General features: G+C 37.5%; 5 protein-coding genes and 3 long non-coding RNA genes across 9 annotated transcripts; 4 read left to right on the plus strand and 4 right to left on the minus strand.

Annotated features, from left to right (window-relative positions):
- Window positions 1-2,743: 2,743 nt before the first annotated feature.
- On the minus strand, window positions 2,744-11,488 carry LOC149679147 (E3 ubiquitin-protein ligase UHRF1-like). The gene is made up of 11 exons (XM_089834791.1): window positions 11,253-11,488; window positions 10,980-11,171; window positions 9,620-9,843; window positions 9,047-9,250; window positions 7,846-7,979; window positions 7,260-7,768; window positions 6,143-6,249; window positions 4,994-5,156; window positions 4,787-4,924; window positions 4,468-4,698; window positions 2,744-3,075 (listed from the first exon to the last, which is right to left on the minus strand). The coding sequence occupies exons 1-11, from the start codon at window positions 11,418-11,420 to the stop codon at window positions 2,848-2,850; spliced, it is 2,298 nt and encodes a 765-aa protein (XP_089690917.1). The 5' UTR covers window positions 11,421-11,488; the 3' UTR covers window positions 2,744-2,847.
- Window positions 11,489-14,034: 2,546 nt separating this feature from the next.
- Window positions 14,035-19,084, minus strand: LOC149679148 (uncharacterized). The gene is made up of 4 exons (XM_089834792.1): window positions 18,105-19,084; window positions 17,741-18,007; window positions 16,366-16,440; window positions 14,035-15,113 (listed from the first exon to the last, which is right to left on the minus strand). The coding sequence occupies exons 2-4, from the start codon at window positions 17,984-17,986 to the stop codon at window positions 15,006-15,008; spliced, it is 429 nt and encodes a 142-aa protein (XP_089690918.1). The 5' UTR covers window positions 17,987-18,007; window positions 18,105-19,084; the 3' UTR covers window positions 14,035-15,005.
- Window positions 19,085-19,515: 431 nt separating this feature from the next.
- On the minus strand, window positions 19,516-40,242 carry LOC149679149 (plexin-B-like). Its single transcript, XM_089835792.1, has 14 exons — window positions 39,987-40,242; window positions 38,398-38,570; window positions 32,554-32,699; window positions 32,368-32,470; window positions 31,864-32,000; window positions 31,519-31,792; window positions 25,835-26,290; window positions 24,612-24,855; window positions 23,073-23,215; window positions 22,808-23,001; window positions 22,662-22,736; window positions 20,844-20,910; window positions 20,624-20,770; window positions 19,516-19,743 (listed from the first exon to the last, which is right to left on the minus strand). The coding sequence occupies exons 1-14, from the start codon at window positions 40,240-40,242 to the stop codon at window positions 19,648-19,650; spliced, it is 2,511 nt and encodes an 836-aa protein (XP_089691918.1). The 3' UTR covers window positions 19,516-19,647.
- Window positions 27,040-28,247, minus strand: LOC149679150 (uncharacterized). Of its 2 annotated transcripts, XR_016365689.1 has the most exons (4): window positions 27,936-28,247; window positions 27,584-27,847; window positions 27,299-27,519; window positions 27,040-27,241 (listed from the first exon to the last, which is right to left on the minus strand). It is a non-coding gene; the product is annotated as an uncharacterized LOC149679150 (long non-coding RNA). The 2 variants fall into 2 exon arrangements; XR_016365688.1 differs by having other exon boundaries at window positions 27,040-27,519; window positions 27,936-28,244.
- Window positions 40,243-44,296: 4,054 nt separating the features above from the next.
- On the plus strand, window positions 44,297-46,662 carry LOC149679151 (uncharacterized). Its single transcript, XR_016365904.1, has 2 exons — window positions 44,297-44,530; window positions 46,468-46,662. It is a non-coding gene; the product is annotated as an uncharacterized LOC149679151 (long non-coding RNA).
- A 1,098-nt stretch (window positions 46,663-47,760) lies between these two features.
- Window positions 47,761-57,170, plus strand: LOC149679152 (uncharacterized). Its single transcript, XM_089834793.1, has 2 exons — window positions 47,761-48,980; window positions 56,312-57,170. Exons 1-2 carry the CDS (start codon window positions 48,492-48,494, stop codon window positions 56,369-56,371), a joined length of 549 nt encoding a protein of 182 aa, XP_089690919.1. The 5' UTR covers window positions 47,761-48,491; the 3' UTR covers window positions 56,372-57,170.
- A 3,370-nt stretch (window positions 57,171-60,540) lies between these two features.
- Window positions 60,541-63,005, plus strand: LOC149679153 (uncharacterized). Its single transcript, XM_089835794.1, has 8 exons — window positions 60,541-60,883; window positions 60,958-61,154; window positions 61,228-61,509; window positions 61,591-61,755; window positions 61,823-61,991; window positions 62,560-62,774; window positions 62,834-62,948; window positions 62,992-63,005. Exons 3-8 carry the CDS (start codon window positions 61,435-61,437, stop codon window positions 63,003-63,005), a joined length of 753 nt encoding a protein of 250 aa, XP_089691920.1. The 5' UTR covers window positions 60,541-60,883; window positions 60,958-61,154; window positions 61,228-61,434.
- Window positions 62,932-64,897, plus strand: LOC149679154 (uncharacterized). The gene is made up of 2 exons (XR_016365905.1): window positions 62,932-63,183; window positions 63,245-64,897. It is a non-coding gene; the product is annotated as an uncharacterized LOC149679154 (long non-coding RNA).
- The last annotated feature ends 6,375 nt before the right edge of the window (window positions 64,898-71,272 follow it).

Genomic DNA, 71,272 nt, shown 5'->3' on the forward strand with positions numbered 1-71,272 from the left:
GACAAGACACTTGAAGCACTATATCCAATTTTCATAATTAATTTTGTATTAAATATAATAAAATTCACACAGAGAATGCTAAAATGAAAAAAATGGCAATTTTCAAGAATAGCCCCTGCTCGGAATTTTTTTTTTCTTTTCTGATGTAGTTTGATATGATAAAAAATATGGTGCTAAAATTTTTCGGCGCAAATAAAGAGAAGTTTAAAAAAATTGATTTTAAGGGTGGCAGTTTCAACCAAACCTAACCTAACCTAACCTAATCGAACGTAGACAACGAAATAAATGAGATTTAGGGCAATTTTAACAAAATTTATTTAGAAAAACGAAAGAATTGTTAGGCTAAAGAAAAAGAGAAACTAAAAACACCTTAAATTTCTGGAAAAGGAGGTAGCATATGATTTTCTTGGTTTAAAACCATTTTCACGTGTATTTGTTATTTCCTTTTCCAAGAAAACCATTGAAAATAAACAAAACGCGAACTAAAAATTACACTTAAATTTTTTTGAAATGCATATAAATTCACCAATTAGTATAATTTCGTTTATCTCCACCGCTTATCAACCAAAGTTCCCGGCTACCCTCCAAGAGGCCTCCATTGTATATTGCGGTACCGTATCTAATATTATATCGATTAATTATCGTTTGCGCTCATTTTAACGGTGTGCAATGAATAGAGGGAGACGAAGCTTTCTTTTGGTATATGATTTATTACATTTGGGTGAGCAGGGGCCAAAAAAATCGTAATTAATTTTGGATAAGTTTGTTCCAAACGCACTTCCAAATATTTGAGCTTTTCTTCTTTCAAACGAGTTCCATTTCTGCCACCAGCTAGCCCCCTCAGAACTTTCATTGCCGCTTAAATTGTAGTTTAAGTGTAGCTTTGCATGTTCGCGGAAGGGAGGTCATTGACCTTACGTTAGCCACGGAAAACCTTGCGTCTTCTGCGTCTTAACTGGCATGTATCCAATGAGCCGTCTCTGTCGGATCATAGGCATATTTGCTTTACTGTCGCGACTACTTCTAAGGGCAAAAATCATTTTGCATCACTCTGTGTGGTTTCCAATGTGCTAAGGTTGTACAGCACCATAGCCCACTCGATCACGCACTCGACAACGCAAGCCGCTCGCGTCGTGATGCGCGTGATCGAGTGGGCTACGACAGCACCCAACAACAATCAGACGACACTTTTTTTCTCGCTACGCTCGCCGTGCTGAGCTCATCAGATTTTCTGGCTTCACCAGCCTCTAGAAAATGCACTGTTCAAACGGTCAAAATTTTCTCATTCTTGATCTCGGGAAAGCGAGGAAAAAAGCTGAAAAAATTCAAGCTGCTCGCGTCCTCATGCGCGTAATCGAGTGGGCTATGACAGCACCCAACAACAATCTAAGGCTATACAGTGTCTCTCATAGTACACTATGAAGTTACGAAGAGTGGCACGTAAATCCGAGAAATGCTTTCTAAATTCAATACTCGTGGGGTACACTGACAACGACACTATGAGGTGCAATTTCTAGTTTAGCATACATTTTTTGTCTTTCTGTAAATCGCAGAAAATTATACCAATCATAAATAAACCCTTGCAGTAAGAAATTTCACAATTTCGTTTGCCAGAACACTAAATCCATCAACATACGGGTCAATTGAAGGTGTTCCCGATATCTAAGAAAGTTCGAAGCCAACCTCACCTTGTCTAATCGCTTCCAGTGAGGAAGGCTTTCTATACATATACATGCATGCATGCAAAATCTGGCTCAGAAGACAATATAAATTCATACGGGACTAGCAAACAATGCAAAATTCTTCATTTCTAGGAAGAGTTCTAAAATGATTCTACACTTCTACAAACTCTTATCAGAAACGTTTCAGAACTTTTTTTTTCTGAACTTCAAAACAAATTTTTGAACTATCAAAGCCGTAACTTTTACCAGTCCCCTTTACGATTGAAATATCCATGGCATCGGGTACACTGCCTTTGTACGTTCACACTAACTAAATTACTAGTTATCAGCGCATTACTCCGTTGGATATTAGTACTAGGGGTGTGCGAATACCGCTTTTTGGCTATCGAACCGGTTACCGAATACCAAAACATTTTCCTAATCAAATACCGTATCGAATAGCTTATTCCAAATCGAATACCGAATAGTTAGGCCTTGGTAAATTTTTTACTAACCGATTAATCGTGAATAGTTAAGCATATTCGCGATTAATCGGGTAGTAACCCTAATATTCACGAATAGGTAATACAAAGCAAAACATTTAGAAGCTCCTAAATTTCAAAATACCTCTCCTCATTGGTGGCCAAGCAGTTCTTAAAATTTTCCTAGGCACATGGTAGTTTTTGATGGGAGACAAATAAAATCGGGATGAATTTTTTTAAATAAGGTGGGTCTCTCAATTGCCCAGGACCTAAATTTATGGTAGTCGAACTTTAACCGAATAGTCAGTTCGGTATTCGATATTCGTATCGAATAGTGGAAATGGGCTTATCGAATACCGGATCGAATTATTCGGTTCGGTATTCGATTGGAACGGTTAACCGCACACCTCTAGTTATTACATAACCACACGGAGTATGATAGAAATTGGTTGTAGATGAAATAGTTTTTCTTAAAATTCAAATAAATTTTAATACCCGTTAAAACTTTAAATAAAGAACAATCTACAACTTATTAATTTATAAAATTATAAACCCTTTCTCCAGCTATTTTTCTTTCACGGTAATTTTATACCACGTTTTAGATAAAAAAGTTATTTTAAAATTATTCCACTACTTGGGAAACGTTCAAGATATTTTGTTATTTTTTTCCTCCAAAGTGAATACGTGATTGAGTACATCGTTACTCAACGAATTAAATTTCTCAAAATTTCTCTTAACATTTCGTTAATGGTAGATTGGAAGTCGTCGCTTAGAACGTCTCTACAATGTACGCATTCATATTGCTTTACACTCAACTGTCGTTTCACGCAGGTTAAACAAAAGGAGTGGCTGCAATTTAGAGTCACGGGGTCTGTAACAAAATCTTGGCAAATTAGGCAATTGAAGCTCTCCATTACTTTTTTCTTAAATTCCTGAAACGAGAACAATATATAAAATAAATTTGTCGAAATAAATTTTTATTGTTTTAAGGGGGAGGGGGTAATACGGAATTGATTATTATTTAATTAGAATAGAATAATAGAAAATAAAATAAAACTGAAAGGCTTTGCATTTAAACAAATATTTTCCAAAATAAAGGTTGTCTATGAAACAAACAGGCAGACGAGAATAACAGACTCCCCCCCCCCCCAAAGGCGACACTGTTATGACATCATGGCGGTCTAATTTTTCATGGTAGTTGAAATTGAACGCTACTATGTTTTTAAAATAACAAGTTGGGAAACCAAAATTAACCTCTCCGAGTCGAGACGAAATTGAGAGGTTTTTCTTAAAAATTAAATAAATATAATTTATATGAACAGGGATAGATTTATTTTTTAAGACTTAAAAAAATAAATCTATCCCTGATATGAATTATTTTAATCGTCCGTAATTTACCTTAATTCTAGTTAAATCGTTTTAAGAAACTTTATTCCTAAAATCATTTTAAACATTGCTATTGCTGAAGTTTCAATTAAAGCGTATGCCTCTTTAACAATTTTTGGAAATTTAAGGGATATAAGACGATTGATTCGCATTAAATGATGGGAAAAAGCGCTATTGCTTGAACCTTTGGTGGAAGCCCTGCCATTGGGGGCTAGACGTTTCTCGTAACCCTAACCCTTCGCCGCGTATTTCTTAATCCTAACGATGGGAGTAGAAGCCAAAAATTGCTTTGTCCAAACAAGTTTGCTCCGATTTGCGAACGCGGTGACAGACACGTCCATTGTAATACCTCGCCGTGACGTCATCGTCACTCGGGCAGGTAAAAATCTAATCTTACTTTGTTATTATCTGTTTATGTTCATTTTAATATACTAATATACGGAACTATAATGATAATTTAAGCTTTCTTATAATCTGGCTTGTTTATAGGTGGGTGGGTCGCTTTAGAAAGCATGAGGGATGTTGGTTAGGCCATAAGCCACAACTAACCAACAGCGCCCTCAGCAAGTTTTGACGGAAAGAGGAAACCGGGTAACAACGTGAAGTATGATTAATTTAACAGTGGGAACAGAAGTTGCAAACTCTACGCAGTAGGGTTTGTTCCCAGGGTACCGTTGTCCAGGATCGAACCTGGGACCTTCTTGCTGAGAAGCGAGAGAGCAAACTCCACACCACCGTAAATGGAAAGGTCAGGGGTATGACCCCTTATACTGAGGGAATGTGCCCAATTGGCTTAATTTGGAATTTAACCATTTTGACACTGCCTACAGAGATAGTTCTTACGATTCTAAGAATTGTTGTGGGATAGCCTTATTTTCTTAGTTCATTAAAGAGCGGGAGGGGATGTGTGATCAAATTGTAATAAAACATAAACTTACCAATTCGCCTTTCTCGTAAAACGAACTGCACGCTTCCCATATCTTTTCATTAATACTATCCACTGACATCATGGCCGCTACTTTTTTGGGTGGAACGTAAGGAGCCGGTTTGTTTTTCTTTGGTTCGGGAGCAACAGAGTCTTGAGGAGATCTCTTCCTTTTCCGATTCTTACTAGAAGGCTTTTCCTCACTTTCTTCGTTAGTTTGTGAAGATTCAGATTCATTTAACATCTACATAGAAAATATTAATTAAACTCTTTGCTAAAAAATTAGTAAGGATGGTCGACCACAGTATTTCTTCGTTTCCAAATTAGTTTACCTGCATTTTAATTCCGAGATTTTCCATTATTTTCTTCCCTTCTTCAGTCCATGGGGCTGGTGTTGGATCGTCCCTTTGGAGAAGGTAGCGCCAAACTATGAATCCGGAACGGCCTTTCTGGGGCCAGTATTTGACGACCTACAATTTTAACTTTAGTTAGCTACACCTGAACACTAAATAGGTTCAGTCTTTATGTTATTTCTTCACCTTATAGATTCCATCGTATCGATAACCTTTTTCAGGACAATACTTGGAGTGTTTAAAACCTTTGAAACCTCTTAAAACCCTAATGGGTTTCCCGCTCCGCCAGTCTTTGGCTTCGGCTCCCTCCTTATCATTTAACGGCGCTGCGCAATTTTTGGCTAACGCTCTAGAAAAGTAAATTAAATATTTTATGGTTATTTAAATGATCGCGACTATCAACTAATGTTAACCATAAAGTGCTAATAGCGTGTAAATCTGTCATTAAATTTGAAATTAGTTTCTCAAGATAGAATATAAAAATAATACATTTCATCAGGAATAGATGTAATTTCAAATGTAGCAATGGAGAATGGTTAGTATTTACTTCATTGCCCAGTACAGATCCCCTCCCTTCCACACGTAACGAATATTTTAAATTATCTTATTGGCTCACTTAGACTAGGTTATGATGACGTTGCTACTAGAAAAATGTGCTTAATTTTAGACTTTGAGGGGACATCTTGATTATAACCAAACTGTTATAACATCAATAAATAAAGTAGCAATAATTGCAATGCACCAGAGTTACTTCGAAGCAAACGACAGCGCGAAATACTGATCTTTAAACCGGATGGTGACACCATTACGACATCATTAGCCTTTGTGCCTAATGTATTTTCCTGTTTCTAACTAGTCTCGATTTTCAAATAACAAAACTAATTTAAATGAGGCTCAGTTTCCTCATTTTCTTTTTGGTTGCTCAAAACCTTATAATTGTCGAAAAATGCTATCCCTAATGGTTCCCCCTAAAGATGGCTTTTCTACTACACAGTGTTTAAGCTTTCTAAAGGCTAGTTAAGCCAAAGGCAGGAACCAATGGGACCTAGTGCATTAGTTCTGATTGGTTCCTGCCTTTGGCTAGATAAAATTCGTGTCCAGAAGGCTAGCCAGAATGCAAGGGGCGATAATGGAGCCGCCTGTTGCTTTAAAGGCTTTTTCAAACGAAACAACATCCGACTCAACTAGATGGGTCAATGATCAATTTTTAATTTGGTGATTCAACTTGTCCAACTTCTGTTCATAAGCCCCAACTAGTTAACTCGGGTTGACTCGTCTTAACAAGTCAAAAAAGTTGTATCGTCTGAAAAGGCCATAAGAAGAAATAATTATTACTGGTTTTTATCAGTTAGAACTTGATCGCAAGATTGTTCCGCCGTTCTCTTATTCCCACCGAGGTCCCTGCCTCCACTTCCGGTGTAGTAGAATGTGTCTCCTTCATCCTAAAAATAAACGAATCCGTTCATTGCTATCGTTCCGTGATAATATGGGCCAAAAATGTTGCGCTTCTATCAAATAGGCGTTTCCCACACGCAACAACAACCACATAAGTGAAGTTCAAGCTGAGCATTTTATACACAAGAGGAATTGATCCCGCAGAAAGGACTGTATGAGCGAGAAAATAGCGACTTAAATCACCAGTTGCCTTTTGTGAATAATTTTTAGTACCACTCACTACACTAAAGACGGGTTTTCATAGGCGCGTATTCCTTGCTTTGTATATACATCAACAGGGTACGAGAAACATTTTAATTTTTACGATAATTTTTAAGATTACCAAGCACTCCCTAGAATTTTGCTCTCAACACAAGCTTTTGAAAATTCATCTTTAGAGAACAATGCATTAGAAGCGCAATCTTTATGAGAAATAAACTTTGCTTGAAATTTCTTCACCGATTTTCGATATACGCTGCACTTGAAAAATGGGCCGTTATTTTGAAGCCAATCGTAATGTCCATCTAACAGACCGGAGTTTCGAAAATACGTCATGATTCATCAACATAATTTTAAGATTGAACCAAAAAACATCTTGAAACCTCCTTTTTTAAGTAAGCAGGCTTCGGACGAAATTGTTATATTGAAAATACCTGACTTTTCCAGCTTATCCCTGACGAATTTTTGAAAATATCCCAGATAATTTTAAGGTGTTTACCAGAGCCCACTTCATCACACCTGACCCATATTTACCATTGCTAGAAACATGGTTTGATATACCAAAAGAAATACTTGACATATCCTTGGCATTTTAGGACAAAACTTAGGACAAATCCCTGACTTATCCCTTACTCTCCCCACTTCTTTCGAAATCCCCGCCTTATTCAGGTTCTATACGAACCCTGGTGGTAACCCATTTCCCTCTCATTCGTATTATGCGCGTCCAAGAGGCGGATCTTAGCATCACTTTTTTCAAGAGAGAGCGTACATCGAAAATCTGGACTCAACGACTACTAACAAGATCATCTTCGTAGCCTCCGGAGAGCGCTATTGAAAACGCTCCGTCCTCTTCCCGTCCGTGTATTCCACCAACTGGTGGACGATGAACGCCAGCTTCAGAGGCTAGAATCCTGTACTGCCAGGACATTCCTACTACTATTCCAGGTATGGGGCCAAAATGATCCATGGGCACAATCGTGCATTCTTTGGTTCTTCCGGCGCAAGCCATGCCTTTACCCCAATCACGAGTGGATGATTTCATGGACCCTCTCGAATTTTTTTTGCTTTTCCCTTTTTGTCCTGGTTTGCGGATATCATCCTTATTTTTGCAACTGGCGCAGAACCAATCACCCTCTGGTACCGAATCCAACTTTGGATTCAGGCACCAGAGGTGAAAGCACTCTTGACACTGATCGCACACTATTTGTTGGTGAGGTTCATCTTTACCACCACACACTGAACACGAACATTCTCGGCATGTAACGTCAGGTCTATCCTGACAGCGGGAACACTCGGGTTTTCTAAGTCCTATTGGAGCGCAAGAAGAATAACGTGAAAAATTTAAGTGATATACTAAAATTGGCTGATCAACAAACAAATTGTACTTTTTAGACTAGAGCCCTTGAGCATCAGTTCATTTAAGGTGGCATCTCTATCTGCCAAGAGGACATTGTCTTCTATAATATACATTTCATCCACTAGATGAATTTTGCAGTCCTGTAGCGCAGTGTCTTCAACTCTGTTGGGAAATAAAAATACGATTGAAGGAACTGAAATTCTTAAAGAAAAGTCGAAATTTGTGTTAATATCCATATAAATCAAAGTTCTGACTGATAATCAACGCCCAGCCCAAACCGCTTGCCCTATAAGGCAGAAAATTGGCAGGAACGTTACTCGTAAGCAGTAGGCGCGTACTCAGAAATATTTTTCCAATCTGCCGCCATCTTAATAAATGGCGCCCAGAAATGAAAAAATCTTCTCTATGCAACAAAGTTTCCTTTAACCTATAGACGGGTTGAATAGTCTTTTGGGCTCGATTTGTTAAAATCTTTTTAAATGGCGGCTAGAAATTTAAAAGCCCCTTCTTTATGAAACAATGTCCACATGAACTGGGTCGCTGTTATTTATTTATAGTTTTCTCTTGACCCTTCAACGTGTAGCTGTTATAGGTTTTTATCTAAGTTGCGACAGACATACTGGCTTTTAAGATTATGATCTGAGAGTGTGTATGTTTATGGTTTGTGTCAGAGGCTGGATAGACGAATATACCGTTTTAGCTAGTTGTGGTAAGGGCTATACCCCAACCGTTCGGCCATCTCGAACATTCCCATAGCAAGTTAGAAAACATGAATACTGTACTACATTAGCATATACGAAACAAATACGCCCTCCCCACCCCAACCACACCTAGGTAATACGGAATTTTATTTACGTGACTTGTTTCGATGGAAGTTCTTATTACACTCATAAATGCATTATTTAGGGCTTGAATGTACTTTTACTATTTGATACCAGTGGGTTGAAGTGTCACCAGTCGACTCTCAAATTGTTTTTATAGAAAATGATAATGGTTTTATGGAAATAAAGGATTTTACGGGACTTCTTCCAGAATAATAGGATCAAACATTAATTTTAGGACTTTAGGAAGCAATTGAGATGAAAACTAAGTGAAATTAAACTTTAACCGGATCTTTAACTCCAGCACACGCGTTAATAGTGGGACAAGGTAAGTTAATTTGATCAATCATCAGTTGCTAATTAATTCTTAGCTATAAATACAAAAAAGCTAGAAAAAAAATAAAATACCCAAAGAAGACGGTTCCAATGACATATTTCAGTCTCCTTGCACTTTTGCGATTGACGATCATGTCGTAATAGTGTCCAATTTTCGTTGAATCATCAGTGTTATAATTCACCATGATTTTCGATCCAGGTGTCACTTTTTCATATGTCACCTTTTGTCGAGCTCTAGGGCGAATACTTTTTAACGAAAGCTCAGCCTTGGTTTCGCTAGAAACAAAAAACCGACAATATATTAAGGATGTTTCTGAAAAGTCTATCAGAGATTAAGGGAGATGTTCTTTGAGCTATTTTGGGTCGAAAATGTTCTACGACATTTTGCCGTCCGAGCCACTGTTTTCAGGATATGATTGGAATGTTTTAGGATGACCCCTTAATTAAATTAGAAATCATTGTCTTTGAATTTCTTAATTAAATTCAAGGGGTCATCCGTAAATTACTCCAATCTTAACTTTTGCTCGGAGGGGGGGGGCAAAATGTCATAGATCATTTTCGACTCAAAATGGCACAATAAACACGCTAGTTCATTATTGATGGACTTTTGGATTAAGGAAATGAATAGCTTTAAAATATTCTCACTCTGATTCAAATTCAACGGAATAAATTAGCGAGTCTGCATCTTCATTGCCTGAGGATGGTTGAAGTGGTTCTTCCGCTTTTCGAAAAATTCCGACTATTTTAGCTTCCATCCAAGCTCCTTGAAAATGCACGTTTTTTGCGTCGACGAGTTCCCCAACGTTAAAATATTGACTGCTAGTAGGTTCCAAAGTCGCTGCGGATTCTGAAGAATTGCTAACCTCTTCCTTAAAAGTGGGGAGAAAAAAATGTGCGTTAAGACTTGATTACATGTTTGTGCGCAAAACCAACAGAAACACAAAAAAACCATTGAAATGGTCTTCATGACATTATATATGACTAATTACAACAAATAATGTAAAGTTCAGTAAAGGGGCCCATTGCTTTTAAACTACTTTGTAAATCTTGGTATAGTTGAGATTTGATGCCAATTATAGGATTATATAGGATTAAAGAGTGTGGATATCTTTATTTTAAAGTGATCTTACGTCTCTATTCAAATATTGAAGGGCAAACACAGACACAATTATTATTTACTTGAAAAAGTGACTAATAATTAAAAACACTAAAAGGTACTTTCAGACGATCCAACTAAATTACTCAAAACGTTTTATGAACTTTTGAAGCGAAAAGTTGAGTAAATCCTCTTTCACGCGATTAAAAACTTTCACCGCCAAATGGAAGTGCCACCTACTTTGATAACGCGCGATTTTTTTCTAATTCGTTTTGATTGGCTGAAGAAATGAATTCAAAGAGTTGAGTCAGCAGAAGTTGGATCACTGATCCAAATTTTCTTAGCTTACTTTTTAGGTCACTCAACTCATCCAGTTTCTATTCACACGATCCAACTAGTTGATTCAACTCGAGTTGACCTATCAAGCTTAGTCAAAAAGTTGGATCGTCTGAAAGAGCAGCTTTAACTTAAGACCTTTCATGAATTTATAATATAATATAGGACAGGTTCAAAAATATAAGATTTTATAGAAATTATAGGACCGCTGGGCTCCCCGAACTACTTCCAAAATAGTAAACTGGTCCTTAGGACTACTCCCCCTTTAGTTTTCCTAAAGATTTCTAATTAACCAGTAATTTAAAAACAGGTCCGAACAATTAATATCTCTCCCAAACCGCTTGTGCGTTAAAGTAAAGCATTGGAACACTGCTAAAAATACTCTTATAAAGTTTGGTAACCACAATTTTTGTGAATGCAATGTTGTTACGTATTGCACCTCCATGAAATTAGTAAATGCGAAATATTAGAAAAGGTTAATTTATGTATGGTAAGCTTCAGTTATGATAAAAGGGTGGTTGGTTTTCCGTCTTAATTACTGCCGAAAAGCTCAAAAGTTGTGAAGCTACGTACAATGCAGTTAGTGGCCGCTTCATCGTTATTTCCATTTACGCCACTAGACAAGCTGATTTTCTTTTCATCCTTGACATGAGCATCGAGGTCAAGCTTTACACGAACTTGAAGAGTATGCCTCTCCTCGATACCATAATTGTGTAGGAGTGCTTCTTCGACGGTCCCACTTTCATCGGTGTGTTGATCAGTGAGCTGTTTTGATTCATTTTAATTTAATTAGTAAAAATAAAGGTAGATGAATACCAGAACAACAACGAAAAAAGCGCAACTTACCACTTTCCCTTGAAAGATTAAGTCAAACCGATTTGTAGGAATATCTATACATAGCGACACAGTGTTCCTGAACGTTTTAACCCTTTGAGTTTTAGAAAAATCTTTGGAACTGATTTGAAATATCTTCCCAGAAACTGAACCATCAGCGTAATCTACTTGAAGTCTCATTTTTATCTCTACTTTAGCCGCTAATGTTCTCCAATCTAGCAACTTTGATATTGTTAAATGAACCGAGCGGTGAGCGCGTAGTCACTGAAATATTGCACGTGCCTCACGATTGCAACAACAGCTGCAGTAGTCGAATACCCCGTCTTTTCTAACCCGCAGAGTTGCTAGATTAGATTAGAAGATTTTGCACAACCCAAGCAGATACCAGCCCAAATTACCGCCCGCGGTCATAACACAATCTTGTTTTTTTACAGAAAACCGCCCAATTCCCGCCCAAGACAGATAGTACTACTATTTTATGACCCCTTCCCACTTAAAAAAGTGTAGATTTTCCCCCACTCCTTCCCTAAAACGGTAAAACCCCTATTTACATTAAGATTAGTGATGTTGAAAGTCCAATTCGCCCTTTCCTGGAATTTCAGAAGGGTTGAAAACGGTCCACAAAGTTATTTTATTAACAGTAAAAAAGCAGCGGTTGGCCAATTTATGGAATATCTCCTTGGGAATATGGAGTCTGATTTTTAAGAGGAGCGCCAATACAAGCCCGCGAACCAATCGCAGTATGAGGTGCAATACAAGGTCATTTTAGAACAAGTTGGGAAACCGAAATAAACCTCTCAGAGACGAGACGCAGTTAGGAGGTTTTTCTTGAATAATTAAATAAATATAATTGATATTATTTATTTCAATCGTCATTAAATTACCTTAATTCTAGTTAAAACGTTTTAAGAATTTATATTTCTAAAATGATTTTAAAAACATAGCTATTATTGACGTTTGAATTCAAGCGTATACCTCTAAAAATAATTGTAAATTTAGGGTATTTAAGGTGATTGGGAAATAAGGATATTTTTTAAACTAGTCCTTGGGACCAGTGACCCCCCCCCCAGTGTCCGAAATAATAAACTGGTGTCCGGCCTGATCCCAGCCTTTGTTCTCCTATAGATTTGCAATTATTAAACTGGTCCTGAGGACCAGTAACCCCCACTTCTTGAATTTAAAAACTAGTCCAAGCAATTAATAAACTGGTTTTAGACCAGAGGAAGTGTGCTATTTTCCAGACTGATTGGGAGGCTAACGTTTCTCGTAACCCTACACGATCGCCGCGTACTTCTTAATCAAAACGCTGGGAGAGTAGAAGCGAACATGTTTGCTCCGATTTGCCAACTTCGAACGCGGTTACAGACACACACACGTCCAATGTAATACCTCTCCGTGACGCTACTCCTTGACAAGTTGACAGTCACACAGGGCTATAACTGATCGAATCGAGGGGAACACAAATTTTACTGTGGTGACCTAACGCTGGTGGCGCCTATACACGCGGCGAGGTGAACTAAAATATTACAAACCATTTGAAGTTAAAGCGTCGAGCTCGGTCAGTACCCTGGTTCGAACCCAACTAGAGACGTTTTATATAGAGAATGGGTAGATTTTACTGAGAATTAATATTTTTGTAGCACCCTAGGAGCGAAGGCACTCGGTGTTGCCCGTCAGCCCGTCAGGAAATTTTATATTGCTTTTCACGGGGACATTATTCCATAAAGAAGGATTTTTAAATTTCTGGCCACCATTTAAAAATATGGCAACAAATCGAACCCAAAAGACCATTCAGCCCGTTTATAGATTAAAGGAAACCATTGTACTAAATATTTGCGAAATCGGTTGAAACGCGCGGACTTTGTTGCATATAGAGAAGATTTTCTTACATTTCTGCGGATTTTCTGGGCGCCATTTATTAAGATAGTGGCGGATAGGAAAAACCTTTCTTAGTACGCGCTTACTACTTATGAGTAACGTACCTGCAAATTTTCAGTCTTCTAAGGAAAGTGGTTTGGGCTGGGCGTTGATTAAGGTGGGGTGGCGTAGCGGTTAGCGCTTTCCCCTCGCAGCAAGAGGATCCCGGGTTCAATCCCGGACTGTGGCACCGGGTGAAAAATCTGGGAAGAAATCCTTCTGCGTAGAGTTTGCAAGTTCTCTCCCCGCTTGTTAAAGGAGTTTTCCTCCGCGGTCTAACCCGGTTTCTCCTTTCCATCAAAACTTGCAGAGGTTAACGGTAATAGTTAGTATAGGGCGCTGTAGGCTAGCTGTGGCATAGAGGCTAGCCACCACCCGTCTATGCATTGTAAAGGCGTTAGATAAGTGGCAATAAGTCGCAAGATGACTTGGTCCAATTAGCTAGCTGAACTTATATATTATTAGTCAGTCAGTCAGCACTTTGATTTATATAAATATAGATGGATTTTTTCCTTATTATTTAATGAAAAAAAGTGTTTGTAGGATGCAGAGAGGTCAATTAATAGAGAATTAAAACACTTGCAAGACGCAACGCCACACTATTTGTGGGGAGTTGAAATTTCCGCCACAAAAAGGCGAGAGATCCGCCTAGAAATAGTTTGTCTAGGATTCTTAATACACGTTCCAATCTTAAAATGTCTAGGACAAGGAAAGTCAATTTGTAGGGGAACCACGTGACCGGCGCTTTTCTTTAATTAGTCAGTGGCGGAAACGGATTGATTTTGGAATTCGTGCAAGTCTTAAGCGGAGGGGGGAAACTTGTTTGTGAAGGCAGAACAGGTAATTGTTCCACCCCCTTTCATAGGAAAACTTTCAGAAATTATTTGAAAACTTTTATTTATAAAAAAATACGCTAGTCACAAAGAGGCGACATTATGACTTTGAACACCTCGAGTATCTAAATGTTAATTTTTTCCCTCGTTTTGAAAAAAACAAAAATGAACGCGAACAGTATCTTGTAACGTTAACGAATATTCACTATTTACATATTTACGCGCGACCGCACTTTTCACTCGCGCTTTTTCGAAACTAGCCAAATTTTTGCATAAATTAATATAAAAACACTTTAGGTTTGTCTCTGAAAAAATGTTCATATCTCTCAAATTCGTAGGAAGTCGTGTATCACAGTTATTCGTGCCCGAAAAACGAAAAAAAAAAATCGCTGTTAAAATACTTTTGTTAAATTAAATTTTAACAAATTCTCTCGTACGCTTGGGGAAAAAATATCAGATTAATTAATAATCAAATTAAAAACGTTTTAAGTACATTTTGCACTTAAAATTTCCATATAGAGTTAGTTTAAAAAAAAGAGAGAAAATAAATTTAAATATTACATAATAAGCGATACAGTAAATTCTTTGGTTTTATATTTCATATCAATTAAACTTTCGGTTCACGTTTCTCAAAAAAAATTAAAAACTGCTTTGAAAAATGTTACGGAGAGTTATTAAGAATTGAACCTATTTGTATTTGTTCATGACCCACGAAAGGAATGATCATTTATTTAACACTCTTCAAACTCTAAAATTAATTAATTACTTAAAAAAAAGTGGTCAAGAAATAAAAATTGCATACTTTTTGTTACCGGTAGAGTGATTTCTACATTCGGATTTCTTTTATGCATAGGCACATTTTTTTAAAACCCTTTTTGCTCGTTTTATAGTTTATTACTTTAATAAAATTCAAAAGTTGCCATGCACGCATTTCGAATAATGTTTGGCACTTTTAAAATTAAAATTATCTTCTTTAAAAACCGGTTGTTAATTTCTATAAAATGTTCATCGTATATCAGCAAAGCGAAGTCTCTTCGCCTTCCAGGGTAGATGCTACCGATTCTAATTTAGCCGATAAGTGCATTTTGACGCAATAGGGGTCTTGTTCCAGCGCTTCCAGTAACTGACAAAGAAATTAAAGACAGAATCAGAAATCAAGATCGTGTGTTAATCAGTGGTGTGCCAGTCCGATCATAAAAAAAATTTCATATCAAGACGAGTATCAAGGATTCTTTTTCGAATATTTAGATTAGGTAATTTTTTAATTGACTATACATCGAGTCCCAAACATTTACGTGTAGAGTATTAATCGAGTCCCAAATATTTACGCCTCGAGCATTAATCGAGTCCCAAATATTTACGCCTCGAGCATTAATCGAGTCCGAAATATTTACGCCTCGAGCATTAATCGATTCCCAAATATTTACGTGTCGAGCATTAATCGATTCCCAAATATTTACGTGTCGAGCATTAATCGATTCCCAAATATTTACGTGTCGAGCATTAATCGATTCCCAAATATTTACGTGTCGAGCATTAATCGAGTCCCAAATATTTACGTGTCGAGCATTAATCGATTCCCAAATATTTACGTGTCGAGCATTAATCGATTCCCAAATATTTACGTGTCGAGCATTAATCGAGTCCCAAATATTTACGTGTCGAGCATTAATCGAGTCCCAAATATTTACGTGTCGAGCATTAATCGAGTCCCAAATACTTACGTGTCGAGCATTAATCGATTCCCAAATATTTACGTGTCGAGCATTAATCGATTCCCAAATATTTACGTGTCGAGCATTAATCGATTCCCAAATATTTACGTGTCGAGCATTAATCGATTCCCAAATATTTACGTGTCGAGCATTAATCGATTCCCAAATATTTACGTGTCGAGCATTAATCGATTCCCAAATATTTACGTGTCGAGCATTAATCGATTCCCAAATATTTACGTGTCGAGCATTAATCGAGTTCCAAATATTTACGCCTCGAGCATTAATCGAGTCCCAAATATTTGCTTGTCGAGCATTAATCGAGTCCCAAATATTCGCTTGTCGAGCATTAATCGAGTCCCAAACATTAACGCGTCCAGCATTAATCGAGTCCCAAACATTAACGCGTCCAGCATTAATCGAGTCCCAATAATTTATTTGTCTAGTAAATATTTCAAAATAAATGCTCATGAGCACATCGTCTGCTAAAGTTACAATTAAGCCTTGGTTTCGAGTATTTAAGAAGTTAAAAACTACTCTAACCCTTCTCGAGTATGTTGAAATACCGAGTATTCAACCGAGTACTCGAACTTAATGAGTACTAGCACACCACTGGACTGTTAATACATTGAAAACAAATTTGAATGAAAATTTCCTTACTTCGTCGTTATATTTCGCAGCATAAACATACAGTTCCTTGAGTGCACTGAGAGAATCAAATTCTCCACTATGCGCCTACAATTATGTACATTTAATATTAGAAAAAAAATAATTGATCTATATGAAATTAAAGAAATAATTTTAAGTTGAAGGAAAATTTAATTTTGAGTAGTTACATAAGGACATCATCTCCCTCTCTAAGGGCCCAAGATTCTATGTTACGGTTGAAGTGTATGTATGTCCGATTTGGTCAGCCATCCGTCTCATCTCAAGTGGTATAATAATTGTATAGCCTAAACAGAGACCGAGCGCATTCGCTGCAGAGTAACCCGCATTTCTCAAGACAGCTCTTCGTGATTTTTACTAAGCGCAAATTTTCCTCTTGTGTCTGAGAGAGCTGGGGGGGGGGGGTTCTGGAAATTCTCTTACTTATTTTTTCCTCTCAGTCCTTAATCTCTCGCCTACCCGTGTGTTTTAGTTTGATTCCCAACCGCTTGGGAGCGTTATCTCAGAGCTCGCGTCTAGACCACGACCGGCTTAGGAATAGATATCGACCGGCTTAGGAATAGATATCGGTCGTGGCTAATTTTGAAAATTATTTTTCTATCCCCGCGAATTTGACGAAAAATTCGGAAGGAGCCCCTATACAAAATCTACGTCACATGGTCACATCTACCATAACTAGATGTTTTTGCTAATAGATGCGCTTGGGCCCTTAGAGAGATGATGTCCTTATGGTAGTTATGTTATTTATGGTATTGTTTATCAAAGTGCCCACATAAGATCTTTGTTTTATAGACAAATACTTAAAAGCGGAGGGCCGGTCACGTGGATCCCCTCTAAGTTGACGTTCCTAAACGAAAGTCAACTTGTAGGGGAACCACGTGACCGTCGCTTTGCTTTTTCCAGGTTCAAGCCCTGGCCACACTGAAACAGTTACTAATCATGTTTTGAAAGGTTAGGTGTCAGTGTTATTAACAGACAGACAGACAAATTAGTGTTATTAACTATCGCAACATGTGTACATTTATGTTTAAAGGGAAAGTTTAGCTAACACAACACCATACCTCAAAAGAAGAGTCTTTTTTCAAAATATAAAAGTAAAAATATTAAAATTAAAATAAAAATAAACGATCTCTCTATTACAAAATAATTAGCAATTAATTAGTCTTAAAAACAATCAAGGACTACTGTGCCACCCGCCATTGGTTTAGGGGCGTCTGCTAGCCAGAACCTCTTACCCCTATGCGATTGGTTGAATTCTAACAGGCTGAGGGAGGTAAAGGGTAAGAGAGAGGTGTTTAGCAGACGACACTAAACCAAAGTCGGCGTAGTAGTCCTCATTTTATAAACTCATTCTTCTTTTAAGGCATACACTGTTAGAAAAATGAGTCCAATGACTGTCCAAATTTGCACAAAGTAATCCAAATTTGGATGGCAAGTGATGTAAGGGTCCAAAAATGGTGGCTTTAATCCAAAATTCGATGCTTTCGATTCTTGGTGCTAAAACTATCCAAAATTGCACAAGTAGTCCAAATTTGGATGGGAAGTGATGTAAGGTTCCAAAAATGGTAGCTATAATCCAAAAATGCATGCCTTCGATTCTTGGTGCGAAACTCATCCATATCTCAACATAAACACCCTAGACTCGAACAAAGAGGGGTTAGTGTAATATAAATGGGTGAAGGTAAAAAGGGGGAGCGAAATGATATTTGAGGATCACCTTCATAAATATTTACCTATTTCACATCAATCATTTCTCTTTATTGATAAGCAATTGCAAAAGTTAAAACAAAATACAGACACGTAGATACAAAGCCTCTCCCCAGAGAGGTAAAAATCCACTCCCCCTACAATATTTCAGTTAGTCACGCTAGAAACATCTTTTGGTTATTTACCTCAAAACGACTTCTTTATTCTGTTTTTTTGACTAACGATATCATTACTCGTCGTACATTAACTTTGGAAAGAACTTCATGTCTTAATTACTCGCTTTATATAAACTTTGAAATGTATCCAGTGACCCAATCTTCCTTGCTCGTCCTATATAAACTTTGACTATAGATGTTTTGGTTAAGATAGGTTTTTCACAAATATTTTATTAAAATTATTTGATATTATTTATTTTTATCGAGAGTTACTTATCATACTTTTAGTTGTATCGTTTTTAAGAGAGGTTTTCCCTATTATCATTTGAACCTAGCTATTATTGACGTTCGACTCCTAGAATATGCCTCTTTCGCGAGTGTCTACAAGATCAGAAAATGGTGTAGTTAGATTGGGGATGACAGAAAAGAGAATAGTGGTCAGTGTATCTGCGGTTATACAGTTTTCCAATATTCCACAATTCCGTTAACTGTGAATACGGTCCGGAAATTGAGAACACTTTTGTTCAGATTAGGAAACTACGAAAGCAATCCCTTGGGGTGTAACAACAGGCAGACAGGCACAAACACACACACTCAGAAAGATGGATATGTCGAGAACAGAACCTCTCCATAGCATAGTAATGAATCTAGCATCCATATTGGCTTCAAATGAGCCCAATATTGTTCGACATTTGTCCAATGTAGGTTAGGTATTACACCAATATGGGCTCGATATTAGTCCAATATGGGCTCGATATTAGTCCAATGTGGGCTCGATATTAGTCCAATATGGGCTCGATATTAGTCCAATATGGGCTCAATATTAGTCCAATATGGGCTCGATATTAGTCCAATATGGGCTCGATATTAGTCCAATATGGGCTCGATATTAGTCCAATATGGGCTCGATATTAGTCCAATATGGGCTTGATATTAGTCCAATATGGGCTTAATATTAGTCCAATATGGGCTCGATATTAGTCCAATATGGGCTCGATAGTAGTCCAATATGGGCTCGATATTAGTCCAATATTGGCTTGATATAAGTCCAATAAGGGCTCGATATTAGTCCAATATTGGCTTGATATAAGTCCAATAATGGCTTGATATTAGTCCAATAATGGCTTGATATTAGTCCAATATTGGCTTGATATTAGTCCAATATTGGCTTGATATTAGTCCAATAGTGGCTTGATACTAGTCCAATATTGGCTTGATATTAGTCCAATAGTGGCTTGATACTAGTCCCATTTTGGGAGGATACTAGTACATTTTTGCCCACTTGCGTAAAAATTGGATAACATCCTGAACATTTCTGGGTTATAATTGATCCCTTAATAGATGATTCTGGATCCAATTTTGGATGAGACTCCAATTCTGGCTTATCATTTTACCGTCCCTTTTTGAACACAAATTACGTTATTTTGCTTTTCACTTGCGTGATCGTATCACAGTCGTTCATTTTGCAAAGTACTTTCTCATCGAGATCATCTTGGACCACTTGCACCGTCTGCAATTAATTGCCAAAATTTAACTTAGAAACTTTACAAACTAAAATAACATGTTTAAAGGGAATGAGAAGCTTCGTTTGAAAAACCTCGGATTTATATATCAAAAGATAGAATTAATTTCTGTGAATTAAAATATATCAAGCTTTTAATTCTCCGATTTCTGGTTATTTGGCAATATGCATTGGTAAATGCTTCAAATGAAATTATTTGAAATCCACTTTTTATGAAAGGCTAAAACGTTTCCCGTACTCCGACGTCACAGATATATTTTTTCACGTGAGATGGTGCCACTCTCTCTGCTATCAGACCCAGAGTTTAGACTGGAGAGAAGCTCGCGACGCGTATAGGATTCCCGCGCTTTTTTCCCCTCACGTCATAGTGATGTCAAAAAAACGGGCGAACAAGCTCGACAAGTCTAAATTATTGATATACTCAAGAGTTTAGACTGCCGAGAAGCTCGAGACGCATATAGGATTCCCGCGCTTTTTTCCCCTCACGTCATAGTGATGTCAAAAAAAAAAAACGGGCGAACAAGCTCGACAAGTCTAAATTATTGATATACTCAAGAGTTTAGACTGCCGAGAAGCTCGAGACGCATATATGATTCCCGCGCTTTTTTTCCTCACGTCATAGTGACGTCATCAAACAGGCGAACAAAAGCTCGACAAGACTAAATTATTAATATATCGAAACTGATCGAGTTTTCGTGATTTTTCAATGGATTTTAAAAATAGAAACTTTAATAATTCAATTATATTAAAAACCTGATATTTTGAAAGTAGAGACTCGAAAGTGTAACGTAATACCACTTTCGTGATAAAATATGATATATAATTGTAAACTCGCATTCCCCTTTAATAAATGAAATATTGAACTTACAACAATGGAATAATCAATTTGTTCCCGCAAAAGGTGATTTTCAGCTAAGGAATATTTGGCGTAGTGAGTAACAGCGTCAACGGGCCCTTTCTCAACTTGATGTTTAATGGCACTAAATAACAGGAACAGGGAACTACCAGCGTGTTCCTACGTTAAAACAAGTTTACGCAATCATTAGTATCGAATTGATCAACTTCTAATTAAACTCGTATACACTTACTTTTAAGTAATCGTACATACAAAGGGCCATCCAATTGGATAACATCTTCTCCACAACAGATTCCGCTCTAATTAAATATTATCCATTAAACAAATGCAATGCGTATTAATTGAAATTAATTAACTTAAAAAGTTGTAGTAGCGTTTTAAATGGGGTATTTATTATTCGTAAGGGTTGGTTGTGGTTTAGTCGAGGGGCTACTCACTTCCCCAAAAAATGTACACCAGATTTCTTATTTCCAAATATTTCCGATTTATTTCTATTATTTTTGTATTTCGCGATATTTCTCCTAAAATTTCCAATATTTTCACGATATTTCCCTTAAATTTCCAATATTTCCATTATTCCTTCGTATTTCCAATATTTCCGATATTTCTCATTATTTCCTAATATTTCCGATATTTCTCATTATTTCCTAATATTTCCGATATTTCTCATTATTTCCTAATATTTCCGATATTTCTCATTATTTCCTAATATTTCCGATATTTCTCATTATTTCCTAATATTTCCGATATTTCTCATTATTTCCAAATATTTCCGATATTTCTCATTATTTCCAAATATTTCCGATATTTCTCATTATTTCCAAATATTTCCGATATTTCTCATTATTTCCAAATATTTCCGATATTTCTCATTATTTCCCAATATTTCCGATATTTCTCATTATTTCAGATATTTCCCTATATTTCCGATATTTCTCGAAATATTGAAATATATTTCTTAAGGCTTGTACACCATATTTCGTAAGTGGCTAGCCCCTCGGGTTTAGTTTAAACAAATACCACCAGATGCTCCCATAATCGAGGGGTGGAGTTGACTAAGCTTAGCAAGGGCTAGTTTTAGCTCCGCTCTCATGGACGAGTTCTGATTGGTTCCTGCTTTTGGCAAGGTAAATTTCTGGGTAAAAGATTAGCCAGAATGTTAGGGGTACCACAGAAGCCGACATTTGCTTTAACATATCAGTTTGGAATGCAAAAATTGGGTTTCAGTTTCAAAGAAAATAGGCACAGGCCGCCATTTGAATGCCTGATGATGTTTCACAAAACGATTTGTAGGTGGTGACTATTGTTTGCTCCATAGATCGTGTAAGGGCAACAGAGTCACCAAACAATATTTCAAGGGACCGTTCGGACCATGGGACAAATGGCGATCTTCCTCATAGAGTTTAGCATATCAGGTGTGTAAAAAAAAAGAGGGGTCTGACAGTGAAGGCCGCTTTAAAGGGCGCCAACAGAGGCTTGAGGGTGCCGTTTGTAGGCAGCCTACACGCACAAACTGCGAACTTGCTATACTCAGGGTTCATACAACTTTTGGAAAACAAATTTCCCTGAGATTTCCAGGTTTTTCCCGTATATGGAGCAAATTTTAACGAAGGAGGGTGGGGGGGGGCAAATAGGACTATGACATACTCAAAGGACATCCCCGTATCTCTAATAGAACCAGAGTTATGAGCCTCCAAAGTATAGTGTAATGTTAAACCTACGGAGGGTATGTTTATGAACATTTTGCCAAGGTGCCTTTTAAAGCGCATCAGAACTTTCTCAAAACTATACGCTTTTTACTTTTGCGCTCTTTAGAGCAGCGAAAGTATTGTTCCGACCTATGTTGGCTGGTCAGCTGGCTGGATTTTGTTGTGACCTGATGATTTTCGTTATAAATAAACTTTTTGAATTTCAAATTTCCCGCGAATTTTCGACTCCAAATTCACCTGTAGTTCACATTACACCTCTTAGGTGGCGTAACGCATTTTAGATTTTAACCGACTTACACGTACGCTACTATCACTTCAAAATTCATTAAAAATGTAATTACCTTCGTAACATAAGTTGAGGATGTTTAGTGCACACGGACTTTTCAACTAACTGAAGTAACAACGTTTTAAGAACACTGAAAAACATTAATTATCAATTTAGATGGGTAAATTTTAATTAAACTAAAGATTAAGTTATCAAACTTACTCCGTGGCGTATTCCATCCTTTCGGTAAAAACGATCATAAGTAGTGAAGCGACATTGACTTTGTCTCTCATATTAAACGATTTCTGGTTCTCTAAAACATCAATGAATGTTAATAGAAAGCCTTTATTGTGTAAAAGCTGCTCAAAGTGATTCATGGCGATTTCGTAGTTGCTGTACATTCCATTGGTTCGAATCTAAATGGCGAAATCCCATTTAAATTAATTAAAGACCCATTAAAATTGATTTAATTTTCTTGATTAATTACTTTGGAATCTTGCAATAGAGGATGATCATAGACTCCAGGGAAAAAAACTTTCATAACGTAAGTTCTATGGTCAAGCGTAGGAATGCCAGTTGTTTCAATGTCGTTCGTTAAGTCAGTCATGTCAGTTTGAAGTTCGGCAAAAGCTAAAATGGTTTGGTTTTTTTTTTTAGAATATAGTCGCGAATACCATAAGTTTATAAGATATGTTCTTTAAATAAGTGTGACACTACCTATACAAGTTCGTAATGCTAGAGACTTAATTAATTTAGAGATAGTTTGAGAACTACAAGCGAGAATTGAAGTACTACACTCGATGGTTAATTTTGCAGTCAATCTAGCTCCTATTTAGTCTGTACTAACCCTTTGACAGTGCTTCAGCAGGCGTCGCTTTACCCTGAATCTATGACCTGCGTCACTTCATGACAAGCTCCAGTTTGTAACCAGTGACAAACTTATGGTGAACATATTTTATGAACTTATGCTAATACTAAAATGCCAGTAACACGAGAATTGCAGACTACACTCGGTTAATTTTGCAGTCCATCTTCCTATTTAGTCTGCATTACTAAGCCTTTGACAGTGCCTCACCAGGCATCACTTTACCCTGAATCTATGACCTACGTCACTCACTTCATGACAAGCTCCAGTTTCTAAGTTACCAGTAGGGCTGTGCGAATAGTGGTTTTTCAAACCGAATCGAATATGAATCGAATACGAATCGAATAGTAAATATCCTATTCGAAATCCGAATCGAGTACTCGTTCAAACGAATATTACTCGTTTTTTAAAAAATCTGGTTCGAGCACTCCTTTTCGATTAATCGGTTTTACCAGACGAATATTCGTTTCAAAGCGATTAATCGTTTTCTAAATACACCTAGCAGTACTAGTTTTTTAAAATAGTACTCGAAAATTTTAATACTCGGTTTTATCAGACGGATATTCTTTTCAAAACAAATAATCGTTTCCTAAATACACGTAGCAGTCTAAAAATATTGTAGTTCCACATAGAATGGAATTTTTCCTAAGACTGAGTAATTGGTGAGAGAAAAATAAACATCGCGAATTGCGCAATTGCGTTGAAATTCCATAAACAAAACAGCTTCATATATGTCATGTGACCACAGTCCCTCCCATTTCCAATCGAATTTAGCCCCTTGGAAGCGATTACTCGGTTTAGGGAGCTGTATTCGTATTTAAATCGGTTATTCGAATTTCTTTTCGAATAATCGTTTCGTGATTCGAATACTCGTTTTTTTCCAAATGGAAAATTCGATTCGTCGAATCGAATAATCGATTCGAATTAAACGAATACTATTCGAAAATTCGAGTATTTGCACAGCCCTAGTTACCAGGGACAAACTTATGGAGGGAAATATCTTATGAACTTATGCTAATATTAAAACGCAAGCGCGGTCGAAAGTATTGGCAATGCTAGGAAATCAATAATATAAATAAATGCAGTCCCGAAGAAAATATCCATACTTATAAAGAGTACTGACAGGATTGTGGTATTACAAAAAACATTGTAAGCACTCACCTTGCTTGCATTCCGAGCGTACGCTATTTTCCAGCGTGTCCATTTGAAGTTGGATTCTCTTATATTCTCTTTCGGCTTGCGAACTCTTTTGCCTTAAAAAAGCCAGAATGACGAGCGTCACGAGTATAAGCAATGAACCGGCCACCGCGATACCAGCGATCGCCGATGGAGGAAACTCTAATGTTTTAACCACTTCATACTGAAGGTAACCAATTTCAAAACGCATATTACTGCCAATACGAATCTAAAATAATACCATACAAATGAAAATTAGAGAAGGTCAAAAATTAGGAGGAGTGGATAGAGTTAGAGGGTGGCGGCACTTTTTATATGTAATACGTCACAGGCACGTGGCCAAGAAGTTTAATTCATTAAATTGATAAATTAATTATAAATTTTTTATTGAAACAAAGCTTTTCAAATAAAGTATAAGAAATATAAAATGTCCGGTTTTGAGAAATATCTATTTTAAAAGTTGACTTTAAAGCAATTGTCGGCTCCTATGGCACCAGCGTGGGAAATAAGGCGGTGGCTCAGGGCAAATGACCAGTTTAAATATTGCCTGGACCAGTTTATAAATTAAATCGAAGGGGGGTCAGTGGTCCACAGGACCACTAATAAAATTCAAGGGTAACCAGAGTCCAGATATTATCTCAACTATTTCAATTATCCACTTCTTTATTTTAGCAGACGACGCGCACTGGTCAATGGTCATGGACCAGTTTATTTATTCCAGACCAGGGGGGTTGCTGGCCCAATGTCCAGTTAAAAAATCCTTATGGCACCCATAACCTTCCGGCTAATCTTCTACACACAAATTTTACCTTGCTAAAGGCAGAAGCCAATCAAAACTCGTTAATGTCGAGGGCGGAGTTAAAACTAGCCTTTGATAAATTTAGAGAGCAAGTAAAGTCAACTCCACCCCTCGATTATGGGAGCATCTAGTGGCCCTGAAAGTTTAGCAAAGGCCAATTTCATTTTAGCTTAACCCTCAAGGACGAGTTGCGATATGCTCCTGCCTTTGGCTCGGTAAATTTTATGTGTAGAAGATCAGCCAGAATGTTAGGGATACCCCAAGAGCCGAGATTTGCTTTTATTATTACAGGGACAAGAATAGAGGGGATTTTGTACCAAGTATTTGGATATTGGCATAACATGTCCTGTTACGTATTTTAAAAATACTTCGCCAGCCCTCCACTATTAGAATGTGGCAAAACACTTACCGTAACAAGTGGTAATCCATTCTCAGTACGTCTTCCAAGCTCGTCGGTTCCTTTAGGTTGAACTTCAGGTGGCAAACAGACAAGCTGCGTCATAGCCAAAGACGTTAAATTGCAAGGACGGGTTCCGATTGTCACGTTTACTTCGTGTTCGGTGCTAGCCAGCAACAAATTTTCTCCCTCAATCACCAGAGACTCCCCTTTGTAAAGTTTAATATTATCGCTATCAAATTCGAAGAAACGAGGGTCTTGAACGTAGATAAGTTCCGAATGAACCGATGGGAAACTGTCCCGCAGTTCCTTAACAGTGTGAACTTCATCCATGATGAAACCAAATTGAAATTTCCACCGATTGGCGGCGTCCGATGGGTTACCCATATGCAATAAGTTATTTAAGCTTTTGAAACTTATCGAAGGTGCCGGGCAAGTCATGGTACTCGAGCTTTGGACGTGGCAAATCTGTTAAAGCAAGGGGTAAAACGTAAGATACGAAACTAATTATAAATTAAGCCCCTTTACAAAGAAAGCAAAATGATTCCTGGATGATAGGTTTGAAGACAGTTTTACTACTGTCAATTAAAGCACCCTTATGGAAAATTACATTGGAAACCAATTGGTATTTTTCCTATTGGAAATGTATTTGAAATCGATTGTGTTTTGGACAAATACACCAATAGAAATTGAATTGGGTATCAATAGGCCTTGACCAATGGTGTCCCAATAGGCAGTGTTGGGATATAATCTAATGGGGATTCAATAGGAATAGAAATGAATGGGATTGTTATAAGAAATAAACCAAATGGGATTCCGATAGGTAGAAATCAAAATGGGATTCCGATAGGTAGAAATCAAAATGGGATTCCGATAGGTAATAATCAAAATGGGATTCCGATAGGTAATAATCAAAATGGGATTCCTATAGGTAATATTCAAAATGGGATTCCTATAGGTAATAATCAAAATGGGATTCCTATAGGTAATAATCAAAATGGGATTCCTATAGGTAATAATCAAAATGAGATTCCTATAGGTAATAATCAAAATGGAATTCCGATAGGTAATAATCAAAATGGGATTCAGATAGGTAATAATCAAAATGGAATTCCGACAGGAAAATACCCTTAAGGGGCTTTGATAAGACCTAAAACTAATGCAGTTGTACTAGGAATTAAAATCTGTGAGAGGAGTACAAATTAACACAATAAACGGACTTTGCACGTGAAGAGCAACCATTCTAATAGTGTAAAAATTAGCACCCTAGAATTTTATTACGGCTTTTTACAAAATAATTATTTAATCTTTTTCCTAATAACAGCAATTTTTTGAGTTAAAGCGTGATGAACACCTTTCACAGCAACATCAATAAGATCAGGAGATAGTTTTTCTGCTCCCCGTAGTACCTTACGCCACCTGGAAGATTTTGGACTTTGATATTATTTCCTTAAAATAATAATTATAAACTTCCACTTTATTGACTGAATTTTTTGGAGGTGAGGGGTGGCCTAGCTTCATCATATCTGGTATTTTTCATTCTATTAGAAATTACTCCTGTCAGGCTTCTAGTAGCAAGGACTGTGGTCCCCCATATCGTAACAGCCAAATTTTTCGTAAAAATTGATGGATTTTGGGCCATGAGACAATTTTCCCACTTGCATTTATTTAAAAAAAACACCGTTTCCCAGATAAATCTGCAAAATTAATTTACAAATAGCTGAGCGGCAGTACTAGATTTAAAAAAAAATTTTTACTTACATCCCAATAAAAGTATAAGCACTTTAGTCCATGCCTCAGTCTCTTCTTCAAGATATTTGTAATTGTGCGAAGTTTAAAATCATTCAAATGATTTGGTTTAAATCCCGTAATATTTTTGATGTTAACAATACGCTGTATGTTAGTTCCGGTGAACTTAACTAGAGCAAATAGGGGTTTCTTTGTCTTTGCTTCTATTTCTTTGTCTTGATGACCAAGGCTTAGAATAAGGTTTTGTTTGAACGTTGGCATTAAATACGTTTTTCCCTTGATTTTACCCATAATAATATAGTAGAATATTGCCATTAAAGTCAAAGTAATTTATTAATAATAGTTGAACAAAAACATGATTTACCGATTGTGCTTGGGTTTGTCTGTGGGTAACGAGCTGACTCCTAGCAGCCTTTCCGTTAAAATTCAAAATCAAACGAAACGATGCGTTCGTTACAGGAGCGGGGAGAGAGAGAGAGTAGAGACTGTGGCGCCACCCCTGGAGGCGTGTGTCGACTGTCGCGTGAGAGAATAAGCCTAGGGCATGGAGCCTTAACACACACGTGGAGCAATGATAACGAGAGACCGGGATTTGAACAGTCTATATCGATTTTTTAACTAGTAGTCCCGTTATTATGGCTCCATGGGGTAGATAGAAATTGGCAAATTAAATTGGCTAATGCCGTTTTTAGGGAACCTATGGGTTTCCTATTAGTTTTCTATTGCAGTCTCTTCCAATTAAATCCCAATAGATGTTGCAATAGGAAATCTATTGGTTTCTTATAGGTTTTCTATTGCAGTCCCTTCCAATTAAATCCCAATAGATGTTGCAATAGGAAACCTATGGGTTTCTTATAGTTTCCCTATGAGTACACACATAGGTGTATTTTTCCTATAAATTCCCCATATGTCCTACATGTTTTTAATTGGTTCCCAATTGGTTTCCAATGAAATTTTCCATAAGGGCAGGGACTAGTATAAATGGTGCCTTATTGTGCGGTGAACTACAGTGGTGTGCGAGTCCTGTTTTTCGGTTTCGAGCCAAGTCAGATTATCAGAAACATTTCATATCGAGTTTGGAGCTGAGTATTAAAAATTCTTTCGAGTATCGAGTATTTAGATTAGGTTATAAGCCTTGGATTCGAGTATTTGTGGAGTATTTAAGAAGTTGAAAAGCTACTCTAACCTTTCTCCAGTATTTCAATATGTTCTTATCGAGTATCTTGTAGAGTACTCGGCTCGATACTCCGAACTTAACTTAACGAGTACTCGGCTCGATACTCCGAACTTAACTTAACGAGTACTCGGCTCGATACTCCGAACTTAACTTAACGAGTACTCGGCTCGATACTCCGAACTTAACTTAACGAGTACTCGGCTCGATACTCCGAACTTAACTTAACGAGTACTCGGCTCGATACTCCGAACTTAACTTAACGAGTACTCGGCTCGATACTCCGAACTTAACTTAACGAGTACTCGGCTCGATACTCCGAACTTAACTTAACGAGTACTCGGCTCGATACTCCGAACTTAACTTAACGAGTACTCGGCTCGATACTCCGAACTTAACTTAACGAGTACTCGGCTCGATACTCCGAACTTAACTTAACGAGTACTCGGCTCGATACTCCGAACTTAACTTAACGAGTACTCGGCTCGATACTCCGAACTTAACTTAACGAGTACTCGGCTCGATACTCCGAACTTAACTTAACGAGTACTCGGCTCGATACTCCGAACTTAACTTAACGAGTACTCGGCTCGATACTCCGAACTTAACGAGTACTCGGCTCGATACTCCGAACTTAACTTAACGAGTACTCGGCTCGATACTCCGAACTTAACTTAACGAGTACTCGGCTCGATACTCCGAACTTAACTTAACGAGTACTCGGCTCGATACTCCGAACTTAACTTAACGAGTACTCGGCTCGATACTCCGAACTTAACTTAACGAGTACTCGGCTCGATACTCCGAACTTAACTTAACGAGTACTCGGCTCGATACTCCGAACTTAACTTAACGAGTACTCGGCTCGATACTCCGAACTTAACTTAACGAGTACTCGGCTCGATACTCCGAACTTAACTTAACGAGTACTCGGCTCGATACTCCGAACTTAACTTAACGAGTACTCGGCTCGATACTCCGAACTTAACTTAACGAGTACTCGGCTCGATACTCCGAACTTAACTTAACGAGTACTCGGCTCGATACTCCGAACTTAACTTAACGAGTACTCGGCTCGATACTCCGAACTTAACTTAACGAGTACTCGGCTCGATACTCCGAACTTAACTTAACGAGTACTCGGCTCGATACTCCGAACTTAACTTAACGAGTACTCGGCTCGATACTCCGAACTTAACTTAACGAGTACTCGGCTCGATACTCCGAACTTAACTTAACGAGTACTCGGCTCGATACTCCGAACTTAACTTAACGAGTACTCGGCTCGATACTCCGAACTTAACGAGTACTCGGCTCGATACTCCGAACTTAACTTAACGAGTACTCGGCTCGATACTCCGAACTTAACTTAACGAGTACTCGGCTCGATACTCCGAACTTAACTTAACGAGTACTCGGCTCGATACTCCGAACTTAACTTAACGAGTACTCGGCTCGATACTCCGAACTTAACTTAACGAGTACTCGGCTCGATACTCCGAACTTAACTTAACGAGTACTCGGCTCGATACTCCGAACTTAACTTAACGAGTACTCGGCTCGATACTCCGAACTTAACTTACGAGTACTCGGCTCGATACTCCGAACTTAACTTAACGAGTACTCGGCTCGATACTCCGAACTTAACTTAACGAGTACTCGGCTCGATACTCCGAACTTAACTTAACGAGTACTCGGCTCGATACTCCGAACTTAACTTAACGAGTACTCGGCTCGATACTCCGAACTTAACTTAACGAGTACTCGGCTCGATACTCGAACTTAATGAGTACTCGCACACCACTGGTGAACTGGCATTCTACACCGTGAACCTAGGCTTCCTCAAATGGAGAAAGTGGGCCGAACAGAGTTTTAATTGGCTAATTCATGCCACTCGGGTTGCTAATTTTATACTGAGCCACTATTGTGCACCCTCTCCCCAATTTTGCGTAAGTAAAACCCACCATAGCTCTTCGATCAAATCAAATTCCCCCTCCCCCATAAATAAAAACATTCACTTCTATCAAAAGCGCATAGATAACCAGAAAGTGAAGAACGAGAAGCCTAAACCGCAACGTGAAAAATGAGTTCCCCCATAGTCGATTCAAGATTTCCGTCCCCCTTACAGAGCGACGGGAAGAGTTGGTCTTATGCCGCGGCGGAGAGTTACTTTCGCGTAGTTTTACACAAGGTACATGCGTAAGTTGGCTCGAAAATATAGTTCACTTATTTCTTTATTTTCATGTCGTCTGCTATAGTTTAATTCCAAGGCCTAATATAATCTAGTCATTTAGGTAGTCAGGAATCGGCACATTTGTCAAAATGTCAGATTTGAATTTTGCAAACATTTTAGAAAGCTACGAAAAGGATGACTTTTTCCTGATTGATAAAGACGGAGAACTTAAAGGTGCAATAGAATGCATGAAAAACAATATCAAAATTCAACTTAACGAAACTTGAAAATTCCACGACGATTGAACCGAAAGAGCGCTAAAGAGCAACCGTTAAGCCTAGTTAAGCAGCCGATTTCTCAATAGTATTCCCTACTATCCCCAGGAGCCGCTACCATCGCAAACTACTTTCCGCTTGTCACGTGACATTAACTATGACCTAATATATCTCTGATTCGATTGGTAGTTGAAAACGAGGCTCACCAACCACCCATTTGTGTCCCCCCTTGCTTCTCATTTTACACGAATACCGTTGCTAAAGGCTGGAAAGGTTTAATGTTCTTCACTTTCTGATCTATGCGCTTTTGCTTCTATATACTCACACTTTCGTTAAGTATCGTGTTGTTATAAAAGACAGCCATCCTCGGTTGCTGGACAGAAGAAAAGTTGGTTCCCGAGACAGTCATGAGCCTCCCTCCACTTAAAAAACTTTTTAATGGTGCAATCTTTTGTATCGTGGGATCGTCAGTGTACGTAAACGGTTGCTTAATACTCAGGGTGGAATTATCGATGCGTAAATACAAATTAGAAATGCTGTAAGTAGTCGAATTTGCAGCACTCGTACGACAACTAATTTGGCTGCTACTAGCCAATGTCCTAAAAAATCAACAATTATCAATATCTTAACACTTAAGTACCGGGAGTTTACGTTTAAATTTGAAACTTACTTATCAACCAAGCATGGTAGATCGTCTAAAGAAACTTCTAAGGAACTCCCGATATTTAAATTATTGCCTGTTATGTATAATCTTGTACCACCTGATTGTGGACCCATGTTGGGGTGGACTGATATTAGCTCCACACGCTGAAATAAAGTTCATTTGAGATTAAAATGAATTGTAAATAAATTATACCAGAATTCATTAGGGATGAGCTGGTATCGGGTTTCCTGACATTGATATCGATCCAAGGTTAAAGCTAGTGAAGGCTCTGGTTTAGTTTAAATAAATGCCACTAGATGCTCCTACAGTCTAGGGCCTAAACTATGGTAGCATCTAGTGGGTGGAGTTGACTGGTTGGGTTGCGCAATTGTGGATGAGTTCTCATTGGTCCCCGCCTTTGGCGAGGTAAAATTGGTATATAGAAAATTAGCCAGAAAGTTAAGGGGGAACCATGAAGCCGACATACAGGAGTCGAGTATGGCCCATCCCTAGAACTCATGGATAACCTACTTTGTAACTAAATTTTTCTCTGGCTTTTGTCACGCCTGCGTTATTCGCCACCATAACTTCTGCCTCAGTTGGCATTTGACTGGAACCAGTTTGGCAAGTAACCCTTTTTTAAATCATTCATAAAATAATTAATTATAATTGCTACGAAAGTTAAATCATGGTTAAATGTATAAGTAATGAGCTTACTTCACTGATACATTGTAATCAATAATTTTGCAAGGAACTCCACCGATAGTGATTTTATTTTGAATTTCTTTCTCGCTCGTTCCCAGATTACTGCCTCGTATCGTAACTAAGGTTCCACCTTCCATAGGTTCCGTTAAAGGATGGATCTAAGAAGTTAAGAGCAAACATACTTTTATTTAAAGTTCATACATAAAAACAAAACATCTACTTCATTCACGCCATGTAAAATGAGAAGCAAACGACCCTCCTCTCAACCACTACACGAACCAATTAACCAATGCGAGAAGAGCTTTTTTGGGGTTAAAGTGTTATAGAAAATAGTACTGACCCTCCTCTCAACCACTACACGAACCAATTAACCAATGCGAGAAGAGCTTTTTTGGGGTTAAAGTGTTATAGAAAATAGTACTCTATTAGTACTATAGTGCTACTGTATTGAGCCGATTGACTCGTGTTCACTGTGCTACGGTCGTGAAGGTAATCATAAACAGAAGGGGTCGACACTATTCTGAGAGGTAAAGGGGGGGTTACTCATATTACTCGTCGAGAGTAAGTGTCAATGAAGTACACTTTATGTCTTAATCTATGAACTTTTGCTTTTATTTTATTTAAAAGATTTGCAGAACGGGCCTAGCTAGTAGTTAAAGGGACTGACTGTAAAGGAGGCATCGGCGGGTGACTAGAAATTATTTGAAATACGTCACAGGTACCACGTGACGCCAAGACACAAAGACTCCACATGGAGTGGGACAGGACACGTAGTCCTTGTTTTTCACAGGATTGCTGCGCCAATTCCCTTAAGTGGTAGTTTTCGAAATAACACGAACTAAACTTCTTTTAACCACGCCTTTCCTCAGCCACGTGCCTGACGTATAGGGACTTGGCATTACTGCGTCATGAAAGGTCAGGGTACCTTTCACAAAAATACCAGAAGGAGGGGCTTATATAGCATTCATTCTGTAAAAAAACATACCATAATGGCGCTGGGGGCGGAGTTAAGCACGAATTGCCACGTCCCTAAACGGGACTTACGAGGTTACCGCCCCCTTTTCGGAGAGTTGTTCTGCCAAGGCTACGGAGCGCGTTCGACGACAGGGAATGTCAGCCACTAACTAAAGGCCGCCGACAGGTTATAGCAGCGCTCACAGTAATACCTCTCGTAAATCCCGTATTTTAAATAATTTTTACACACCGTCAATCGATACCTTCTTCACAGACACTTTAAATTTCGAATGAGTTTGATTTATACAGGGTGTTTCAGGAAAGTCTGGCACAAATTAACAGGCATGTTCCTTGGGTCAAAAGGAGTCCGAAAGGTCCTATGACGTTTTGGGGTAAAGCGCTCCGTTGCGACGTTATGGGCTCTCAAAAGTAGGCCGAAAAACAAGGAGATCTTGCAGAATTATAGCACTAGTATTGTGGTTTTGACCCAATTGTTTTGGATTATTGAGCATAAGGAAATGATCGAAATAAGTTCAAACCTAGTGGAAGACCGTGAACGTGTTAAACGGCCAAAAGCGTTAATCCCTTTGTTTTTATTAATGATTGTAATTAAAGGTAAGGAAAGTAGCTCAGATATCGGTTACTTGTTTGTTCAGATGTACTGGTAACTGACCAGTCTTTTATTCTTTATTTCAATTAGACACATTATGTTTACATTAATTCGAATGAACCCCTCAAATTTTACAATAATTCGAATGAACCCCTTAAATTTTACAATAAATCGAATCGATTCCATTAATTTTACAATAATTTGAATCGAACCCATTACATTTACAATAATTCGAATCGAACTCCATTACTTTTACAATAATTCGAATCGAACCCTATTACTTTTACAATAATTCGAATGAAACCCAATTACATGGTTCTACAAAAATTGTTCAAAATGGGCACCAGCAACGTTTAAGCAAACCTGTGCGCGTCGTTTGAAAGATTCACGAACACGTTCGAAGATTCCTGGCGTGTTACGGATGCTTTCACATCCATCAATTATCCTCTGTCGTAAGTCTTCGACATCGCGAACTTCACTTCGGTTACCAAGTCCTTGAGATGGCCCCAAAGAAAAAAATCGCATGGGTTGAGATCGGGAGATCTTGCTGGCCACGCAACAGTTCTGCCTCGACCTATCGACCTCCGGGGAAACGCGACATCAAGATATCCTCTAACTTGAAGACTAAAATGGGGCGGTGCGCCATCTTGCATGAACCACATTATTTGTCGCAGTCGTAACGGTACGTCTTCTAAAAGCTCCGGTAAATTGTCACGCAGAAAGGTCAAGTACGCCTCCCCATTTAGCCTAGGTTGCAAAAAGTAAGGCCCAATTAAATGATCTCCTACAATTCCGCACCAGACGTTCAAACTAAACTGAACTTGATGTTTCATGACAGTGGTCGCGTGCGGGTTTTGTTGCTTCCACTCGTGATAGTTATGTAAACTAAGTATCCCGTCACGTGAGAAATTGGCCTCGTTGGAAACTAGCTAGGTACGCGGAAAGTCTAAGTCACTTACCCGTGCCACAAACCACTTGCAGAAATCGACCCGTCTCGGATAATCAGCTTCATTTAAAGCTTGTACCTTTTGCAAATGGTATGGGTGGAACTGATGTCCTCGAAGGATTTTCCAGACGTGTACATGGTTAACGCACAATTGCCGCCTGACGTTCCTGGTACTGGTCGTTGGATCATCTTCGAAAATTGTCAAAACGGTGTCCTCTACATCCTCGGGAACGATCGCCGCACGAGGTTCAGGTCCCGACGGCTGAAGTTTCCCGGTTTCTCTCAAGCGTCTGTCGACTGCCGTAAATGTTTGTTGATTGGGAACTTTTCGTTTAGTAAAGTGCTCCTGGTACAAGCGCCGAGCTTTCACCGCATTTCCCCGAGCCAGTCCATACATAAGATGGATATCTGAGTACTTTGCATTCGTGTAGTAGACCATGACTAGTTCCAGATAAGCTTCTAAATGTGCACGCACGCCATGAAGCACGTTATGGTACACACATTTAAGCCGTTTGTAAAAAACCTACAACTTCTGACGTTGAAAACTACCCTAATGTTTAGACCAACACAGCATAATTTGTTTTTAACGGAGGTGGATAGGTCGAGGCGGAACTGCTGCGTGGCCAGCAAGATCTTCCGGTCTCAACCCATGCGATTTTTTTCTTTGGGGCCATCTCAAGGACTTGGTATACCGAAGTGAAGTTCGCGATGTCGAAGATTTACGACAAAGGATAATTGATGGATGTGATAGCATCCGTAACACGCCAGGAATCTTCGAACGTGTTCGTGAATCTTTCAAACGACGCGCACAAGTTTGCTTAAACGTTGCTGGTGCCCATTTTGAACAATTTTTGTAGAACTATGTAATTGGGTTTCATTCGAATTATTGTAAAAGTAATGGGGTTCGATTCGAATTATTGTAAAAGTAATGGGGTTCGATTCGAATTATTGTAAAAGTCATGGGATTCGATTCGAATTATTGTAAATGCAATGGGTTCGATTCAAATTATTGTAAAATTAATGGAATCGATTCGATTTATTGTAAAATTTAAGGGGTTCATTCGAATTTTTGTAAAATTTAAGGGGTTCATTCGAATTAATGTAAACATAATGTGTCTAATTGAAATAAAGAATAAAAGACTGGTCAGTTACCAGTACATCTGAACAAACAAGTAACCGATATCTGAGCTACTTTCCTTACCTTTAATTACAATCATTAAAAAAAACAAAGGGATTAACGCTTTTGGGCGTTAAACACGTTCACGGTCTTCCACTAGGTTTGAACTTATTTCGATCATGGCCTTATGCTCAATAATCGAAAACAATTGGGTCAAAACCACAATACTAGTGCTATAATTCTGCATGATCTCCTTGTTTTTCGGCCTACTTTTGAGAGCCCATAACGTCGCAACGGAGCGCTTTACCCCAAAACGTCATAGGACCTTTTCGACTCCTTTTGACCCAAGGAACATGCCTGTTAATTTGTGCCAGACTTTCCAGAAACACCCTGTATATATAGTAGAATCCTAAACATCCCCTTGCTCATTCATACCGCGTTTTTTTGTATGGACAAAGCGTTATCCCAAGTATCTAATAGAGTATTTATAAGTTTCATGATAAACGTACGAAACGGACGAACATTGTTGCAATTGGTTCTTGGGAAAGCTGAAAGAACTCTACCATACAAAGGAGCAAATAATTCGTGTGAAACACACCACCAGTTGTTCTTTTATCTAGGCCCGTTTATGTGAGCTAAGCCTTGGGCTAAGGAAACTCGATATAAAAGGTTAGAATGATATAATTCAAGACTGACATTCTCTAAGGTAGCTCTTTTAGAAAAATCGACTAAATAATTCGAATCACGGCTGGATAAATTCCAGGAAAACGGAAATCTGGTGCTGCTAAGATGATGCGCCAAGAGTCGAGCTAGCGCGCTACGTTAATTCTTTGAACCGTACTATCAAATCTCATTAATTAAGTCCTAAAACTTTGGAAGCCAAAAGAAAAGTTTGCCTCGATTTAAAAGTCAAGTTATAGTCAACAGTAGTTGACAGCGGTGGCAATTGAAATACCGAGCTTGGATGAAGTGTGAGAGTTTGTCCAATTAAAAACGTCTAAGAGTTGAGGAGACCGTACGTTGGTGTGAGTTTGTGTTTGAAAGCTTTAAAATCTTTAAAGCGTGAAATCTCGTAAGAGTTTTCTTTGACTATTTTATATAACGTAGCCACAAAATTAGTAGTAGTCCTTACCATCTAAGGTCTATTAGTTTTCGCAAAAGTTTATAAGTCCCTGTAAGTTTTAATAATGTTGTAACCTGTCTCTCTCTTTGTAGGTTTTTGAATTGTTGGCCCGTAAAATGTGTATTACAGTTTTACCTTAGCACTTGTAAAGGGTGAAAGCGAGGTTCGAGATTTATAAAAAATTGTAGTGGGTTTGGGTTACGGTTGCTTCCCAGATTTCGCGATTTCTACCCAGAGTTCGTGATTGTACCCCCGATGTCGCGATTTCTACCCAGAGTTCGTGATTGTACCCCCGATGTCGCGATTGCACCCCCGATTTCGTGATTGCACCCCTGACCGATTTCGCGATTGCACCCCCGACCGATTTCGCGATTGCACCCCCGACCGATTTCGCGATTGCATCCCCGACCGACTTTGCGATTGCACCCCCGACCGATTTTGCGATTGCACCCCCGTCCGATTTCGCGATTTCATTCCAGGTTTAGTTATTTCTTCAAACACTTCGAACTCTTCCTAAATATTTTATAATTTCCGCCTTGATTTAGAATTTCAAGTAACATATTTCGCAAGGAGCGAAACATAGTGGTTTTCGAGAAATGTATGAGACCTCGAACGGAAAGGTCTCAGAATTTACCATTCATTATTATCAAGAAGTGATATCTAGTTTACTAGGGAGAAGGTATAAATTCGCAAGATTTCTAGCTTTATCCCCAGTCCAAACGTAAGTACCGGAGTTAATCCCCGCCTCTAAATTACAACCAGCATCTCTTTGGTTCTTGAAAACTCACGTCAGCGCGCCGCGAATGACGAAAATTGCGCATTTTCCGACTGAGGAGAGGCAAAATAGCCCGGCCTCATTTTACGTCCCCCTTGTACTTTAAAAAGGGGGGACTGGGACTATGGCTCGCGAATACTTAGGCATCTTATACCTTCTCCCTAGTAAACTAGATATCACTTCTTGTTATTATACAAAGGCTATAGCCAACTAGAAATGCTGTCCTATTCTAGAGCTATCAACTCCAAGTTGAGGATTAAAAACAAGTTTAGAAACAGCCGATTCGCAAAAGAAAACAAATCTAACGAATAAAAAAAGAACAGAAACTTACATAGTCAATTCTGGGCGGTGGACAGCTGTTACTTTTTGGAGTATCGCAAAAAGCGTCAAATTGGCATGAGCCTCCGCACCAAGCACACTGAAATTTCGGATCCCTGGTTAGGCACAGGGAACAATCACCCCGACCAGCGTGGCTTCCCAATAAGTTACACTTGTATAAAGTTGCTGAAATTATAATTAGTAAAAGGTTAACAACTACGCACTTTGCATTTGAATGTATTTTTATAGAAGCAAGAATGAATAATCGTAGGACTAGGGAGAGGCCAGACAATGAAATATTATAGGAATTATAGGCGCATCTCGAAAGAATAGAAATAAAATAAACTATTTTAGGAAATATAGGATAATTTCGATAAAACAGATTAGAGGAATTATAGGATCATTTCGAAAAATAGAATATTATAGGAATTATAGGATCATCTCGAAAAACAGAATATTATAGGAATTATAGGATCATCTCGAAAAACAGAATATTATAGGAATTATAGGATCATCTCGAAAAACAGAATATTATAGGAATTATAGGATCATCTCGAAAAACAGAATATTATAGGAATTATAGGATCATCTCGAAAAACAGAATATTATAGGAATTATAGGATCATCTCGAAAAACAGAATATTATAGGAATTATAGGATCATCTCGAAAAACAGAATATTATAGGAATTATAGGATCATCTCGAAAAACAGAATTATACAGGAATAGTAGGATCACTGGGTGTTGCGATTTGCTAAATTGGGGAGAGCTATTATTTGTTTTAAACTCGTTCAACCGACTGAAAAATTGACCGAATTTATTATTTATTTTATTAAGGAAGCCTAAATTAATCTGGAATTAGTTGCTGGTGAAGCGCGTATTTGTCAAAAAAAGGAAACGTTTTGATTCTCAGTAAATTATTTAGTTTTATTTTCAACTTTTACTTGGGTATTAATTTCAACCTCTTTTATTTATTGCGCTCAGTGGAGCTATGACTATCGTTTATTTTCCTCGGCCGTTTGCTACGGGGTCCGAGGCGAGAGTGAAGTTTTGCTGGGAACGGGCCCCTTAGGTTTCTAAGCTTTTTTGTTAGCCTTTTGGGGGTTTTATTATAACCCGTCCCCAACGTGTGTCAATGCACTACGAGCTGGGAGGTCTTATCAAGCAAGGGTTAGGCTCCAAGAATCTTGTCGCCAGCCCGTAGTGGAAAGTTACCTTTTTTCGAGAAGGAACAAATACAGTTAAAGAAAGGTGCTGGTGCTATATGAACATAGCTATCTTAAATATATACAAGACTGAGATAATTTTACAATATTTTTACAAGTTCAATTTTATGACACTAAGATTAAATGGCAATATAATGTTAAATAGTAATGAATGGAAGTAAATTTAGTTTTAAGAGATTAGTTAAGAGGGTAATTAGCAATATTTAAACTAATGCAATTATAATAATAATAATGTGCAGAGGGCACTAAAATTCTTAACACTCCCCCAGTGCAATATTTAATTACATTTTAATTTTTATTGCACTATCCTGATGTTTTAGTGCATTAGGTTATTTCAAGGGGGTAAAGAAGCTGTATAGGACGTCGTAAGACAGTACCATTGGCTGTTCTCACGACGCACGATCTAATTTTTCCATCCCGTCCGGGGATGGTTTCTATGACGACTGCTAATTTCCATGAGATTTTAGGAGTTCTGTCCTCATGAATTTGCATGACGTCACCGAGTTTGACCGTGTTTGAGTTTTTTGCGAGTTCGATGGCGTGAGCGGAGCGAAGCTCCATGAGGTATTCTCGCTTCCATCTTTGCCATAAATGGCTCAATGTTTTCTCGCGATATTTTAATCGTTTAGTCATTTCGATTTGAGTTTTTGGGATAGGAAGCGTTGTCTTTTGAGATGGCAAGCTAGTTATCCGTTTCCCAATCAGGAAATCTGCCAGAGTTAGAGGCGTAGGCTCATTGGGTGTACCTCGTATGAGCAGTTCCCGGTAGAGAAGTTCTCGAAATAGCAGCCGCGATTCCAAAAAAACAGCGGCGTTCTTCAAAACTGCTGTTTTAGAAATAGCGGCTGCTGTTTTAGAAATAGCGGCTGCTGTTTTAGAAATAGCGGCTGCTATTTTGGGAAATAGCAGTGTTTGTCTTCAGTTTCGAGTATTTCTTAACAATACAGTTATATTCGTTGTTTTCGAAAACTACCTTTAGTCAGTAATGTGACCTACTAACGGATCGTGTTTTTAAAGTACACTTAAATATTTCACTATTCTTCAGGCTGTATCAGTTTACAATTCTAATACCAGAATAGAAAATATTTCAAGAAAGCTTATTTTATTTCGGAAGTAGATAATTGTAAACAGTATTTTTTTGGAAAAGGCATATTATTATTTGGGAAGTGAATGAAGATAAACAACAATATTTTGGAAAAGGCGTAACATTGTTACACCATTTCCAAAATATTACTAACCTAAGTCTAACCAATCAAAACAAAACCTAAAAAACCCAACCGAACCGAACCGAACCCAACCCAACCCAACCTAACCTAACCTAACCTAACCTAACCTAACCTAACCTAACCAAACCAAACCAAATCAAACCAAACCTAACCTAACCTAACCTAACCTAACCTAACCAAACATAACATAACCTAACCTAACCTAGCCCAACCTAACCTAACCTAACCAAACCTAACCAAACCAAACCAAACCAAACCTAACCTAACCTAACCTAACCTAACCTAACCTAACCTAACCTAACCTAACCTAACCTAACCTAACCAAACCTAACCTAACCTAACCTAACCTAACCTAACCAAACCTAACCAAACCTAACCTAACCTAACGTAACCTAACCTAACCTAACCTAACCTAACCTAACCAAACCAATCCAAACCAAACCTAACCTAACCTAACCTAACCTAACCTAACCTAACCTAACCTAACCTAACCTAACTTAACCTAACCTAACCTAACCTAACCTAACACTATTGGGGGTTCAAATAATCAACTTGAAGCAAACCATATCTGGCCTAGTTCTATTTAAGTTCATTTTACACAGCGTACACCATAACAAACAACAGTCGTTTTTCGCATTCCTGTTTTTCTGCTCTTTTGAGAACTGCTGTAATGGTACGCCGCGTTTACAAGAACCGCTGTAATGGTACGCCGCGTTTACGAGAACCGCTGTATCGGTAACTGTTGTAACGGGTAAACTGCCATTTCGGGAAACCGCTATTTAGGGAACTGCTGATATGAGGACCGCTATTATGGAATGCGCTCATACGGGAACCGCTCATCTGAGGGCTTCCCGTTAAAATGTGGTTTCTAAATGACGTCCAACTCGGTGATTTCGATTGTTAAGTACAGTTCGAAAAAAAATAAATGTGTTTCTTGTTTAGGGAATTCCATTTCACGTTCCAATCTAATATATCAGCCCTTTAGGGAGTTAGTAGAAGAATATTTCGGTAAAGACAATAGTCCAGGGAATCTAGACATTAACCTTGAATAAATTAGGAGAAAGCTGAATTTTGGCACAATGCTAGTATATGATGACCTCATCAAAATACCAAAAGTCCCCAGTAATCCGAGTGGTGCTTCCCCCGTTTCATCCCCCCTTATGTGAAATTTGTCTTGTCAGGCTCTATTGACATATCTATTCACAAACGTTTCTCAGAATGCTGAAATATGGCTCATTCGTTAGAGAAAGAGCCATACTATATTTAATTATAGTACGCCAAACACCTATCTTTAATCACAATCAAATTAATTAAGTCAAAATAAAAAACTTAAAAACTTAACCCTAACATTTACAGTTTAACTGAGTTTTCCAAATTAAAAATTTTAATTATACTTTTTTCTTATTATCATCGTTTAGAGCTGGTTGTAAGCTTTAAAATAGTATTATTGTACATTATAATAATAATAATAAATATAAAGTTTAATGTGTAAAAAATGATACATGTGTTGTATTGGCGGGATTTTTCACAGTTTGTATTCACAAAATTTGTTTCGTCTTTTACCTATGTTACGTTAGTTTAATTTAATTTAAAACAAAGGATTATTATTATTTTTATAAAAAAAGGAAAAAATTTCCTGGATCTATAATTTCAATTTTTCAACTTTAGTACGCCTTCTTTAAATATATCTAAACAACTAAAATGTTTATTAAAATTTTCAGTCATTCTATTTATCGGTGTATTTTTAATTATATTTTGTTGAAATAGTTTTCTAGACCTAATTCTTTGGTTAGGAACGTAAAAGTTTACTTTACCGAGAAGTTCGCTGCAGTCAATTTTGTTTGTTATTAATTTGTTAAGGAATATTGTGTCCATTTTCATAAGTATGGTTTCCATTGTTTGCAAATTTAGTTGATTTAGAACTGATTTATAGCTGTAGAAGCGTTCTTTGGAGAAATATATGTGGTAGAATTGTACGAATTTCCTTTGAATCCTTTCAATTTTTAATTTCTGCGAGGCACTACTACTATTGTAGATTACTGCTCCAAACAGTAATTTAAATACTTTAGCGAAAATTAGCTGAAAACTTAAATAAGGATTCCCTCTCCCTGAAAGGGGTGTTGCCAGTTGCCACGGTATCTGTCTGTATGGAACTCAAGGAAGAAGACAATTCTTTGGGTCCTTGCCCGTTTCGCCTTCTTTCAAAACCAAAAATTAAGAATTTAATACTATATGATTGAAATCATAATAATTTTTAACTAACTCAAGCAAGTGAATCAAGGTTTAGCATTTAAAGTTCTTTTATCAGTTTATTGAAACAATACGATAAAAGTTTCGTCAATTTACAACAAATCAGAATCTTCTTCTTCAGCAGCAAAACTTATTTCCGGTTTGTTTGTGCATGAAGTACCATTACATTTGCCACACATCGACGTACAAAGTAATCCACTCTTACGACATCCACAGCAGAGACCTGCACGGGCCGAGTTTTTCAGGCCCGACCCAAGCCCGGCCCGGTTTTAGAATTTTGAATAAGCCCGAAACCCGGCCCGAGTCCGAGTACATAGTTGGTTTTTCGGCCCGGTCCGGCCCGGCCCGTTACATGCATTAACCAAGCCCGGCCCGGCCCGGCCCGACACATTGAATGAATTGAACAGGCCCGGCCCGGCCCGGCCCGTTACACGTAGTTCAGTTGTAATTTTTATATTTTTTTACATAAAATCAATGATTTGAATTCATATTTGCTTTAGCGTCGTGTATTATTCATTTCTTTTGATAATTGTTCGTCACATTTGTTCTTAGAAGCTTATACTCATTTAAATAATCTTTCATTTCAACTTTGGATTAAATGAGAATCAAGTTCGGCCCGGCCCGGCCCGATCCGTTAACTTCCAAAATTTTAAAAGCCCGACCCGGCCCGGCCCGTTAATTTCCAAAATTTTGAAAGCCCGACCCGGCCCGGCCCGATACAATTTTCAAAAGTGGAAAGCCCGGCTCGGCCCGACCCGATCGGGCCGGGCCTCGGGCCGGACCGGGCTTGAGCCCGGCCCGTGCAGGACTCTGATCCACAGGATGAACGACACCCTTTTTTGCAATTGCATGAAATCAAGTTAAGAAGTTCGTTAGGAGCTAATTGCTTTAGGCAAGTAACTGGCTGCAGAATGCCGTTTTTTAATTCAAAGCCCCATTCGGTTGGATTTAGCTTTCGACCATTCCAATTCTGAACTTGCAGATATGATCAACTTACAAAGATGCGCTAGAAATTACTCTTTTAATAAATATTTAGTTAGAGATCAGATTAGAACGGCCATGGCTGCCGTCTTGGTAGCAAAAGCCACAACTAAACGTTGTTTAAAGTAATGGATTGTAAGCACAGAAATTTATAAATTACCAAAAATTACCGACCGAACGATAATTTTTGTTTTCCCAAAATTTCAATCGGTAAATTACCGTTTTTAAAAATTACGGTAATTTCACATCTCTAGTTTGAACATATGCACTCGCGTTAAACCGTAATTTCGCACAGCACATTGATTAGTTGTTTCCCGAAATATTTGACCTTCAATTCAACTTTTTCAACCCTAAATAGATGTTCGAGTTGCGTTACGAGCTCGTGGGTCTGTAATTGGTGTCTTCACGACAATTTATGTACTCACAACGCCTCAACGTGTAGTCAAACAACCAATATGACGGACGTAAGTCTTATCATTACTATTAAGCCTTTATTTTTATTACTTTTAAGCCTTTATTTATTTGACTTTCTTTCCGTGTTTTATTGGGCGACGACCTGAGTTTTCTATTTTGTCTTCGAATTTATTTTCACTACTATTTTTAAGTAAAGTTTTATTGCTTTTTTTAGAGCGGTTTTTTTCGGGGGTTGAAGGGCTAAGAGTGGGCTAAGCCCCATCTTATATTGCGCCGGACATAAATATTATCTTTTCCGCTTTCTTTTGTCGTTTATGGCTCTTCAGGGCCTTTTTCTTATATTGTCGGAGTTTGGGGAGGTATTTTCTTCAAGCCTGACCTTTTTATACCAACAATGGGTGCTCTATTTACCGCACCACTCTTAAAAATAATACCGTGATTTATATTTCGTACATAATTGTACTTACTCCTGGGAGGATGTTAAGAAATAATCATTTTTTGGGGGTTGCTTTCGAAATTGGTGCATTCAACAAAAACGTTTTCTCTTGTATTGTGGAAACGTCGTCGGCGACTTGTGTCTATATTTCATCAGGGATAGATTTAATTTTAGAAGTAGGAATGGAGAACAGAGTAGTCTGGGCGCGTGTCATAGTCCCGGACCCCCTTCCACGGGACGGGGGGAATGAAAGAAGAGGCGGGTCATAGCAACAGAGGTAAAAAGGAATTGCGTATTTTTCGCCGTCCCCGTCAGCAACGTTATCAAAACGTAGTTTTAAGTGAGCCAATAAGATAATTTAATCTTTTCGTTACGTGTTGGAGGGATGGGCTCTATACCGGGCTATGAGTCGGACTGAAGTAAATACTAACCGTTCTCTATTCCTACTTCTAAAATTAAATCTATCCCTGATTTAATCTAACGTCTTTGTGTTATGCAGGGAAATGTGAAAGGGATTTACAGGAGCTTATATATATTAATTAATTTAATAAAGAGTAGCAAATACCTCTTAATTGATATGCCAGGAATTAAATTTTTAATGTCAACAAAATGTGGAATATTAGTGATGGCTGGTTTCAATATTTCTATATTTAATACCAATACCAAAATGACTCGACCTTACAAAGGTGCGATAGAAATTTGTCTTTAAATTAATCTTTAGTTAGAGGTCAGATTAGCAAGGCCATGGCTGGCCGTCTTGGTAGCAAAAGCTGCAAAAAACTTTTCAAGCAGTCAAGCAATGTTTAAGTATTAAGTGCTCACTATTCAATGTTGTTTAAATTTAACGGACCATATGCACGTGGAAATAGAAATTGGCATATTATCGTTTTAGTTTTCCCAAAATTTTGATGGGTAATCTTTTAACTGTAATTTCACATTACTATTCACACATTATTTGGAAGTTTGGTGACCAGTGAATTGATTTCATTCGGTTACTTCAATTAAATCATAAGTTTATAAGATCTGTTTCATAAGTATTGCACTACCTATACTTCGTAATGCTAGAGACTTACAGCTCGAGCTAGTTCGAGAACGACAAGCGAGAATTGACTACACTCGGTTTTGCGGTCCATCTTCATATATAGTCTGCATTACTAAGCCTTTGACAGCGCTTCACCAGGCGTCGCTTTACGAGAATCTATGACGTTTCACCGACGTCACTTCATGACAAGCTCCAATTTGTAACCAGTGACAAACTCATGGAACATGTCTTATGAACTCATGATTAAATGTATCGCGACAATTCATTTTTCATCCGTGCACAACACCAAGTATCGAGAATTGTACTGACTACGATTTCCACCATATATAATTAAACTTGATTATTCTATGATAGTTTTGTGAATAAAAATGGCTTCTATTGGGGTAAATAATTCCGAAAGTTTAGCGGCGACCAATCGCGTACCGCCCTGCGTTTCTGCTAACAATGAATTGCTGTAATTCACATTAATCTAAAATGTGGTTTTTTTTGATGTTTTTTCTCGTTTCTAGCTCTCAAACCAACTTTTAATCAAAAGACGGCAACACTGCCCAAGTTTCAGTTTACGAGAGGAAATTTTGCTACCTCACGGAGTGCCCAAAGAGATTGTTATCGACGTTAAAAATTTGCCAAATCCGTCTGTAAGTTCAAATCAAATATTTCAATCAACAGCATTATTATGTCACTTAAACTAGACGGCAACACTGCCCAAGTTTCAGTTTACGAGAGGAAATTTTGCTACCTCACGGAGTGCCCAAAGAGATTGTTATCGATGTTAAAAATTTGCCAAATCCGTCTGTAAGTTCAAATCAAATATTTCAATCAACAGCATTATTATGTCACTTAAACTAGACACGTACAAGAAAATCTCTCAAAATATTTTTTATCCTATTAAAGGTTTTGATAAAGTTTTCAAATCACCAAAATGTTTTAGTTAATATTTTCAAAGTTGCCGATACTAGGCCTAGGCCTAATAGATCAGTAATGGATTCGGCCATTTTTGTTCTGTTTTTAAATGAATTTTTCCGCGAGGCCCGATTGGCTCTCTCATTGTCCAATGTTTCAGCCAACCAAAGAAGGGAACGCGAAAAGTTCACGAACGAGATTTGCGTTCCTCTCGTTGATTAGCTTAGACTTTGTCCAATGAGACTTCTAGTCGAATTTCGCGAGAAAATTCGGAAATTACATAATGTCGACAAGTTTGAAAATGAGTGCTGATGTTTTGGGTAGTTTTAATAGCGTTTTTTGAGCCTATTTTACTATTCTAAAACGACTAATATCAATGTGTTTCGAACCACTCGCGCTCCTTTTAAGCCTTGGCTAGAAAAGCTAAAAACAATGTTTGTCACTACAGGATGATTTTCAATGCACCATCGAAATTGAAGGCGCCAAGGAAAGGGTTAGCGCCCGTATAGAAGACAATAAAATTATTTGTGCGGAAACTGCTGTAAGTTTCCAACCTAAAAATTTTCTCTGAACACCAAGATTACACAGTAAACAATGCCTTTTTTTCGATGTATAGTATACGTACGAGAAAGACGTGGGAGAAGTTAAAGCTATTTTGACTGTTTTGTGGAGACTAGAAACTTTTATCGACAAGACTGACGGTAATTTAATAATTAGTACAAATATCAGATAAGAAGCCGGGATTATTTTTAAAGGCTATACTAAGCCTCCCAGTGTTAAGAATTTTAGTGCCCTCTGCACATTATTATTATTATAATTGCATTAGTTTAAATATTGCTAATTACCCTCTTAATTAATCTCTTAAAACTAAATTTACTTCCATTCATTACTATTTAACATTATATTGCCATTTAATCTTAGTGTCATAAAATTGAACTTGTAAAAATATTGTAAAATTATCTCAGTCTTGTATATATTTAAGATAGCTATGTTCATATAGCACCAGCACCTTTCTTTAACTGTATTTGTTCCTTCTCGAAAAAAGGTAACTTTCCACTACGGGCTGGCGACAAGATTCTTGGAGCCTAACCCTTGCTTGTTAAGACCTCCCAGCTCGTAGTGCATTGACACACGTTGGGGACGGGTTATAATAAAACCCCCAAAAGGCTAACAAAAAAGCTTAGAAACCTAAGGGGCCCGTTCCCAGCAAAACTTCACTCTCGCCTCGGACCCCGTAGCAAACGGCCGAGGAAAATAAACGATAGTCATAGCTCCACTGAGCGCAATAAATAAAAGAGGTTGAAATTAATACCCAAGTAAAAGTTGAAAATAAAACTAAATAATTTACTGAGAATCAAAACGTTTCCTTTTTTTGACAAATACGCGCTTCACCAGCAACTAATTCCAGATTAATTTAGGCTCCCTTAATAAAATAAATAATCAATTCGGTCAATTTTTCAGTCGGTTGAACGAGTTTAAAACAAATAATAGCTCTCCCCAATTTAGCAAATCGCAACATGGTGCCTCGCCCGGGATGTAAAAACCTAAAAACCTAGAAATAATAATCTAATACGCTGTAAGTGAAGTGAACTTTAATAACAATCCGACGAAACTAAAATCGGATTTAATCATGACGACTCCCGAGGAATATACCAGAGCAAAAACTGTTCGGGCAGCCACGAGAAAGTGCGTCACTACTTTAATCACTAAGTTGGATAAACTGATTAAAGACGCCAATGCGTCCGACGACGATATCGAGGACAATATCGCGCTGTTAGCCGTAAAAGAACAAAACCTAGTAAAGCTAGACCAAACTGTGTTGGAATTTCTGACCGATCCGACGGAAATCGACGCCGAGACCACGAGGAATATGCAGTATGAGGATAACATCACCCTGATCAAGCAACAGGCACATCGCAGACTTCGATTAGCCGCCCAAAAGTCAAGAGCATCTTCCAACGCGGAATCATCATCAAACCCCGCCTCTTCTGTAGTCCGCATCAGCAATGAGGAACGTCTTCCAACCCTCATTATCCCGAAGTACTCCGGCGAAATTACGGAATGGATAGGATTTTGGAGTCAGTTTGAATCAATGGTAGCCAATAAAGTAGAATCAAAGGTAACGAAATTTAATTACTTAAAGTCTTACTTAATCGGTGACGCGAGACAAACAATTGGCGGAATGAAAGCGTCCGACGCGAACTATGATGAAGCTGTTAGACTTTTAACTGAGCGCTTCGGTCGACCCGACCTTGTCGTTCACAGTCACAGTAAATGTTAATGACCGTTAAGCCTGTTAATGATTCTAGTAATATAATAGGATTGCGTAACCTTTTTGATACCATACAATTAAATGTAAGGTGTTTGAGTGCATTAGGGGTGAACGCGGCCGACAGCGGCACTTTCATTTGCCCCGTGTTAATAGGGTGCCTACCTCCCGACATTCGGTTAGCGTATAGTAAAAGCCACAACAAAGACGCCGAATGGGATCTAACCGCGCTTATTAGCTTTCTACAACTAGAAGTAGAAGGGAGGGAAACTTGTTCGGTGCTTACCGCTCAAAACGTTCGCGAAAACCCAAACTCCATGCCTGATCGTAATCGTAATCAGGTGAAGGCTGCGAGATTTGAAAAGAAAAATAAATCAAATCCTTCAACGGCAAGCGCGCTAGCAACTACGGTTACAAGAGAAGCTAGAAGTCCCTTCTGTATCTTCTGCGACAACACTAATCACCATAGCGTTGACTGCCAAAATTGGTCAATAGAAGACAAACGACGCGTTGTTTATGAATCGGGGCGGTGTTACATTTGTTTACGAAAAAATCACGACGTATCCGAATGCCGCGCAAAAACTAGAAAGTGTAGAATATGCAATAAAGGCCATAACGCCGTGGTTTGCGAAAATAATCAAGCCAATAAAACGCGTCAAGATTCGGCTTCCTCCAGCCAAAGAGAGGAAGTAACCGAAACCATAACAACAGCGGCTACGCCCGTAACTTCGTACAAATCAGTACGTCTCCAAACTGCGAAAATCGTAGCTAGGAACCCAAATCAACTGGAGAATGCAATGCCAGTAAAGTGCTTGTTGGACCACGCCGCCCAAGCCAGCTTCGTCAAAACCGACGTAGCTAGAAAGTTAAAACTCCCCATCGTAGGCCAGATTCCTATCGAAATCGCGGAATTTGGAAATGAAAACCCCCGCCAAGAAAGAAGAAACCTGGTAAAAATAGTCCTCGAAAGCAGGTGGGACAGCCAGGAAAGAAGGGAAATAACCGCTATAGAGGTTCCCTATCTTTGCAATGTCAGCACAGTAGTGGAAAGTTCCAGTATTGAACATTACGCCCGAGAAAATAGGCTTCAGCTGGCAGACCAACCCGACGAAAACAGCGCGGGAAGCGGCGATGTAGGAGTAATCATAGGAGGCGACGTGTATTTCGACTTCATTAAAGAAGCCAGCGGCATTAAAAGAATTAGCCGACAACTGGTATTCACCGAAACAATTTTCGGATGGACCCTTCAAGGTCAAGACAACTGCGGAGTCACTACCAATATGATAAGCGTCAGAGTGATGAAAATAGGCGTACAAGAAGCCGAGACCGCAAAAATTCTCCAGTCCTTCTGGGACTTGGAAGCCATTGGCATCAAACACGAGGAAGATCCTAACCCTCTCGACGAGAAGGTCGTAGAAAGATTTCGGGAAGATATAGCGTATCGCGAAAACAGATACGAAGTAAAATTTCCGTGGAAAGTGGAAAAGCACACCCTTCCCGACAACAAGGCCGTAGCTATTAAACGCATGAAGAGCCTAATCAAAAGATTTAAAGTGGATCCCATCTTGTACCAAGGCTACAAGGAAGTAATAGAGGACCAACTTGAAAAGGGTATAGTGGAAATCGCACCGGAACAAGAGGTCGCTATCCCAGGTACATATTACCACCCTCATCAACCAGTAGTTAGGGAATCCAGTTCGACAACTAAGTTAAGAGTCGTAATGGACGGATCTTCCCACGCACGAGGCGCCCCCTCGTTGAATGATAGTTTAGACAGTGGTCCAAATTTAAACCCGGACCTGCTGCTTCTGCTGCTTCGATTTCGCAAACATAAAATAGCCGTAACCGCCGATATAGAGAAGGCGTTTCTCCAAGTAGAGCTGGCCCCTGAAGAGCGAGATTCTGTCAGGTTTCTCTGGATCTACGAAATAAATGGGAAAATAGACGAAAATAAATTCGTCACCCTACGTGTGACCCGAGTTCCATTTGGAGTAACCTCTAGCCCGTTCCTCTTGGCGGCGACAATAAAGATACACGTGGAAAAATACGTAGAAAAAGAACCGGAAGCAGCTAAAGCGCTCAAGGAAGATATCTATGTGGATGACTTCACTACAGGCGCCAATAGTGTCGAAAAAGCGTTCCTCCTGTCAAAAAGGTCCGCAGAAATGAGTGAAGCCAGCATGACCTTAAGAAAATGGCAAACGAATTCTGCTGAACTTCGCGCACTATGGGACGATAAAATTAACGACCCCAGTGAAGCCATAAAGTTTCACGGAGAAGCCGAGTCCAGCTGTCAAAGCATACTGGGTCTCAAATGGAATCCAAACCATGACCACTTTTCGTTTGATCTAAGCCAATTAATTAAAATACTACAAGATGTGAAACAAACAAAAAGATACATCTTGAGCGCGGTCGCTCGTATATTCGACCCTATTGGCATTTTAGGACCGTACGTCATACGCGCCAAATTCTTATTCCAAGAACTCTGGACCCTAAAGAAAACTTGGGACGAACCCCTTCCGGAAAAGATAGCAAAAGAATTTCAGATTTGGTGTAACGAAATGACGCAAATTCGAAATATAAGCCTACAGAGGTGTTACTTCATGGAGGAAGGAGAAACCATTAAAAGCCTCCAGTTACACTGTTTTTGCGATGCATCTGCCAAAGCCTATGCCACAGTAATTTACATAAGATATGTAACCAGCCAAAACAACGTAGGAGTATCTCTGGTCACTTCAAAGACGCGAGTAGCCCCCCTCAAAGTTTTAAGCATCCCAAAATTGGAATTAATGGGCTGCTTGCTCGGCGCAAGACTAATTAACAAAGTAAAAGACGTATTTCAAGACGTAACTAAAAATATTGAAACCTTCTTTTGGACGGACTCCACGGTAGCCCTGTATTGGGTACGAGGAACTGAAAAGTCATGGAAGCCATTCGTTCAAAACCGTACAAACGAAATACAAGAGCTCTCCAACGTCCGAAACTGGTATCATTGTCCAGGCGCGAGCAACCCAGCGGACATCCCAACAAGAGGCGCTTCAGCTAATGATCTTGCAAAGTCCCAACGGGTGTACCTCGTATGAGCAGTTCCCGGTAGAGAAGTTCTCGAAATAGCAGCCGCGATTCCAAAAAAACAGCGGCGTTCTTCAAAACTGCTGTTTTAGAAATAGCGGCTGCTGTTTTAGAAATAGCGGCTGCTATTTTGGGAAATAGCAGTGTTTGTCTTCAGTTTCGAGTATTTCTTAACAATACAGTTATATTCGTTGTTTTCGAAAACTACCTTTAGTCAGTAATGTGACCTACTAACGGATCGTGTTTTTAAAGTACACTTAAATATTTCACTATTCTTCAGGCTGTATCAGTTTACAATTCTAATACCAGAATAGAAAATATTTCAAGAAAGCTTATTTTATTTCGGAAGTAGATAATTGTAAACAGTATTTTTTTGGAAAAGGCATATTATTATTTGGGAAGTGAATGAAGATAAACAACAATATTTTGGAAAAGGCGTAACATTGTTACACCATTTCCAAAATATTACTAACCTAAGTCTAACCAATCAAAACAAAACCTAAAAAACCCAACCGAACCGAACCCAACCCAACCCAACCCAACCTAACCTAACCTAACCTAACCTAACCTAACCTAACCAAACCAAACCAAATCAAACCAAACCTAACCTAACCTAACCTAACCTAACCAAACATAACATAACCTAACCTAACCTAGCCCAACCTAACCTAACCTAACCAAACCTAACCAAACCAAACCAAACCAAACCTAACCTAACCTAACCTAACCTAACCTAACCTAACCAAACCAATCCAAACCAAACCTAACCTAACCTAACCTAACCTAACCAAACCTAACCTAACCTAACCTAACCTAACTTAACCTAACCTAACCTAACCTAACCTAACACTATTGGGGGTTCAAATAATCAACTTGAAGCAAACCATATCTGGCCTAGTTCTATTTAAGTTCATTTTACACAGCGTACACCATAACAAACAACAGTCGTTTTTCGCATTCCTGTTTTTCTGCTCTTTTGAGAACTGCTGTAATGGTACGCCGCGTTTACAAGAACCGCTGTAATGGTACGCCGCGTTTACGAGAACCGCTGTATCGGTAACTGTTGTAACGGGTAAACTGCCATTTCGGGAAACCGCTATTTAGGGAACTGCTGATATGAGGACCGCTATTATGGAATGCGCTCATACGGGAACCGCTCATCTGAGGGCTTCCCGGCTCATTGGGGTCATTAAATGTGTACGATAAAGGACGTGAGTTTATGACTGCCTCTGTTTCAGTGAGTGCTGTCTCCATTTCCTTTGAGGTGAGCGTGGCGCGTCCTAGAACCTTTTTCAGGGTGACTTTAGTTGAGCGGACTAGCCTCTCCCACCACCCACCATGCCAGGCGGCGCGTTCCACAATGAAACGCCAAGTTATTCCGTTTGTACCGTAGTACGTTTTGACCTCGTCATCTTTAATGGTTTTCCATAGTTGTTGGAGATCTTTATTTGCCTTATGGAACGTTTTCGCGTTATCGGTGTAAATAACTTTGGGAATCCCTCTTCTTGCTACCATTCGGCGAAAGGCGAGCAGAAATTCATATGTTGTTAAGAGCGGTACCAATTCCAGATGGATGGCCCACGTGAAGAGACATATATAGGCCTTTTCGATTTGACTTCCGTTTTTTACGAGAAGCGGTCCCGCGAAATCTATTCCTAAGATTTCGAATGCCGGGCTTCATTGATTCGTTCTTTAGGGAGAGGCGCTGTGTCGGCTTCTAATGGCTTTGTGTTCGCTAATTTGCAAACAATGCAGTTGTGGATAAGTTTTCGCGCTAATTGTCTGATTGAAGGAATCCAATAACTCTCTCGCGCTTGCGTAATTGTGTTTTGTACGCCGCTATGCAGAACTTGCTAGTGACTTCGTTGGAGAAGGCGATGCGCGATTGTTTGTTTATTATCGATGATTATCGGGTGCTTATTCTCGTAGGTCATATTTGATTCGCCCAGACGCCCTCCAAGGCAGAGAATCCCGTTTTGTTTTAATATAGGCTGATACTTGGCGATTTTTAAAGCACGCGGTATTTGTCGTCCTTGTTTTAGGGCTTCAATTTCTTCAGCGTAATCCTTTTCTTGTACGCACCTGATCCAAGTATTTTCCGCCTTTTCCAGTTCGTTCGCTGTGATAGCGATGGATGGGATTTCGGTGGAGATTTGATTTTTGGCGCGCTGTACGAATCTAAATACGTAAGCGGTTATTCTAAAGGCTTTATTGATTGAGCAATAGTTTTCGAGGTTTATTAGTTTGTCAATGCCAGGTCTGTCCAGAATAGTGACGGCTAGTGCGGTTTTACGTTTCTCCAATTGGGCTTCTTCGGGAATCTTGTCTTGGTTAAATTTATCAATTGGCCATTCTGTTATTTCTAGCTTTAGCCAGTGTGGGCCCTCCCACCATTGTTGGGACTGGGAAGCCCTCAGATGAGCGGTTCCCGTATGAGCGCATTCCATAATAGCGGTCCTCATATCAGCAGTTCCCTAAATAGCGGTTTCCCGAAATGGCAGTTTAGCCGTTACAACAGTTACCGATACAGCGGTTCTCGTAAACGCGGCGTACCATTACAGCGGTTCTTGTAAACGCGGCGTACCATTACAGCAGTTCTCAAAAGAGCAGAAAAACAGGAATGCGAAAAACGACTGTTGTTTGTTATGGTGTACGCTGTGTAAAATGAACTTAAATAGAACTAGGCCAGATATGGTTTGCTTCAAGTTGATTATTTGAACCCCCAATAGTGTTAGGTTAGGTTAGGTTAGGTTAGGTTAAGTTAGGTTAGGTTAGGTTAGGTTAGGTTTGGTTAGGTTAGGTTAGGTTTGGTTAGGTTTGGTTAGGTTAGGTTAGGTTAGGTTAGGTTAGGTTTGGTTAGGTTTGGTTAGGTTAGGTTAGGTTAGGTTAGGTTAGGTTAGGTTAGGTTAGGTTTGGTTTGGTTTGGTTTGGTTAGGTTTGGTTAGGTTAGGTTAGGTTGGGCTAGGTTAGGTTAGGTTATGTTATGTTTGGTTAGGTTAGGTTAGGTTAGGTTAGGTTAGGTTAGGTTTGGTTTGATTTGGTTTGGTTTGGTTAGGTTAGGTTAGGTTAGGTTAGGTTAGGTTAGGTTGGGTTGGGTTGGGTTGGGTTCGGTTCGGTTGGGTTTTTTAGGTTTTGTTTTGATTGGTTAGACTTAGGTTAGTAATATTTTGGAAATGGTGTAACAATGTTACGCCTTTTCCAAAATATTGTTGTTTATCTTCATTCACTTCCCAAATAATAATATGCCTTTTCCAAAAAATACTGTTTACAATTATCTACTTCCGAAATAAAATAAGCTTTCTTGAAATATTTTCTATTCTGGTATTAGAATTGTAAACTGATACAGCCTGAAGAATAGTGAAATATTTAAGTGTACTTTAAAAACACGATCCGTTAGTAGGTCACATTACTGACTAAAGGTAGTTTTCGAAAACAACGAATATAACTGTATTGTTAAGAAATACTCGAAACTGAAGACAAACACTGCTATTTCCCAAAATAGCAGCCGCTATTTCTAAAACAGCAGCCGCTATTTCTAAAACAGCAGCCGCTATTTCTAAAACAGCAGTTTTGAAGAACGCCGCTGTTTTTTTGGAATCGCGGCTGCTATTTCGAGAACTTCTCTACCGGGAACTGCTCATACGAGGTACACCCCATTTTAACATATAGGTGATATTCGTGATAATTAAACTATTAAGATATGAATTTGATTAACTATCACTAAACAGTCATATTAATATTTTGGTAAAATTATCAGTCACAAAACATGGATATTCAGGTAGAATGTTTAGGAATATGCATAGATAAAACAGTGGTGATAAATCGAGTGTTACAAACACATGGAGATTAGTGTATTTTACAGTCCATGAATGCTATCAGTAACACGTGCGAAGAACGAACGTTACAATTTCTAGGGTCACCGTCTCAACCCTGTAATCTTAGCTTTTCAATTTCTTTCTTATTATTGTCCACGTTATATTCATGGTGACGATGAACCGCTCATTCTGTTGTTACAATCTCGTCATCATTGTTACAATTCTATATTCACACATTTTTGTTTTGGCTTGAGGTCGGGTTATCCACAGCATTTTCTATTTTTCATTGCCCAGACTTGGTTTTTGCTATCTTTCCTTCTTCAGTCTCTGTTGCGTTTGATCCAACGATCATAAGTTAGGAGAAGTTTCGTAAAAAATAAGTAACATAATCACAATAAGTATAACACTTCAAATAACTGCAATGCTTAATCCCAAGGGGATTTACATGGAAACAGAATTTAAGAAAGTTCCAGGTGTCTCTAAAACCATATTATACTCCTTGGTGTTTATTCCAACTGGTGTTGCCTTACCAGTTATCACTTCTACGACAGTGTTTGACAAGAAAACACGTCGCTTTGGCGGAAATCATGTTGTACTCAGAAACAGACCTTCGTTAACCTTTCTCATTTAGTGACATACTTTTTGTTGCGAAATCTTACTTATGGTTAATTATCGGTTATTTCTGGCATGTTCATGTGGACTAAAAATTGTACTATGGATAAAATTGTTACAATTGTAGTTTACGTAGCATTTTCCCGGCTCAAGAAGATTGTACTATGTGTATTTTCAATTTGATTAAGTGTAAAAACAGTTTCTAAACGTAAGTTGTCCCTTTAATGAACATAATATTCGTTGTGTACTATAACTATATTGACACTACCCCTTTATTGTTCAAAAAGAAACATATATATTGTGTACTATAACTATTTTGACACTACCCCTTTGTTGAACATATATATTTATATTGTAATATAACTACTTTGACACTACCCCTTTGTTGAACTTAAATATTTACAGTGAACTATAACTATTTTGACACTAAACTTTTAATGAACCTAAATATTTATAATGTAATACAACAAAATTGTAAATCCACTTTTAAAAATCTAAAATTTAACTAGAATTACTCTAATGTTTCTAGTAAAATTATAAGTAACCTTACCTTATAGTTCTAGTTAAAAATAGGCCTTGAATATTCTAAAGTCTAAAATTCAAGGAAATTTGCCTAAAAAAATTCAGAACCAAATTTAGAAAAACATTAACATGGTTCATAAAAACATTCAATAAAACTTTAACCCTTCAATTGTTAAGAAAAGAAAAATATATGCTGTAAACACATGTGCTTCTATCAAGTCCTAAGGAAATTAGAGGGAGCGGTAGGCTGGACTTCAAACTCGCGCCATGCTTTCACAAATACCCAAGAAAGTCCAGCAATGATTGGTCGAAACTAACAAAAAAGTCGAGAGTGCCCGCCCTCTCGAATTCCATATAAAAGGTGACCTTTTCAATTTTAAAAACACAATCTCCAATTTTCTCCACCAATGTAATCAATATTCAATAAAGCCCATTATAATCACTTTGCCCGATAAATATTTCTTCTAACTTAAAATACTCCACTGGTACCTGACAACAATTTTTTGGCTTAGTTTTACTACCTGGATACCCAAAAATCAATTGAGAACCCCCTCAATCCTGGATACCCTACAAGCAGATATTTGGTTGCTATAGAACCCAATTCGAAATCCAAAAATCACTACCCGAGCACCCATAGTAAATAAATGTGTTTAATTTTTGAGATTAACTTGGTTCATTTGAACAATTTCATAAATAATTGAAGTCATAGCAAGATTGAACAGTAGAGGCCAACCAAGCCAACTTCTGGAAGCTATAAATGGGCTTCATTGGTTTTGGACTGACCAAACGGAATTGCGTCGTTGCATTATAACATTTTACAATAAAAAGTAGATTTAAATGAGAACGTTTCCTAAAAGCTTAGATTGAAGCACACGAACGAAGTAAGTTTTGTTTCCTGGTATCGAATTTTCTTTACAATGTTTTGTTAAAAGCACTTAAAAGTTTATCAAATAAAAACAAGTCTATTATTTTCCATGAACTATAATTGCATTAAGTTTTACTGAAACACCGACGGCGTAATGGTTTTTAAACGGTATACGAAGCTAACTATAGTGGAATGCAACCTCAGAAAGGGTAAATATTCTCGTAGAAAACCGACTTTTTCCTGTGTTAATTTATCGCATGTCCAACTCTTCTAATGTTGCTTAGCAAAATTATTGATCAGATTCTCCGGGTTTAAGTCGCCGCTAAAGAATAAGTAAAGAACTCCATTTAACTTCCGTTATTGCGCCAAGCTTGATGATTTCTTTAAATTGACCCAATCCACTGCAGTTTTAGAAAGCAGATTAAGAAAGCGCAGATCACGGGGTGCGTAGAGACGCGTTACCCAATGTCCGTACTTTGTAATTGCGCGTTAATAATGATTAAGAAATACTCGATCAAAAATTTGTAATAAAAGACAAGTACCAAAGTTTTTCATATTTCTGTTAATTTATTTAATCTTATTGAATTAACCCTGAAACTTTCAAATATTTATGTGCCACCTATCAAATCAAAAGCTTCGATTGCTACCAGTTATGGTAAACAAGCTTAAACCCATGTTTTTAAAATACTTACAGCTTACCAAGAATAAAAGGAATGCATAATACACACTTTTGCTTTAATTATGTTTCAGTTTAGAAAGTCTTGTTTCACGTCAGAGATTTGATCTTGCTTCAAATCAAACTCTATCGTCTAGTTTCACTCTGTTTCTGAAGAACCATTTTCTCTCATCAACTCTTTACTTGTCCAAAGATGGCAGTGAACGAAATTGAATTTGTGGGAAATGATCGGTATTTTAAATATAGGTAGAACTTTAGAATTTTCAAGTCCTATATGTTTTCGTGGATTTGAAAATTAATTTATTATTAAAGGTACACCCAAGAGAAAACAACTATTTGTTCGATACCCGAGGTGAGTTTTCAAAATTCGCTGGCGTTTCTCCGAATTAAGATTACTTTCTTGATGACAATTAAACTTTCATTTCTTGTCAGATCTTTATTTTTAGGGACAAAGAAATGGAAAAGGTCAAGTTCATGGCAGAATATTTAAAACGATTCCTCAACATAAAGTAAATTTCACACTTGGAATTCGATTCGACTATTGGACCGAACGAGACAGAATTGTTCTAACCCTCGCTGTCTCCTTCGAGCCAATTGGTGTACGAAATTAGATCAACTCGAAATATAGTCGATTATAATCATGCCGACGATAATCCGAGTTTTTTATAAAGATTAATAAAAATGAATGCCATTATTGATTTTAGAATCCCATATTCCATCAAAATCTTTATGAACTAATAATGTTTTGCGACATAGACCCAAAATCTTCCTACCAAGGGGGTACACTTTTTTGCAACCTTACTTTTCAATTCCTTAAGTGCCAAGTTAATTTGACTAATTAGTATAGGTCTAAAAAAACTCTTTGTTTTAACCACGCGCTAAATTTCATTAAAAGTATCAATTTCGGGCTCCATTTCACCATTTTTGTTCTCAAATTAAGGACTCGTAATTTTTTATAAAACCAGTTGGGCCTACTTTTTTCTTGCTAATCCTAAGGTTAAATGATCACATTGAAATACCTGGAGAGTTTATATAATTATCTAGTAATTATCAGTTACTTTCACGCGGTTTCAAAGATATCTAACATATAGTGTGTCTTTATACAATTCATTCTATTTCAAGACCATTCCAACTGTAAGTAATGATTTTGTGAAATACCATATTCACAAAAAAGAGGACGATTTAGTTTGGTAACTCAAAACCATTTTTTCCCTGGATAAAAGGGATTAATATTTATGCAATTCAAAAACCAGTTTTGTTTCACAGTCCTTAAAAAATTTCATTTGGTGAAACAAGGGCTCTCTTTCAAACCCAGAAAGAGCCAGAGATTAAGTTTAATCGATATGAGAAATTTTGTTTTAATTGCGTAGTTAAAAATTAGTTACGATTCGAATTTTTACAAAAAAAATATTATAAATACGCTATTTTGAAAAAACATGAAATTTAAATCAAGTGCAATTATGAGCTCAAACTGAAGTAAAAATATCATAGAGGGTGTAACAACAAACAGAGAAGAATGTATGATATATGTGAGACGTATGACACTACTTTTAAAGCTAGTAATCAGAATGACGGATCTCATTTCAAGAGTAATGAAGCCACATTTTAATCGAAATAAGTGTTCTTCTGATCTGTTCATATCGATTAAATGTAATTTCAAATTGCAATAGACCATTTCTGTAATGCAATATATAAAGTAGACAGAAAAGAGGCGGGGCCGCCACATTAGGTTAGTTCCCTCGCGCCAAGAAGCACCGCAAGCGGCAGTGTGCGTCTACTAGCCTCCCGCATGTAGCGAAGACGAGCTCCATCTGTCGTTGCCTTTTGGCTCTAGGGAACTCTCCTTAATATCGGCCCTTCCCCAGCGCGTTGGTTTCTCCGCAAGTATTTAATGGAATGGGCTATAACTTTAATTAAATTATAATTGATGGCAATTGCTGTGTTCGAAAGAGAGTCCTTGTTTCACCAATACTGTATCACCCTCAATTCACCTCTCTTACATTCACCCCTTTAAAAGTATGTTAGGGACGATGTCTTTATGAAAGGAATCATGGGCTAGGTACCCATTTCACAGTCGTCCTCTTCGAAAACTACTAGGGTAAGACCCCGAAAGAACGAAGAGAGAGAAAAACAACAAGAAAGAGGCAGTTCGGGTACACTAGCCGTCGAAGATAGTCGCGCAATAACTTGCGTAAAGATTAAACTAAATTATTTTCAGTAAAATTATTACAATTATTAACTATTTCAAACCCTGTCTCACAATAGTGAATAAATGCACCTTATTGAAGACTGCGAAGCAAAATTCGTTTATATTTAGTATACAGTGTGGAAAAGATCAGACCAATACCTTCCTTTGTGGAAAACCCCCAATCATGGTATATAGTGAAGGAAGGTGTTGGTTTGATATATATGATATTCAAGAACAAAAAGTAACTCGGGAACATAGCAAAACAAACTTTTTGGTAATTTCTTGTCCTTGCCTTTCAATTTTATTGATTGTTGTAAAGTTAAAGTAAATTTTAAATCGATTTATAGAAGCGAGTATTTGAGTTTTGTTTCTAACGGAAATATGCTACAAAAGTCAAAATTAACAATTCGCCCACCCTCGCCTAACTAATTGTCTTAGAACAAAAGTTCAGGATAGCGTATTCGACTGTTCACTACAGCAACGCTAATGAACTCTCACAGTCGAATCTCACCTCATGGAGTGTTATAAACCAATATTAACATTAAATTTCGACCATGACTTTTAGACTGGATTTCGAAGATAACCATTTTAATCCATATGACTTTGTTAACAAGCCAAATTTTTTCGAGGTATTCGATTTTACCACTACTATTGGAACAATCTGATTTAGAACCAAAGTACAATGTACTTCACCCTTTTGCTGGCTTTAGAAATCTCAGATTATCGCGGCCAAAGTGAAAAGCTCATTATTCCGTGCTCGATTGGATCATTTCAATCCGTCTCCGCCCGTCCAAACAAGCAAACTGATTATTGTGTCCAGCCCCCAAGTGACAGTCACGTCCACTTCCTGGTCCTTCTTAAATATGGACAACGAAGTAAATTTTGCTCAATAAAAATCTACTTCATACCCAATTCATTCAGTTTTATTGTTGGTTAATTCAGGTGGTGATTTTATTAGTGTTAACCTTGGTCCTGCTGTCACTTTTACTCGTCATTCACTCTATCGTGACTAACAAATACAAATCGGTGCCCGCCAAGAAAGTTGCTAAGAAAATGGCCCGAGAAACCCTGGAAAATGTGTGGGAGAACGCGTCGCTCTTGTGCGCCGAACGTAAGAAATTATTCTATCTATATCTCCTACTAATTGACTGACTGACTGATAAGCAACGCCCAGCCCAAACCGCTTGTCTATAGAAGGCTGAAAATTAGCAGGAACGTTACTTGTACGCAGTAAGCGTGCATTACTAAGAAAGATTTTTCCAAACCGCCGCCATCTTAATAAATGGCGCCCAGAAATGTAAAAACTGTTCTCTATGCAACAAGTCCGCGAGTTTTAACCGATTTCACAAATATTTAGTACACTGGTTTCCTTTAACCTATAGACGGACTGAATGGTCTTTTGGGTTCGATTTGTTGCCATCTTTTTAAATGGCGGCCAGAAATTTAAAAACCCTTCTTTATGGAATAATGTCCACGTGAAAAGTAATAAAAAAATGTCCCGACGGACTGACGGGCAACTCCGAGTGCCTTCGCTCCTAGGGTACTACAAAAATATTAGTCATCAGTAAAATCTACCCATTGTATATGTCATTTTGATGGAAGTTCTTATTACACGCGAGCGACGCCGCGGATAAGAGCTAGTTACACATAAAAGAAATTAGAATAATTATGTTTTGTAGCGATTCCCGCCATTCTGCCTCACATTACTTGTCGTCTGCTCGCTTCATCGTGGCTTATCGGAGTGACTTTCGCTCTGTTCTTCTTGGGTTGTTACTTGCGAACGGACTTCTCGACGGAAAGCTACAACTGCATCGACACTCTCTCGGATTTGATGAAATCGGGAATTGCGCCTGCATTTTTAGACCCAGACGATTTCGAATATATTAAATATTTGGTGAATATTCATCTTCGTGTTAAGTCCTGTATTCTTCTGATATCATTGGTTTGTATCAGGCGGCCCGAGACCCAGTTGTTAAGGAATGGCTAGACGCATTTGATGAGGAGAAACTGCAAAAGCACTATTATGGTTCCCCACTTGATGAGGAGAAACTGCAAAAGCACTATTATGGTTCCCCACTTGATGCGCCTAATAGTGTTTTATCGGGGGAAAGAGCTCTTGTCATAAACGCAGACATGATGAATGGATTCTTGGGATTATTCATGGATATTCCCACGATAAAAGAGTTCATCGTGAGAAAAGGAGGTTTATACTTTTCGCAACAAGTTTTTAGACTCGAATACAAACACTTAATTTTCAACACCTCTTGGACCAGAAGCACACCGCAATTGAACGCCCAACTAATGTCAGTACCAATTTTATCGTAAAACAATTAATTAACAGTCATAAAGCATTTTTTATTACAGGGTGGAACCGATGTTCGAGAAGCAAGTTTTCAAGTATCAGGAACAGTGAGAGATTACACTATTGTACAATTGACTTGGAAGAGACCATCAAAAAGCCAGGTAGCCTTGGACCTGAGTAACGTCAGCGTTCCTTTCTACTTTCTTCTCATGCTGCTGTCAGGAACAGTAGCCGTTGTCATTACTGAAATAATTTTCAACTAACTCCGTTAAACGGTGAATGTTAAATAGTTCAGATCACGAAATGGAATTACACGACAAGGCACAAATTTATTTTTGCTTCGAACTATATTACACAAACGACATCATACCGTGTTATTTTAAATTCACTCGCCAACATATAGTGGATAATTTTGCATTTTTTTAATGTGATTATCTATCATTTAAATATGTTAGTAAATTTATCAGTAGCAAAACACGGAAATTCTGTTTCAAATGTTTCGGTATATGCATAGAAAAGCGCTGGTGATAAATCCATAAATATATGAAGAATTCCTCATTCATACATTAATATAACATTCGCATTCGAAATTCGGCAATCAAGTATGACAAACTCATGTTCTTTATTTTATTACACAGTTCATAGCTATCAGAAATACGTGCGAAAAACGTTTCACAATATCTAGGGTCACCGTCTCAACCCTGTAATCGTAGCTTTTCAATTTGATTCTTATTATTGTCACCGTTATGTTCAAGATGACGATCAACCGCTTATTCTGCCGTACCAATCTCGTCCTCATTGTTACCAATCTATATTAGTATATGTTTTTGTTTCGGCTAGCGGTCGGATTAGGGATATCGAAAGTATTTTCTATTCTTCATTGCCTAGACTGGGTTTTGCTACCCTTTTTTTCAGCCTCTGTTGTGTTCGCTTTTGATCCAACGATCATGAGTTAGGAAAAGTTTCGTAGATCATAAGTAACATAATCGGAATAAATATGGCCGTTATCGTAATGCTATATGTCCGAGTAAGGTTTCTCTCAAGAGGAACTACGTGGAAACGGGAAGTTGAAGTTACTGGTGGTTCTAGAAGCATATTACTCCTTGGTGTTATACCAACTGCCTTTGCCTTACCATTGGTCGCTTCTTCGACAATATTTAACAAAAAACCATCGCTTTGACGGGAATGATGTTGTACTCATAAAAAGAACGTATCTCATTTACTTCTTGTTGCGATACGTTACTCATGATAGATATAACGCTAGCTCAAACAGTATGCCATTCCAACAAAAGAATTGTTCCAATAGACGGTCGAGATCTATTTCATCAATATAGCCCGTTCTATTTTTTCATCTTTACTTTTACTATCCATCACTTCTCAGCTAAAAATTGTACTATGGATACAATTTTTACAGCTATAGTAATTAATTAAGAAAAGTTTGAAAAGAAATTATAAAAGTTTAACAGAAATAAGAAAAGTTTGAACAGAAATAAGAAAAAATTGAACAGAAATAAGAAAAGTTTGAACTGAAGTAAGAAAAGTTTGAACTGAAATAAGAAACGTTTGAACAGAAGAAAGAAATGTTTGAACAGAATTAAGAAAAGTTTGAAAAGAAATAATAAAAGTTTCACAGAAATAAGAACAGTTTGAACAGAAATAAGAAAAGAGCTTTCGGCTCGCGAGCCTTCATCAGTCATACTAAAATCTAACGCGCGTGACCCTTACGAGGTGACCTCGGTTTTTAAAAAATCATATCACGCCCTCTCTTGAACAAAATGCTTGTCGTCTATGACTCCCCAATATTTTGCTTCAGCACAACCTTGGTTTAAATTTTATTTTCCTGATTTTTTAATAAATATACCCTCAATAAATTTTCTTTTTCGCCAATTTTTCTCCCGATACAAAATTTTCGGATATTTAAAATCCATTACGTGACCTTTCGACTCCCAAACATGCACCGCAATGCCGTTTTCTTTATTATAGTTTTTAATGCATTGCTTATGCCCTGAGAACCTATTTTTTATCGTTTGTTGTGTTTCACCAACATACGTTTCGTCGCATGTTTCACATTTTACTTGGTAAACGACACAGCGATTATCCAATAGGTTAATATCTCTTTTAGGCCTATTTTTAACTAAGTGATTGTTTAAATTTTGTCCACCTATATTTAATAATTTAACGTTAAATTTATTTTTTAATTGTCTACCTAATTTTTCACTAATTCCCCTAATGTACGGGAGCGCTAAGCATGGTTGAGAGTCTCTAGGTCTATTGTAATCGTTATTAACAATGTTATTTTTTTTTTAAAAAATCGAATCAATTAAACCATTTGGGTAATTACTAATAATTAACTGATTTTTAACGATGGCTTTATCAGTCTCAGGATCGTCGGAAATATTTTCTATACGGTGTTTTAAGCTTTTTACTATACCTAACTTTACAATTTGGCTGTGGCAGGAATTATAATCTAGGAATTTTTTACAGTGAGTGGGTTTTTGAAAAAGTGTACATTTTAAACTATTGTCATTATCTAATCTTTTGGTCATTATGTCTAGAAAGGGTAAACTGCCATTATTTTCTAATTCAATTGTAAATTTAATAGAATTATCTAAACTATTCACTAAATCCAATAACAAATTTGTATTGTTTCTTACATTTTTTAAAATGACAAAAATGTCATCGACGAACCTTACCCAAAATTTTATATTTCTTGGCATTCTTTTGTGACTAAATAGTTTTTCTTCAATAAACTCCATATATAAATTAGCTAAGACACTCGAAAGTGGATTACCCATCGCTAAACCCTTTGTTTGTACAAAAAATTGATCTAGACATAATGACCAAAAGATTAGATAATGACAATAGTTTAAAATGTACTCTTTTTCAAAAACCCACTCACTGTAAAAATTTCCTAGATTATAATTCCTGCCACAGCCAAATTGTAAAATTAGGTATAGTAAAAAGCTTAAAACACCGTATAGAAAATATTTCCGACGAACCTGAGACTGATAAAGCCATCGTTAAAAATCAGTTAATTAATAGTAATTACCCAAATGGTTTAATTGATTCGATTTTAAAAAAAAAATAACATTGTTAATAACGATTACAATAGACCTTGAGACTCTCAACCATGCTTAGCGCTCCCGTACATTAGGGGAATTAGTGAAAAATTAGGTAGACAATTAAAAAATCAATTTAACGTTAAATTATTAAATATAGGTGGACAAAATTTAAACAATCACTTAGTTAAAAATAGGCCTAAAAGAGATATTAACCTATTGGATAATCGCTGTGTCGTTTACCAAGTAAAATGTGAAACATGCGGCGAAACGTATGTTGGTGAAACACAACCAACGTTAAAAAATAGGTTCTCAGGGCATAAGCAATGCATTAAAAACTATAATAAAGAAAACGGCATTGCGGTGCATGTTTGGGAGTCGAAAGGTCACGTAATGGATTTTAAATATCCGAAAATTTTGTATCGGGAGAAAAATTGGCGAAAAAGAAAATTTATTGAGGGTATATTTATTACAAAATCAGGAAAATAAAATTTAAACCAAGGTTGTGCTGAAGCAAAATATTGGGGAGTCATAGACGACAAGCATTTTGTTCAAGAGAGGGCGTGATATGATTTTTTAAAAACCGAGGTCACCTCGTAAAGGTCACGCGCGTTAGAAATAAGAAAAGTTTGAACAGAAATTAGAAAAATTTGAACAGAAATAAGAAAAGTTTGAACTGAAATAAGAAACGTTTGAACAGAAATAAGAAAAATTTGAACAGAAATAAGAAAAGTTTGAAAAGAAATCAGAAATGTTTGAACAGAAGTAAGAAATGCTTGAACAGAATTAGTAAAAGTTTGAACCGGAACAAGAAGAGTTTGAACGGAAATATGAAAAGCTTGGACAAAAATAAATAGACTTGGAACAAAAACTAGAAAAGTTGGAACAGTAATATGAAAATTTTGAAGAGACAGTAAAAGTTACGGCAGAAATAACAAAAGTTTCAATAGCAATAAGAAAATTTTGAAGGGAAATAAGAAAATCTTGATCGGAAATAAGGAAAATTTGAACGTTAATAAGAGAAGTTAAAAAGAAATAAGAGATGTTTGAATAATAATATAAAAGTTGGAACAGGAATAAGAAACGTTTGAACATAAGAAATAAGGAACGTATGAACGGAAATGAGAAAATTTTGAAGAATAATAAGAATAGTCGGAACAAAAATAAGAAAATTTTGAAGAATAATAAGAATAGTCGGAACAAAAATAAGAAAATTTTGAGCACTAATTACAACAGTTTGAACCTTAATAAGAAAAGTTTAAGAATAATAACAAAAACAAAGCAGATGAATGAAAAATTTAGCCGATGAAGGAAAAATTAAGTAGAGGAATTACAGATTTAGCATATGATGGAAAAATTAACTATATGAAATAAAACATTCGCAGATAAGCGAGAAATTAACTGGATGAATTGAAAATTTAGCTGATGAAGGAGAAATTAATCCCAACAAAAACATCTCTGTAAAAATATGCCAAGTTGTTTGGCCGTAAAAAGAAGTGAGATCTAAAATACGGCCAAGTTATTATCTCCAGGTGAACCAACATTTTATTCGACTTAAAACTTCTCAAGAATGTTTTTCTGTCTTGGCCATTAGCATTTCAAAGATTCGTTTAATTCCAGATATGGATCGAAATTAAAATATTAAATCAAATTGGTTAAATATTCTTGAATAGCCCTTGTGGTTAAACTTGTAACTTCCGTTCTTCACCTTCACGGGTGCAAAGAAGAAGGATGCAAGTTTGGAATGCTAATGGCCAAGTCAGAAAAACATTCTTGAGAAGTTTTAAGTCGAATAAAATGTTGGTTCACCTGGAGATAATAACTTGGCCGTATTTTAGATCTCACTTCTTTTTACGGCCAAACAACTTGGCATATTTTTACAGAGATGTTTTTGTTGGGATTTCACTCCTTTTTGTACGTGCATGTTTTTGTAGATTTATAGAAGTAGGATTATGAAGTGAAATAAACATTTGTACGAATCAAAACACGCTTAGAACCATTTCAGACGAAATGAGTAAAAAAATTATTTACTAAAACATTAAGTAAAAAACATAAATTCTACGATAAGAAAGAATCATATTAGTAAAAAATATTAATATTAACAGACGAAAAAATTAAATTATAATGTCCTATTACGAGGGGATCTAAATTATAAAACCCCCATTTCAGGGGCTAAGAGGCGAAAATTCCCGCTTTTGGGACTTTTTCCGTTCTTTGTATGCTAAGTCGTACTTGTATGCCAAATTTTATCATTCCCGCAACACCGGAAGTGCCCTAGAGGTTTAGATGATGACTCTAATTCTAAACCCCCATTTCAGGGGCTAAAAATGGAAAGCTCCCTATTCGGGACTTTTTCCTTTCTTTGTATGCTAAGTCCTACTTGTATGCCAAATTTTATCATTCCCGCAACAACGGAAGTGCCGTATTAATCAAATGGAAGGATAATTTTAATCTGACAGGTGGGTTTTTTTAACCATATTTCCCCAGGTTGACAAAGTCGAGATGGCGCCCTTATCTTATGCCTGCGTAGAAGTCCTAGTTTTGGTTTATGTTAACCCTGTGACGTATTTTCCCACCTACTCCATGAAAAAGCAAACAAATTCCTAATTCATACTAGCACTTATTTGCATTCTAAACCAAATTAATGCTCCTGGCCCATTCGACCGAAAACCATTCAACCGGAACCCATTCGACAGAATCCCATTCGACCGAAAAGTAGCCGAATTTGGCGGTAAATTATTGCATTAATTTGGTCTAAAAAGCTTCTATAGTTATCTTCTAATAAAAATGTTTTAGCCAATTAATGTTTTTATATTTTGTACGTAAATATATGAAAAATTAAAGGTCATATTGCACTTAAAACTTTTTGGGTACTAATTAAGGTTACCCCCCATTTCACCCAAATAAAAACACCCAATTCCCATTTACCCAAACCTCATTCAACCCAATTCCCAGTTCTCCTATTCCAATTAACCAAATTTTGCATACCCAAAAAGACTCAAATAGAGTAGAATTTGACGGTTTTATTTATTTATTTTTTCATTCCATAAGGGTTACACTTACTTGAAGTGTATAACCGCTCCAAAGAGGAAGAGACGTCCTCCTAACCAAACCAAACCAAACCTAACATAACAGTAATATTTTGGAAAAGGCATATTATTGGAGAAGTCAATGAAGCTAAACATCAATATTTTGGAAAAGGCATATTATTGGAGAAGTCAATGAAGCTAAACATCAATATTTTGGTAAAGGCGTAACATTGTTAAATGATTTATAAAATATTACTAACCTAACTTAACCAAACCTAACCTAACATAACAGTAATGATTTGGAAATGCATATTATTTGAGAAGTCAATGAAGCTAAACATCAATATTTTGGAAAAGGCGTAACATTGTTAAATGATTTATAAAATATTACTAACCTAACTTAACCAAACCTAACCTAACATAACAGTAATGATTTGGAAAAGGCATATTATTTGAGAAGTCAATGAAGCTAAACATCAATATTTTGGAAAAGGCGTAACATTGTTAAATGATTTATAAAATATTACTAACCTAACCTAACATAACAGTAATGATTTGGAAAAGGCATATTATTTCAGAAGTCAATGAAGCTAAACATCAATATTTTGGAAAAGGCGTAACATTGTTAAATGATTTATAAAATATTACTAACCTAACCTAACATAACAGTAATGATTTGGAAAAGGCATATTATTTCAGAAGTCAATGAAGCTAAACATCAATATTTTGGAAAAGGCATACCATTGTTAAATGATTTAGAAAATATTACTAACCTAACTTAACCAAACGTAACCTAACTTAAGAGTAATGTTTTGGAAAAGGCATATTATTTGAAAAGTCAATGAAGCTAAACATCAATATTTTGGAAAAGGCATATTATTTGAAAAGTCAATGAAGCTAAACATCAATATTTTGGAAAAGGCGTAACATTGTTAAATGATTTATAAAATATTACTAACCTAACTTAACCAAACTGTAATGATTTGGAAAAGGCATATTATTTGAGAAGTCAACGAAGCTAAACATCAATATTTTGGAAAAGGCGTAACATTGTTAAATGATTTATAAAATATTACTAACCTAGCTTAACCAAACCTAACCTAACATAACAGTAATGTTTTGGAAAAGGCATATTATTGGAGAAGTCAATGAAGCTGAACATCAATATTTTGGAAAAGGCATAACATTGTTACATGATTTATAAAATATTACTAAACTAACTTAAACAAACCTAACCTAACCTGACCCAACCTAACCTAAGAAACCAAAAAAAAAAAATACCCCAGCTATAACATCCAATTTGTAACTCAACCTAACAATGCTATATTTCTCGTTGTGAAATCCTTAATTCTGCTGAATTATAAATTCGCCTTTTAAAGTCAGCACCTGCAAGGAAATTAAATTCGATTATTATCGATTATTCAGAATAATACTTATAATTCGATTTTAGTAAACTCACCTTCCTGATGGAGATTTGAACGAAGATTTTCTGCGTGACGATCCGACGCTTTACCACTAGACCACGGTGGGACGCAGACCACTTCGAAATCAAATAAACTAATATACTAGCTTGGAACTTTCGGTTGAAGGGAATTCGTTCCAATGAGATTCGATTGAATGGGAAAATATTCCCCTTTAATAGAAAACCGCCATTGGGCTAGATTTTAAAATACTGGCTAGAAATTTTCGGACGAATGGGATTCGTTCCAATGGTATTCGGTTTAATGGGTAGACTCCAAATTAATTGGCGTAAAAATAGCAAGATAGCATCCCTATCAGGGGATCTCTTATCATTGAAATTATAGATTTAACATTTTCTTCGAAAATCTGATAAGGCACGCCAACTGGAATTCAGTGGCGTTATCTTGAAATTGCCCGCCATCATGAGATTACACGCCAATTTCCACCAGAACACGTCACACCCGCCATCATCAGTCACAAAGTCAAAATGGCGCCAAAGGGTCGATGAACTCTCCTGGGTTTTTCTCTACCGACCGCGTTT

The sequence above is a fragment of the Phalangium opilio genome, unplaced genomic scaffold (assembly GCF_054372755.1).
Source record: "Phalangium opilio isolate 3A_F unplaced genomic scaffold, DU_Popi_V2 ptg000041l_1, whole genome shotgun sequence".
Lineage (NCBI taxonomy): Eukaryota > Metazoa > Arthropoda > Arachnida > Opiliones > Phalangiidae > Phalangium > Phalangium opilio.

Bases quoted from the DNA above. Each gene is read 5' to 3' on its own strand.
- LOC149679149 (XM_089835792.1), bottom strand. From the start codon at position 40,242: ATGACTAAACGATTAAAATATCGCGAGAAAACATTGAGCCATTTATGG. The intron at 32,700-38,397 runs GTAAGTTTCTGT...TTAACTTCTTAG, and splicing joins CACCGCCCAGAATTGACTAT to ATCCATCCTTTAACGGAACC. The intron at 20,771-20,843 runs GTAAGTGTATAC...GTTTTAACGTAG, and splicing joins GTATGTACGATTACTTAAAA to GAACACGCTGGTAGTTCCCT.
- LOC149679148 (XM_089834792.1), bottom strand. From the start codon at position 17,986: ATGAGTTTCGCACCAAGAATCGAAGGCATGCATTTTTGGATTATAGCT. The intron at 16,441-17,740 runs GTATGCCTTAAA...ACATAATTGTAG, and splicing joins GGACTCATTTTTCTAACAGT to GCGCATAGTGGAGAATTTGA. The intron at 15,114-16,365 runs GTAAGGAAATTT...TTTCTTTGTCAG, and splicing joins CTGCGAAATATAACGACGAA to TTACTGGAAGCGCTGGAACA.
- LOC149679153 (XM_089835794.1), top strand. From the start codon at position 61,435: ATGACTTTTAGACTGGATTTCGAAGATAACCATTTTAATCCATATGAC. The intron at 61,510-61,590 runs GTATTCGATTTT...TGCTGGCTTTAG, and splicing joins ACAAGCCAAATTTTTTCGAG to AAATCTCAGATTATCGCGGC. The intron at 61,756-61,822 runs GTAAATTTTGCT...TGGTTAATTCAG, and splicing joins TCTTAAATATGGACAACGAA to GTGGTGATTTTATTAGTGTT.
- LOC149679147 (XM_089834791.1), bottom strand. From the start codon at position 11,420: ATGAGACTTCAAGTAGATTACGCTGATGGTTCAGTTTCTGGGAAGATA. The intron at 5,157-6,142 runs GTAATAATTATT...TTACTTTTCTAG, and splicing joins GTTCTAACTGATAAAAACCA to AGCGTTAGCCAAAAATTGCG. The intron at 3,076-4,467 runs GTAAGTTTATGT...TTCTCGTTTCAG, and splicing joins TTTACGAGAAAGGCGAATTG to GAATTTAAGAAAAAAGTAAT.
- LOC149679152 (XM_089834793.1), top strand. From the start codon at position 48,492: ATGACGACTCCCGAGGAATATACCAGAGCAAAAACTGTTCGGGCAGCC. The intron at 48,981-56,311 runs GTAACGAAATTT...TTCATTGCCCAG, and splicing joins CCAATAAAGTAGAATCAAAG to ACTTGGTTTTTGCTATCTTT.